Consider the following 72,089-nt stretch of genomic DNA (forward strand, 5'->3'; position numbering starts at 1 on the left):
CGTACAGGATAGAATATGCCACAGTTGACTGTCCCTTTAAACAGCTTGGAAAATTCCAGAAAATGATGTCATGGCTTTAGAAGCTTCTGATAGGCTAATTGACATATTTTGAGTCAATTGGAGGTGTACCTGTGGATGTATTTCAAGGCCTACCTTCAAACTCAGTGCCTCTTTGCTTGGCATAATGGGAAAATCAAAAGAAATCAGCCAAGACCTCAAAAAACAATTGTAGACCTCCACAAGTCTGGTTCATCCTTGGGAGCAATTTACAAATGCCTAAAGGTACCACATTCATCTGTACAAACAATAGTACGCAAGTATAAACACCATGGGACCACGCAGCCATCATACCACTCAGGAAGGAGACGCGTTCTGTCTCCTAGAGATGAATGTACTTTGGTGCGAAAAGTGCAAATCAATCCCAGAACAACAGCAAAGGACCTTGTGAAGATGCGGGTGGAAACGGGTACAAAAGTATCGATATCCACAGTAAAACGAGTCCTATACTGACATAACCCGAAAGGCCTCTCAGCAAGGAAGATGCCACTGCTCCATAAAAAAGCCAGACCACGGTTTGCAACTGCACATGGGGACAACAAGGACTGTACCTAGGACTGTACCTAATGATGACCTAATAACCATGTATTACATAGTAACACTGGATTAATACCTAGCATGACAAAAGCACAGTAAGAATAATGACAAGTACTGTATATTATACAAATAGTAGGCTATTGCACAGCAACACACAAGCGCAAGGACTGTTTAAATATATAGGAAGTAGTAAACAGTGAATAATCATTGCAGACAATATCAGTAGTAACATAATAACAGGAATGAGCAATGCATAGAATACTGCTACTATAGCTCATCCTACACTAGTAACAACAGGGACAACTTTGTAATCATGCACCGATGTCCCCCCAAGCTATGAGTGCATGGGGATAGTCTGATTGGCTGAAGCCACGAGCTGGAGGTGAACGATATCTCTCACGTGAGGGGGAGAACTGGACTGCGCAGCGCTAGACAAACATAAACAACTACACACACGCTGGAAATTAGTCCCACAGCATCCTCGCCAGGGAGATTCTGTAACAGTCACCTACATACGGTACATTGCCTTCAAAAAGTATTCAGATCCCTTGAGTTTTTCCAAATTTTGTTACTTTACAGCCTTGTTCTAAAATTGATTTATTTCTAAATCCTCCGCAATCTACACACAATACCCCATAATGACAAAGCGAAACCAGATGTTTTGACATTTTTGCAAATGTATTAAAAATAAAAACAGAAATACTTTATTTACATAAGTATTCAGACCCTTTGCTATGAGATTCGAAATTGAGCTCAGGTGCTTGCTGTTTCCATCGATCATCCCTGAGTTACTTCTAAAACTTCGTTGGAGTCCACCTGTGGTAAATTCAATTGATTGGACATGATTTGGAAAGGCACACACCTGTCTATATAAGGTCCCACAATTGACAGTGCATGTCAGAGCAAAAACCAAGCCATGAGGTCAAAGGAATTGTCTCTAGAGCTGTGAGACAGACAGGATTATGTCGAGGCACCGATCTGGGAAGGGTACCAAAACATTTATGCAGCATTCAAGGTCCCCAAGAACACAGTGTCCTCCATCATTCGTAAATGGAAGAAGTTTGTAACCACCAAGTCTCTTCTAGAGCTGTCAGCCCAGCCAAACTGAGCAATCGGGGGAGAAGGGCTTTGGTCAGGGAGGTGACCAAGACCCCGACAGAGCTCCAGAGTTCCTCTGTGGAGATGGGAGAAGCTTCCAGAAGGACAACCATCTCTGCAGCACTCCAACAATCAGGCCTTTCTGGTAGAGAGGCTAGACAGAAGCCACTCCTCAGTTAAAAGGCACATGACAGCATGCTTGGAGTTTGCCAAAAGGCATCTAAAAACTCTCAGACCATGAGAAACAAGATTCTCTGGTCTGATGAAACCAAGATTGAACTCTTGCTCCAGAGTGCTCAGGACCTCAGACTGAGGGCGTAGGTTCACCTTCCAACAGGACAATGACCATAAGCACACAGCCAAGACAACGCATGTGTGGCTTCGGGACAAGTCTCAATGTCCCTGAGTAGCCGAGCCAGAGCTCGGACTTGAGCCCGATCGAACATCTCTGGAGAGACTTGAAAATAGCTGTGCATCAACGCTCCCCATCCAACCTGACAGACCTTGAGAGGATCTGCAGAGAAGAATGAGAGAAACTCCCTAAATACAGGTGTGCCAAGGTTGTAGCACCATACCCAAGAAGACTCGAGGCTGTAATAACTGCTAAAGGTGCATCAACAAAGTACAGAGTAAAGGGTCTGAATACTTATGTAGATGTGATATTTTTCGTTTTTTTTTAATAACTTTGCAATAAAATCTAAAAGCCTGTTTTCGTTTTGTCATTATGGGGCATTGTGTGTAGATTAATGAGGGGGACGACGACGACGACTATTTAATCCATTTTAGAATAAGGCTGTAAGGTAACAAAATGTGGAAAAAGTCAAGGGGTTTAAATACTTTACGAATGCACTGTATAGGCTTGATGTGAGTTGTTACTATGTTACGTGAGTCTGGGTATTTAACCTACTTTATTACACATAAAAAACAGAGAAACTATCCGCCACAGTGGAGGAGGCGTCACTTAGACATCTTCACTTTGATGCATGCCATCGATGCACAGCATCTAATTTACTCTGCCCTTGGGGTTTTAACAACGTACAGGTAGGTAAGAGAACGCTTGTAGGCAAACTACATTTACAAGCGTTATTTTTTTATTTATTGGCGGTGGATGTCCGTGTCCAGGCAGTGTGCAGGGATTATTTCAACAGCCAAATCAGATTAAGAAATTACATCAAATATAGCCTATTGTTTTCACGACATGTTTTTGTATCTAGGCTACAGAAACTGCGGTCTGCTGGAAACACAGGGCGGAGCTTTAGCGCCTACTTTTTTTGTTTTGATGCATTTTTGTCTGGAAGCCTATTGCTTGTAGTCTGTCGAGTACTAAGCCGATTCTATTTCAAGGGTAGCGAGTCGAAACGGGACATCGAGACCATGATTAAACGACCCGCCGGAAACTTTGCACTCTGGGCACATTGAGAGCAGTAAGAAATCACGCCAGGAATTCATCGGGGAGCAAGCAGTAAACTATAAACATGTAATTGGAGGACTGTTCCCGATAAAATAATTTGACAACTTTCTACGGATGCATGCTACTGTCATCGTGGGTTTTTTATATTTACTGAAGTGGGTAGTTAGGCTACTGGAGGACACACCAAATTCGTTTAGGTCTTGAGGTAAGGTACTTTTAAAAAAACCTCTTTTCCTACTGTATAAATATACATCTGTATAAAATAAACGACAGTTCATATGCAAATGTTTTAATGATTGCTTTTCATGGGGCCACCAAAACGTTTGAGGAGGACAGTGCATTGTGGTGAAGAGGAGAGGGGATAAACAGTCCTTCAATGGTTAATTAATTCACAGTGCGAATGTAGCGTTCAACAGGCAGGTTAGAAGGCTCTATAATATCAAGATCTATAATGTCTATTCTAGGCTACACTTGACTAGATTAGAGACATAGAATTTCATTTTTTACTTGGCATCTCAAGATAACGAAAAACAGGCTCACTCTGCTGGCACACAATTGCTTTCCATTGGTTTCTTTCTGGAAACCAATTTTATCCTTTTCACACCTATCTTTCTTTTTCTCTCTTTCCATTCCTAAGGCAGACTATTGGTGCTGTCATTGTCAGTGCAAACTTGTGTTTGTGAGTGGCCCTAACAAAAGAGACAAGGCGTCTATTGTACAGGATCAGCAGCAGATTACTAGAATTCCTTTTCTCTCCACTCGCTCAATGGCCTCTTAGTCTACTCCATCTGGACTGCCTAAAAACCCACACTGGCAGTGGCAATAATATTTGTATGCCTTTGTCATTCTTCAGCCGTTGCTCCTGTTCAACCTTCTCACCACAGTATGTTGGAGACCTATAGAGAAGATATGGACAGTTAGGCAATAGACAGTTAGACCATCTCCATCCTGAGTTGTATTTCTGTATTGCAGATGTGTATCCACACAGCATGCTGTGGAACTGTAGGCCAGGGACACAAAAACCCTGCAATCAAATCTTAAGTCTTGCCAAATAAAAATGGTTTGGATGACTTGCCTCCTGGACAGGCCTAGATTTTGAAAGAAAGCATATCAGTGTAGGCCTGACGGAGTCGAAATCAAGCTTGGCAGAATTGGATCTGATGTTTAGAGGTCTGTAATCGTAATGATGTGTATATAGATGGAAAGATATCTGTAGATGAATCTGGATGGTTGAAAAGACAGACAGACAGACAATCTCCCAGCCATCAGACTTAAAATAGTCACCACAAGCCAGCCTGCCCTGAACTTAGTCACTGTTACTAGCTGGCTGCCACCCGGTACTCTACCATGCACCTTACATAGTCATTGAACACTGGTCACTTTAATAATGTTTACATACTGTTTTACCCACTTCTTATGTATATACTGTATTCTAGTCAAGGCTCATCCTTAATAACTACTGCTGTACACACCATTTCTATTAATATACTGTCCATAATGTCTATACACACCATCATATACATAAACTCAGCAAAAAAAGAAACGTCCTTTCACTGTCAACTGCGTTTATTTTTCGGAAAACTTAACGTGGAAATATTTTTGCAAACATAAGATTCAACAACTGAGACATAAACTGAACAAGTTCCACAGACATGTGGCTAACAGCAATGGAATAATGTGTCCCTGAACAAAGGGGGGGTCAAAATCAAAAGTAACAGTCAGTATCTGGTGTGGCCACCAGCTGCACCAGATTTGCCAGTTCTTGCCGTGAGATGTTACCCCACTCTTCCACCAAGGCACCTGCAAGTTCCCGGACATTTCTGAGAGGAATGGCCCTAGCCCTCACCCTCTGATCCAACAGGTCCCAGAAGTGCTCAATGGGATTGAGATCCGGGCTCTGCGCTGTTCATGGCAGAACACTGACATTCCTGTCTTGCAGGAAATCACGCACAGAACGAGCAGTATGGCTGGTAGCATTGGCATGCTGAAGGGTCATGTCAGTATGAGCCTGCAGGAAGGGTACCACATAGGGAGGAGGATGCCTTCCCTGTAACGCACAGCGTTAAGATTGCCTGCATTGACAACAAGCTAAGTCCGATGATGCTGTGACACAACGCCCCAGACCATGACGGACCCTCCACCTCCAAATTGATCCAGAGTACAGGCCTCGGTGTAATGCTCATTCCTTTGACGATAAACGTGAATCCGATCATCACCCCTGGTGAGACAAAACCGCGACTCGTCAGTGAAGAGCACTTTTTTCCAGTCCTGTCTGATCCAGCGACGGTTTGTGCCCACAGGCGAAGTTGTTTCCGGTGATGTCTGGTGAGGACCTGCCTTACAACAGGCCTACAAGCCCTCATTTCAGCCCCTCTCAGCCTATTGCGGACAGTCTGAGCACTGATGGTGGGATTGTGAGTTCCTGGTGTAACTCGGACAGTTGTTGTTGCCATCCTGTACCTGTCCCGCAGGTGTAATATTTGGATGTACCGATCCTGTGCAGGTGTTGTTACACATGGTCTGCCACTGCGAGGAAGATCAGCTGTCTGTCCTGTCTCACTGTAGCGCTGTCTCAGGCGTCTCACAGTACGCACATTGCAATTTATTGCCCTGGCCACATCTGCAGTCCTCATGCCTCCTTACAGGACGCCTAAGGCACATTCACGCAGATGAGCAAGGACCCTTCTTTTGGTGCTTTTCAGTGTCAGTAGAAAGGCCTCTTTAGTGTCCTACGTTTTCATAACTGTGACCATAATTGCCTGCCGTCTGTAAGCTGTTAGTGTCTTCAGGTGCATGACTGTTCCACAGGTGCATGTACATTAATTGTTCATGGTTCATTGAATAAGCATGGGAAACAGTGTTTAAACTCTTTACAATGAAGATCTGGGAAGTTATTTGGATTTTTACAAATTATCTTTGAAAGACAGGGTCCTAAAAAAGGGACATTTCTTTTTTTTGCTGAGGTGACATATTTATATTCTGGACTCTGACATTGCTCCTTATGATATTTCTTAATTACTTTCTCATTCTTTTTTGGATTTGTTTGTATTGTTAGGTATTTCGCTGCACCTGCGATAACATCTGCAAATATGTGTATGCGATCAATAACATTTTATTTGAATTGACAGACAAAAAGGATAGACAAATATTGTAGGTAGCCATGCTTTCAGATATATAGCTAGCGAGAGATATTCTACTACCACGGCTCCCTACACACACACACACACACACACACACACACACACACACACACACACACACACACACACACACACACACACACACACACACACACACACACACACACACACACACCATCCCCCGTGTGTGGCCAACATGTGGGGAGGTAATCTGCTGCTATTAGGGTAATCTTCTCAGCATGGCCATCAATGGGGAGTATGCTCAGCAACTATCCGGCAGGCAGAGTATCGTCATCCCTGACAAAATTAGGGCCAAGGAAAAATGATTTAATCATACAGATTAAGTGGGAGAGACATGGGGGGAGACATTGCGGACAGAGGTTGTTTGTTGAGATTTTTCAGTTATATGGTTTATCTTGAAAAAGTAGTTTTTTAATCATGTAGGGAGGTAGGCTCTTAAAATCATCTAGGAAAGTAGGATCTTGGAATCATGGGGAAAGGTAGGATCTTGAAATCATGTAGGAAGGTAGGATCTTGAAAATTAAATTCATGTGTTATTCCCATGGTAGGCTTATCAATATATGACAACCTGCTTGGTACAGGACAACCTGCCATGGCATTCATGTCCAGGTTATTCAGGACAACCTGATACAGGACAACCTGGTATGGTCAGGACAACCTGCCATGGTACAGGACAACCTGCCATGGTACAGGACAACCTGCCATGGTCCAGGACAACCTGCCATGGTACAGGACAACCTGCCATGGTACAGGACAACCTGCCATGGTCCAGGACAACCTGCCATGGTCCAGGACAACCTGCCATGGTACAGGACAACCTGCCATGGTCCAGGACAACATGGTACAGGACAACCTGCCATGGTCCAGGACAACCTGCTATGGTACAGGACAACCTGCTATGGTACAGGACAACCTGCTATGCTACAGGACAACCTGCCATGGTACAGGACAACCTGCTATGGTACAGGACAACCTGCTATGGTACAGGACAACCTGCTATGGTACAGGACAACCTGCTATGGTACAGGACAACCTGCTATGGTACAGGACAACCTGCTATGGTACAGGACAACCTGCTATGGTACAGGACAACCTGCTATGCTACAGGACAACCTGCCATGGTACAGGACAACCTGCTATGCTACAGGACAACTTGCTAAATACCTCATGTAATCTATAGCCTGATAGGAATGGTAAACCACCATCTAAGGCATTATTACTATGCTAAATAGAAGTAGAATCCAATCTACAGTATACATTTTTACTACGTTTTGAAAAAGATGTAGAAATGTACTGCACTTTACTGTAGGGACAGTTTTATTGAATGACATTCCTCACGTGTCAGGTGCAGGGTACTGTAGTGGCATCCTCAGTAGTATGCAAATACACTGTTTTCACAGCTGCTGTGCCACTGTGGAACACGAACTGAAAAACACTATTCATAGTCAAGAATGACAGTTGAGCATAATATTGTTGTAATGCTTCATACTCAATGTGAGTGTGCTTTTGCTTAAAGTTATTTGTGTGTAAAGGCTGTAGAGGAAATAAGAGTGGCTTTGGTGTGTGTGTGTGTGTGTGTGTGGAGAGAGTGCTCAATTGCGGTAGCTGTGTTTAGAACACACATGCTGGTGTCTGGTGAAGAGCTTGGCTCTGGTCAGTTGGCAATGCCACGGCTGAGAGCAATGTGGGCAGAGGACTCTGTTCTGGCATGGTGTGTGTATTTGTTTGTATCCGGTTAGTGTGTGTGTGCATGAGTGAGACATTTAGCTGAATATGCATCTTCTCTTTGGATGTTGGTACTAAACAGAGGATCTACTATCTAACCATCGAGGCTGTTCGTGTGACTGTCTTGCCAGCATACAGTATGCCTACTGTCCCTGTTTTTGGCTTTCTAATTTGGGGATAGTTTGAGCATACAATCTCCCGACATCAACCCAATTGAGATGGTTTGGGATGAGTTGGACCGTAGAGTGAAGGAAAAGCAACCAACAAGTGCTCAGCATATGAGGGAACTTCTTCAAGACTGTTGGAAAAGCATTCCAGGTGAAGCTGGTTGAGAGAATGCCAAGAGTGTGCAAAGCTGTCATCAAGGCAAAGGGTGGCTACTTTGAAAAATCTCATAAAATATATTTAGATTTTTTTCACACTTATTTTGGTTACTACATGATTCCATATGTGATATTTCATAGTTTTGATGTCTTCACCATTATTCTACAATGTGTGTCCAAACGTTTGACTGGTAATGTAGGTGCCAATGTGTTTTTCCATTTGTTTATTCCACAAATTAGGCCTATTAATTTAAGTAAACTACATTGGGAGACATTTTGGGACTATATGAAGAATTGACAAATTAAATAAATACCAAAAGTTTTGGGGTGGAGTTTTCCTTTAATTATTGATCTGCTGGGAAAACTCATACTCCCATGGTTCTTCACTCTCCTCTCACTCTTGCTGTAGTAGTGACCCCGTCACTCCTACGTGACGCAAGTACTTCAAATGTCCTGTCTTGTGGGACGTGGAACTCATTAGTGCTCGGAATTACCAGGGACCTTACGATACGATATTATCACAATACTCATGTGCCAATAAAATATGCGATGCTCGCGATTCTATATTAATTTGCGATTCGATACTGGGATTTTATTGCTATTCGATGTTCCAAACATCGAGAGAACGCCATGAGAAAATTAGTTTTGTTCAGTCATGGAAATAAAAGCACTGGACACAAATTGGCTCTCTATTTAAAGTGAAGATGGAGAACAAGCTATAATGGGGAAAATACTGGAGTCTTATTTCAGGCATTGGTATTGTCAAAACAATACAAGATGAAATATCGTCAAAAATGATATCCCGATATGTAACTGTATCGATTTCTCCACGATCACTCGAACTCATCCTAAAATCTTTGTATTCCAGAGCGTCCGCCATTCAAAAATGAAAACATAGTTACTAATTTGTGATATCATGTCACGTATACTCCCTCTCAGGCCTCTAGGTCATCAGGCTGCTGATTATCCCGCACACCTTTCACCATCGCCTTGCGCACCTGCACCTCATGACACTCACCTGGACTCCATCACCTCCTTGATTATCTTCCCATTAACTGTCACTCCCCTTGGTTCTTTCCTCAGGTGTTTTTAACTCTGTTTTCATGTCGGTGTGTTGTTTGTGTTTCGTGTTCATTGTTTCTTTTATTTATTAAAACACTCACTCCCTGAACTTGCTTCCCGACTCTTAGCGCACTCATTACAGAAAAACACCTCACCTAAAGGAAGCGTTTATTTTATATATTTTTTTGTGTCCGAGTAATGACGTCGGGTCCGAACTGCTACAGGCTCTCATACCTCAACCAGATCACAAGGCTTCCCTGCTACAGGCTCTCATACCTCAACCAGATCACCAGGCTTCCTTGCTACAGGCTCTCATACCTCAACCAGATCACCAGGCTTCCCTCCTTCAGGCTCTCATACCTCAACCAGATCACCAGGCTTCCCTGCTACAGGCTCTCATACCTCAACCAGATCACCAGGCTTCCCTGCTTCAGGCTCTCATACCTCAACCAGATCACCAGGCTTCCCTGCTACAGGCTCTCATACCTCAACCAGATCACCAGGCTTCCCTGCTACAGGCTCTCATACCTCAACCAGATCACCAGGCTTCCCTGCGTCAGGCTCTCATACCTCAGCCGGATCGACAAGGCTCCCCTGTCTCAGCCGGCACGTCGGGCTTTCATGCCTTAGCTGGATCGCCAGGCTCCCCTGCTTCCACCGGCTTGTCAGGTTCTCATACCTCAACCGGATCGCTAGACTCCCCTGCCTCAACTGATTTGTCAGGTTCCCGCTCCCCAGTTGACTCCACAAGTTCCCGTGCCTCAGCTGGCATGACAGGTTCTCGCACATCAGCAGGTGTGACCGGTCCACTCCTGGTCCCCAGGTTCATCCCCTTTGAAGGCATCTTGTGGCTGGAGCCGCGCATCCGGTGAGGGGGTACTGTCACGTATACTCCCTCTCTGCCCTCTAGGTCATCAGGCTGCTGATTATCAGACACACCTGTCACCATCGTCTTGCGCACCTGCGCCTCATGACACTCACCTGGACTGCATCACCTTCTTGATTATCTTCACTATATCTGTCACTCCCCTTGGTTCTTTCCTCAGGTGTTATTGACTCTGTTTTCATGTCGGTGCATTGTTTGTGTTTTGTGTTCATTGTTTCTTTTATTTAAAACACTCATTCCCTGAACTTGCTTCCTGACTCTCAGCGCACTCGTTACATATCACTGCGCTCTCGCATGACTCTCCATGAAATAGGCAGAATTACTAGCTAAATTATTACAAACTTTGTGACCGTGATTTAATAGTTTGCAAAACTTACTTAACCAGCTGCTTAGCTAACTATTGTAGCTAGCTTACTAACATAGCTGGCTAGCTAGCTAGCTCTGCATAAACATTTCTTAGCCTTTTTAAATTAACCTAACGTTGTAGACTTGCGGCCCGAAATTTAAGAGGAACTGTTATCAGAAATCAGTCTGTAGATCAGCATGTTTCCCCGTGATCGCTAACGTTGCTTTATATCGTTGGGTAGGCTGAGCACAACAGCTGACTCGGGAGGCTACTGCAATGAGTCGCTGCAGAATAGCTCATTCCTGAACACATAATAAAGAGTTAGCACTACTAAAGTATCGTGCCAACTAGCTTTTTTTGGAAGATTCAACAATGTGTGTTAAGCACTAAGTTAGTAGCGGGTTGGTCAGCAGCATCATTTCACTCACTGGCTCAGAGCTAATGTTGTAAAAATGTATGCTAGCTTTAGCACCCATAGTCAAATAATTGAAGCAAAATAATCCTTAGCTAGATGTAAAATGGTGTGACTTCCTCACAAAAAAAACCATCAACGTTATTTACATTTTTTAAAATCTTAGATTAATTCTGACGGTTTTGAGGGAGAAATCAAATTTTATTGGTCGCATATACATGGTTAGCAGATGTTATTGCAAGTGTTCGCTAAATGCTTATGCGTCTAGTTCTGACAGTACAGCAATATGTAACAAGTAATCTAACAATTTACACAACTACATAATACACGCACATCTAAATAAAGGGATGGAATAAGAATATGTACAAATAAATATATGAGTATATGAGTATATGAGAATATATGAGCAATGACCGAGTGGCATAGGCAAGATGCAATAGGTGGTATAACATACAGTATATACATATGGGATGAGAATTGCAAGATATGTTAACCTCATTATTAAAGTGCCATTTATAAAGTAACTAACTATTTGTTAGCTGCAACGCAGGACATTTTAAACTTATAGTGTATTTTAGATTTAAAAAGTCTTCTGAAGTTTGTAATTTCCACTTTGAAATTTCTAACTTCATTTACCCTTATGGAAAATGTATCAACCCCTACAAAAATGTCTATTAATTATAATCCACAAAAAATAATGACATTTTCCTGTTGCTGCAGGATTATTTTCATGCTATAGCAAACTGTATCAAATTAAGATCTCACATCTGTAGGGGAAACCTTGTTCATTTGTCCAGATGGGAGATGAGGAGGTAAGGCAGACCCAGATCCCTTCTGTTCAGCCCTCTGAGACGGGGAGAAGGAGACATGATTAGATGGGTCTCAGGGTGTCCGGTTACCTACAGCCTATACTGTAGTCTCCCAATGAGGCGGTGTTGAGATGCTGCACCACCTCAGGGAACCTGATCTTGATTCTGCCAGCTGTCATTAGTTGCACACAGGAAATGAGGACATATTGGATAGCACTTCATTAGAATGGTCCCACACAGATGATGTCTAGATGCTCAAACTGTCAACAAACAATGTATTTTTTTCTAAAGCAAGGGAGACCAAGGCATTCATATCATTCAAATGCCTTTATTTGTATGAAATGTTCAATGGAACAAAGATGAAAAACTCTGACTTGTTTCGGCAGCAAGGCCTTCGTCAGGGAGTACACAGATGTATGTTGTACTCCCTGACCAAAGAGCACCTTCTATTTACAAAAATACCTACCATTGTGTGCCCTAGTGCTTCCCTTCCTTAGTTTTCTACAAACTATCGGTTTAATTTAGTGATTGATAGACTGCAAATGATTTAATGATAGGCCTAATTACTTGTTAAAAAACAGTCTAACTACTGATTAAGTACTGTTTGTTGTGGAAGGTGGTGATAGACTGGGTGGTGATATAATTGTTTTTAAGGGGGAATTTGTCTGTAAAAGAAAATTCAGATATGGCCTTTTATCCTATTTGAAAGACTCCTGTCCTACATATCGACAATAGGATTTCATGGTTTGGTTTATTTCAAGTTGAATTCACATTTGTTGACAACTCAATCCAATGGCAACCAAAATTGGATGTTAATCTGTTGTCTATGTGGGTAGTTACTTTCTGGATAAAGTTACATAAGGGTGATAGCGTAGATGTAGCCTACACAGCCTTAGGCGATATGTTTTACCGGCTTTAGACTGCGTGCCTTTCATTTCAGAATTATATAAGCTTCCCTTACTCTACTCTTTCTATGACGGAGATGCATCCAGAAATATTGTGTTTATTGCCAGGCTATACGATACTAGGATTATCACCATGTTTTTAGCACCGTTTCAGCCTCAAGCTCCACCAATTTCACCTACAATTGTATCAATCAGCACATTGACACTTATTCTACTAAAAGTATACCATCAACAAATTGATACTTATTGTAATCTCTGTGTGATGACATTATCATTGTTTGAGCTACAAAACATTAGCCTGCCAGGCTACCACTAATTACATGTGAAAGATGCGCTGTCTGGGAAATTAGATGGACTTGGATCATATGCATTGGACATGTTGACTGTATTTCTTTAGATGCTTCTCACTTGGGTATTTAACCCTTGTGTCGTTCCAGATTATTTTACACACTGCGCTTGACAGAGAGACAGACAGAGGGTTGGATGGAGAGAGAGAGTCTGAGCTGACTTTACCGTGATAATCTAATCCCTGTCGAGAGTGCTTTTTTTAGAGAGCAAGTTAATGCTACCGGATTATACTCCTGTGTCCCCCACACCAACCAATCCAGGCTGCAGAGATAGAGAGAGAGGTCTGTGCTCCGCTGTCAGGCCCACCAGGAAAATAGAAGAAACGCCACCTCATATACACAACATCCTGGAATTGCTCAAAATCATGCCTTAAACTCATGTTAGCTATACAATGCGTTTGGAAAGTATTCAGACCCCTTTCGTTTTCCCACATTTTGTTATGTTACAGCATTGTTCTAAAATGGATTCAATCTAAGCACAGTATCCCATTAAAATGTATGTTGTTCTGTCCTTGAGCTGTTCTTGTCTATTGATGTTCTGTATTATGTCATTCTGTATGTTTCATGTTTCATGTGGACCCCAGGAATAGTAGCTGCTGCTTTTGCAACAGCTAATGCAGATCCTAGTAAAATAACAAAATACAACGTAGTGAAAACAGGTTTTTAGTAATATTTGCAAATGTATTAAAAATAAAAACAGAAATATTTGATTTACATACAGTGAGGGAAAAAAGTATTTGATCCCCTGCTGATTTTTTAAGTTTGCCCACGGACAAAGAAATGATCAGTCTATAATTTTAATGGTAGGTTTATTTGAACAGTGAGAGACAGAATAACAACAAAACAATCCATAGAAACGCATGTCAAAAATGTCATAAATTGATTTGCATTTTAATGAGGGAAATAAGTATTTGACCCCTCTCAATCAGAAAGATTTCTGGCTCCCAGGTGTCTTTTTTTATACAGGTAACGAGCTGAGATTAGGAGCAGACTCTTAAAGGGAGTGCTCCTAATCTCAGTTTGTTACCTGTATAAAAGATACCTGTTCACAGAAGCAATCAATCAATCAGATTCCAAACTCTCCATCATGGCCCAGACCAAAGAGCTCTCCAAGGATGTCAGGGACAAGATTGTAGAGCTACACAAGGCTGGAATTGGCTACAAGACCATCGCCAAGCAGCTTGGTGTGAAGGTGACAACAGTTGGTGCGATTATTTGAAAATGGAAGAAACACAAAAGAACTGTCAATCTCCCTCGGCCTGGGGCTCCATGCAAGATCTCTTCTCGTGGAGTTGCAATGATCATGAGAACGGTGAGGAATCAGCCCAGAGCTACACGGGAGGATCTTGTCAATGATCCCAAGGCAGCTGGGACCATAGTCACCAAGAAAACAATTGGTAACACACTACGCCGTGAAGGACTGAAATCCTGCAGCGCCCTCAAGGTCCCCCTGCTCAAGAAAGCACATATACATGCCCGTCTAAAGTTTGCCAATGAACATCTGAATGATTCAGAGGACAACTGGGTGAAGGTGTTGTGGTCAGATGAGACCAAAATGGAGCTCTTTGGCATCATCTCAACTCGCCGTGTTTGGAGGAATGCTGCCTATGACCCCAAGAACACCATCCCCACCGTCAAACATGGAGGTGGAAACATTATGCTTTGGGGGTGTTTTTCTGCTAAGGGGACAGGACAACTTCACCGCATCAAAGGGACGTCAAATCTTGGGTGAGAACCTCCTTTTAACATTTCTGACATGCGTTTTTTTGGATTTTTTTGTTGTTATTCTGTCTCTTACTGTTCAAATAAACCTACCATTAAAATTGTAGACTGATCCTTTCTTTGTCAGTGGGCAAACGTACAAAATCAGCAGGGGATCAAATACTTTTTTCCCTCACTGTAAGTATTCAGACTCTTTGCTATGAGACTTGAAATTGAGCTCAGGTGCATGATGTTTCCATTGCTATGGAATGTTGAGATGTTTCTACAATTTGAATGTAATCCACCTGTGGTAAATTCAATTGATTGGACATGATTTGCAAAGGCACACATCTGTCTATATAAGGTCCCACAGTTGACAGCACATGTCAAAGCAAAAACCAAGCCATGAGTTTGAAGGAATTGTCTGTAGAACTCTGAGACAGGATTGTGTCGAGGCACCGATCTGGGGAAGGGTACCAAAAAATGTCTGCAGCATTGAAGGTTCCCAAGAACACAGGGCCTCCATCATTCTTAAATGGAAGAAGTTTGTAACCACCAAGGCTCTTCCTAGAGCTGGCCGCCCGGCTAAACTGAGCAATCGAGAGAGAAGGGTCTTGGTCAGGGAGGTGACCAAGAAGCCGATGGACACTCTGACAGAGCTATAGAGTTCCTCTGTGGAGATGGGAGAACATTCCAGAAGGACAACCATCTCTGCAGCACTCCAACAATCAGGCCTTTATGGTAGAGTGGCCAGACGGAAGCCACTCCTCAGTAAAAGGCACGACTGGTTGATGCTTATTTATAAAACCCTCCTAGGCCTCACTCCCCCCTATCTGAGATACCTACTGCAGCCCTCATCCTCCACATACAGCACCCGTTCTGCCAGGCACATTCTGTTAAAGGTCCCCAAAGCACACACATTCCTGTGTCGCTCCTCTTTTCAGTTCGCTGCAGCTAGTGACAGGAACGAGCTGCAAAAAACACTCAAACTGGACGGTTTTATCTCCATTTCGTCATTCAAAGATTCAATGATGGACACTCTTACTGACACTCGTGGCTGCTTCGCGTGATGTGTTGTTGCCTCTATCTTTTTGCCTTTGTGCTGTTGCTTGCCAGCAGAATACCACCCTGCATTCCACTGCTGGCTTGCTTTTGAAGCTAAGCAGGTTTAGTCCTGGATGGGAGACCAGATGCTACTGGAAGTGGTGTTGGGGGGCCAGTAGGAGGCACCCTTTCCTCTGGTCTAAAAAATAAATATCCCAATACCCCAAGGTAGTAATTGGGGATACTTCCCTCTGTAGGGTGCTGTCATTTGGAAGGGAATTAAAACAGGTGTCCTGATTCTCTATGGACACGAAAGATCCCATGGCACTTATTGTAAGAGTAGGGGTGTTAACCCTGGTGTCCTGGCTAAATTCCCAATCTGTCCCTCATACTATCGCAGGCACCTAATCAGCCCCAGTTTACGGTTGTCTCATTCATCCCTCTGTAACTATTCCCCAGGTTGTTGCTGTAAATGAGAATGTGTTCTCAGTCAACTTACCGAGTACAATAAATAAAATGTTTGTGCCATGCTGTGTTGCTGCCATGCTATGTTGTTGTCTTAGGTCTCTCTTTCTGTAGTGTTGTGGTGTCTCTCTTGTCATGATGGGTGTTTTGTCCTACATTAAACGTTTAAATCCCAGCCCCCGTCTCCGCAGGAGACCTTTTGCCTTTCAGTAGGTTGTCCTTGTAAATAAGAATTTGTTCTTAACTGGCTTGCCTAGTTAAATTTAAAAAATGAAATGTGCGTTTTGCATGTGTTTTCTTCATTCCTTCAACTTCCGTGCTCAAGATACCTCCCTGGCTTACCTCCAGCACATTGCAGAGGTGTAGCAGGCCTGGAATGTTAAAAGGCAGCTCATTGAGCAGCTCATCACATGCTATCAGTCCCTGTGTATTTGTTGTGTAACAGGGAGGGAGAGTTGAACAAGGAGGGCGATGGGAGTGTGATGTGTGTTTGCTGTCTTTCCCTCCAAAAGGCACGCGCGCGCACACACACACACACCACACACACACACACACACACACCACACACCACACACACACACACACAGCGGCAGCAGCAGCATAACCACACCAGCTGCCGGAAGCCTTAAGGGCCAGACATGCTGTGTGTTTGCACGAGTGCACATTTGGCACCTCTTATACCATAACATAATGTTTAAACAAAGCATGAACAATGAGACTTCATCCTATGTCTTACTCTTATTTTAACAATCACCTTTTTGCTTTTTTTGTGGGATATATTACTAGATCTTCTTTTGTGGATTTGGGAGAGTGGTGTTATGGGAATGGTGACCAGACATCCTTCCTCATATGTCTGTTTTGCTGATTGACATCTATAAACAGTATTTCTAACACTCCCATTGTGTGGAACACACCCATACAAAGTGAATTTATGTAACACATCTATATACAGCGTTTCTTACCCGTATGTATACACGGTGTTTGAGACACATCTACAGTGTTTTCTGACACACCTGTATCCAATATTTCTTACGTACTGTATCTATCCATGACAGCGTTTATGCATGTCATTAAGCAGCATTTTAGACAATGTGTGTAACATGTCTACACACTGTTCTGACACATCTATAAACAGTGTTTCTTTCTTACCTAGACATACGGTGTTTCATACATGTGTTTCGTGTTTCACAGAGTCATACAGGGAGTCTGTGTTTCTTGCACGCCTACACACAGGGAGTCTGTGTTTCTTGCACGCCTACACACAGGGAGTCTGTGTTTCTTGCACGCCTACACACAGGGAGTCTGTGTTTCTTGCACGCCTACACACAGTGAGTCTGTGTTTCTTGCACGCCTACACACAGTGAGTCTGTGTTTCTTGCACGCCTACACACAGTGAGTCTGTGTTTCTTGCACGTCTACACACAGGGAGTCTGTGTTTCTTGCACGTCTACACACAGGGAGTCTGTGTTTCTTGCACGCCTACACACAGTGAGTCTGTGTTTCTTGCACGCCTACACACAGTGAGTCTGTGTTTCTTGCACGCCTACACACAGTGAGTCTGTGTTTCTTGCACGTCTACACACAGTGAGTCTGTGTTTTGTATACATCTATAACACAGTGTTTCTGACACGTCTTCACATAGTGGGCCTCCGGTATGTGGAGTAGTCAGTGTGGCGGATGCTCGAGCTGCAGTACGGCCTGGTAAACAAAGCCTCATTTAAACGGCCTCTACACTGTGACCTAACCGCAACAGACGGCTGTCACCCTCGTCGCTTCTATAGACAAAATAGGGACACTTTAGGACCGAAGAGGGTCCCTTTGTTATCAAAGTGGAGGCATCCCCCCAGCCTATCTCTGTTGCTTAATTTACTATCCCTCTCTCTTGTATTTTAAGTGGCATTGTCTCCTGTTTTGTCTGCTATTTTATACCTTCCACCTACAAAACAATCAGGGTGAAACCTTGGGCTCCCGAGGGGCGCAGCGGTCTAAGGCACTGCATCTTAGTGTGAGAGGCGTCACTGTAGTCCCAGGTTTGAAGCCAGGCTGCACATCCGGCCATGATTGGGAGTCCCACAGGGCGGCGCACAATTGGCCCGGCGTCGTCCAGGTTTGACCGGGGTAGACTTATCTCCCTCACTAACTTTAAGCATCAGCTGTCAGAGCAGCTGACCGATCGCTGCACCTATGCCCAGCCCATCTGTAAATAGCCCATCCGACTACCTACCTGTTTATATTTACTTTTTTTGTTGCTCTTCTCTACTTGCACGTCTTTATCTGCACGTCTATCACTCCAGTGTTAATTTGCTAAATTGTAAATACTTCGCTACTATTGGCCTATTTATTGCCTTTACCTCCTTACTCCATTTGCACACACTGTATATAGATTTTTCTGTTGTGTTATTGACTGTACATTTGTTTATCCGACGTGTAACTCTGTGTTGTTGTTTATTGTCGCACTGCTTTGCTTTATCTTGTCCAGGTCGCAGTTGTAAGTGAGAACTTGTTCTCAACTGGCTTACATGGTTAAATAAAAGGTCAAATAAAAAATAAGAATTTGTTCTTAACTGACTTGCCTAGTTAAATAAAGGTAAAATAAAACAATTATAACACTGGGATGCATTCACCCAATCCCAAATGGACCCCTACCCTCTATGAAATGAAACAATTAGATGTGTAAGCAATACCATAATAGCTGCCCTTTGATAAACTCACAGGAATGTTCACCTCATTGTGTACGTGTACATGGGTGTACTGGTGCGTGCACACAGCCACACACATACATGTATTCACTTACTGTCGCTCTCTTTCTCTCACTCACCACACACACACACACGTGTATACACACACACACACATATACATACACAGGCTCTTAGCTCAGCAGCAGAGCCCTGGCCTTGGGGAGTTTGTGCTGAGCTGGTTTGGACGTGAGTACAGCTGACTGGACATGGCTATTCATCTGTCAAAGAAAAGAGGGGGAGAAAAGGGAGAGGGAGAGAGGGTCTGTAAAGAACAAATTCAGCCCAGAGCAACATGTTTGGCATTCTGCGCCTGTGTGTGTATCCTCCATCGGTTTATCCTGTTTTTTTGTTCCTGTGTGTGTGTGTGTCTAAAGCATCACACTTCCAGTTTTTTTTATTGAATGTTATATCAGCTATGTTTTCATTGAATGTGTTATCTAGCTAAACTATAGCCTATATCAGGGTTCTCTGACTCTGTTCCTGGAGAACTACCTTGCTGATGGTTTTTGCTCCAACCCCAGTTGTAAATAACCTGATTCAGCTTTTCAACCAGCTAATTATTAGAATCCGGTGTGCTAGATTAGGGTTGGAGTGAAAACCTACAGGATGGCAGCTCTCCAGGGACAGTGTTGGAAACCCCCAGCCTATATTGCCTTCCTTCATGGAGACCAATCGAGGGAACACTGCCCCTCTCATCTTCAATAGAGCTTACCTCTTTGAATGGTTCAACACTGAGTTAATATATCTTTAGAGGCACACTTACAATTTGTTTTGAATTGTAAATACTGCAGATTGTACGTTTTTGCACTTAGTTTCTATTGGCATGCTGTCTATTGCACAAATCAATGATCATTCAAGATCACGGTCTTCTCTATTAGGCCCATTTCTGTTTAGTTTTGGCTTTCGAAGAACACAGAGATTCATACGAACAGTGACTAATAAAGAAACAGCCAGATGTCAGAGAGGTCGGAATACACAACACACTCTGTCAGAAGCCTTCTCGCTCCACTAAATGACACAGCATGTGTTTAAACCCCCTCAAAGAAAGCCTCTTTGTTTTGTGTGTGTGTGTTTGTTGGTGTTGGAGTGTGTGTGTGTGTGTGTGTGTGTGTGTTTGTGGGTGTTTGAGTGTGTGTGTGTGTGTGTGTTTGAGTGTGTGTGTGTGTTCTATTCAGGAAGGTTTGGTGGAGTTGTTTAGTTTCTAAGTATGTCTAGATGTCCTAACCCCTTACCCTAACCATAATTCTAACCGTAATAGTAAACCTAACCCTAAAATAGCATTTGTCCTCATGGGGACGAGGGAGAATTCTTCTTGTTTTACTATACTTGTGTGGACCTTTGGGGATTTTAGGTCCCCACAAGGGTAGAAGAACACACACACACACACACACACACACACACACACACACACACGACTGATGGCCTCCACTACCATCTGTTGCCTCCTTTCGCTCTGACATCATCCCACCATCCCCCTATTGTGTTAACCCCTCATCACCCGGCCTTAACCTCTTAATTACCACTAACCTCCCCTGTCCCCCCCACCCAGAGACACTGTGCCACTCGGTCCGTGTGCTAATCTGTCAGCGTCTGCCCTCAACACCTGCCACCACACTCGTCTAACTCAACTCCCATTCTGGAGCCCATGCCAGTTTCTTCTCTATTTCGCCCGGTAGAGCGCGCACAGCGAAAAGCCCAAAGTGGCGGGCACACACATACACATGAACGCATGCACGCACGCACACAGGCACACACACCCATACATGCGCACACACACACACGGCTGAGAATAGATAGGTCTCTTTTGTCATCGTCCCCCCCAACTCCACTGCCCTCCCACCCCCAGACATCTTTTGCAGGGCGCTGAAGTGTAGGGCGCTGGGCCCATTGTCCAACAATGGCCACCGTAGGACCCCAAGGACCCCCTGGTGATAGGTGGAGGGCGAGACGTGAGGAAATGTGACAGTTCTGGTGCAGCTGACACAATGGTGTTTCTTTCCCGCAGGCTGCCTGCCCTGCGTTGGCTTTAAGAGAGCCCGGGCACTTTTCTCCCTGTTGTAGTTTTCGAGAAGGAAACCAACATCTTCTGCTGTGGTCTGGAAATTACTGCCAATTACTTGGCTGTAATGGATGTGTGTGTATCATCCACAGAAAAAGCAACTTGGAACCGATGCCCCTTCGCAGAGATAAATGCTTATCTTAGACAAGAATAATGATGAAGATGTTTGATATAGGAACACATTTTTGTTTTATTTGACTTTAGGTGATCTAGTGTGCTGGAGGTTGATTACGAAAACAGATTTATCATATATTCTCGTGATTAAACTGACGCCACCTGCCCCTTTTCATAATTTCTTTGCCTCTGCTTTTCTCTCAGTGTGTCTTCTAGGTGTGAGGTTAACTACTGTTTGTTGAAGATGGCACATTTAGTCATTTCCCTTCATATTACTACCACTCTCAATGTGACCTTGGCATCCACTGACAGTATTGGGATTGTGTTAGTGCGTGTGTATGTGTGTGTGAGTTTCAGTCTGCATGTGTGAGTGTGTATGACTGTGTGTGTGTGTGTGTGTGTGTGTGTGTGTATGTGTGTATGAGATGGAGAGAAATAAATGTAGTTTGTTGATAATGGCGTATTGATGGGGTTTGGAATGGACTGGCCCTGAGGCCTCATCCTGACTGGTCAGGACTGAATGCACCTCTTCATGCTTCACTAAACACACTCAATTAAGGCATGGGGAACAGAGGACACGAGCGCACACACACACACTTTCAGTATAAGCTTCTTTAAGGACAACCGTCAATCATCCTGTTCGGGACAATAGCCATTCCAAAATCAGTGTCATGCAAATTCTCTCCCTCTCCTCTTTCTTACACACACTGTTACATTTATAAAACTGAAATATGCACAGACGTAACACCCTCTTACGTTGTGACAGTGAAACATACACAGTGAGAAATGGACTATGTAGAAAGTAGGATTTTTAGTAATAATGCTTATACTTAAACACGTTGCACTGGGGCCCAGTGGGAGACATTTTTTCAAATGATTGCAAACTGTTGTTAGGGTGTGGTAAAAATTATTTTATTAACTGAGCATACCAGGGAACGGGATGTGTAATTTTTATTTATTAGGAACCATCATTCTAAAGAGGCTAGTCCTTTAGTGTCACGCCCTGACCTTAGAGAGCCTTTTTATGTGTCTATTTGGTTTGGTCAGGGTGTGATTTGGGGTGGGCATTATATGTTCTGTGTTCTGTGTTTTTGTATTTCTATGTTTTGGCCGGGTATGGTTCTCAATCAGGGACAGCTGTCTATCGTCGTCTCTGATTGGGAATCATACCTAGGCAGCCTTTTCCCCTTTTGTCATTGTGGGAAGTTATCTTTGTTAGTGGCACTATAGCCCTGTAAGCTTCACGGTTGTTTTTCGTTTGTTGTTTTGTTGGTGACATTTACTAAAATAAAAGTAAAATGTACGCTCACCACGCTGCACTTTGGCCTACTTCTTTCGAGGGCCGTGACATTTAGACACAGTTGCTTTGTTGTTGATGACTTTGGCATGATAGCATTTCCTCTCTATTTGACCTCCTGGTGACTGTGCCAACTGCGTTCTTTCTGTCTCTGTCTGTCTCTGGGTTAAAAATATAGCCTACCAGATGTCAGTTACTGCATTGGTTGTGTGATTATCATATAACCTATTATTAGATTCTAAATGTTTGCTAATAGTTTTTTTCTTGTGTTTTCAGGTGTTTTTCAATGATCATCTCTCCAGCCTTAATGTCGGTTAAAGAAAATCCCTCCAACAACAGAAGTAAAGCAATATCTACAAACATGTCCCCCATCGCAATCACTATGAGAACCTTATGACTTTGGAACGCACGGGTTAGTTTTCTTCGTCAGGGATACTTGAGCTACCACAGCCCTGGGGCCGGAAATGGAGGTGGAGCCGAAGCAGGAGCGGGCGAACCAAAGCAAGGCCGACGCTGTTAAGAGTGACCAGGAGGAGTACGACGCGACGGTCTCTGGCCACACCTGTGGCCTCTGTGGACGGGGCTTCCCTCTCCTGAGCTCGCTGTCCCAGCACATGCGCAGGCACACTGGGGAGAAGCCCTACAAGTGTCCCTACTGTGAACACCGGGCTGCTCAGAAGGGCAGCCTGAAAGCCCACATCCGCAGCCACAAGCTGGGCCTGCTCAACCGGAGCCTGGGCAAGTTGGACTGTGAGGAGGGGGTTGGGGAGCAAGGACAAACACAGGGGGACCCTAAGAAACTGGATAGTCCCGCCGACAACCTCGCCAATGGCACCTCGGCCAAGAAGCACAAAGTCAATGGCAAGATGAAAAGCTCCAAGAAGAAAGGCGAAGAAGCAGTCATCCAGAATGACGGCAAGGAGGACGAGCCGCAAACCATGACTGAGGGCGACTCACTTCCGGGAGGGACCTTCTGGGTGGACAATGGGGACGGTGAGGGTTCCTTTCCCTGTGGCTCTTGCAGCCAGGTCTTCCCCCAGGCCCTGCTCCTCAAGGCCCACATGAAGAAGCATCGAGGCTCCCTGGACCACGGTTGCCGCATTTGTGGCCGGCGCTTCCGCCAGGCCTGGTTTCTCCAGAGCCACATGCGGATTCATCGGGCCAAGAGCCAGCTGCGGGGTGGGAGTGGCGACAGCAGTGAGTCCCAGACCACCCTCAACGGGGTCCCCCGGGAGCCGGCGTCCCTGGTGAACGAGGACTGTCTCTACGAGCTGTGTGCCGGCTGCGGCAACTTCTTCTACGACCGCAAGACCCTCCGGCTGCACGAGAGGGTCCACAAGCAGAGTCACACCCCCAGCAAGCCGCCGCAGCAAGACCCCGGCAACAGCTTGCCGTCACCCGCCGCCAAGAGGCGCTTCCTGGAATGCCTTAACCTCAGGGCAGCCGGGGCTGGAGAGGTAGCTATAGAGGGGAGTCTTGGAAGACGGATCCCCGAGCTGGACCCGGTATGCAGTTACCAGGCCTGGCAGTTGGTCACCAGAAGATGTGTGGTAGAGGTGACAGATAAAAGCCTAGGCTGGGAGGAGAGGCTGGTGGATGCCGAGGTGGCGTTTGCCCGGGAGAAGGGCGAGTATGTGCCTCTGAAACAGGAGAAGCGGAAGAGGCAGCTGGACTCCTCCCAAAGAAAGAAGAAGAAAGGGGCCCAGGATGTTGTCATTAATGGTGGCAGCGGTGGGATCTCCCACCAGCAGGGTGACAGTAGAAATAGCCGCACCTTATTGAATGGGCTCAGCCCAGAGACGTTTGGGATATTGCAGAAAAAGGTGAAATATGGCCATCAGTCCATCAAGCCAGCCACTAAATCAAACTCTGCCAGTCAGCCCAGCACACCAAGACTAGAAGATTCTCTATCTTCCTCTTCCATAAAGAGGAATAGTATCAAGGACCCAACCTATGAAGGTAAGACAAAAAAATGCCTAGATTAGCAGCAAAACTTTGATTTTATTTAAATGACATGACAAAGGGCATCTTGGTCGTATTCACACTTAAAATCCTGATTGAAAAGGGAACATTTTGTTTACTACTACAGCAATAACAATGACCCCCCAAATTTCAGACATTACCATACCAAATTCCATTCCCATACTATATTCTTTGATGTATATCACAGTTTTCAGTGTGATTCAGTCATGTTTGTTTTGGTTTCTATTGCTACTCAGTCCTGAGTTATGGTCAATCTATTTTCACGTGGTAAAAGGGAGACCTCACCTCATGTGTTGATTCATCAATTTACACATCTTAGCATAACTAAACGCCTCTGTGTATGTGGGCACATTTCTCTCCCGAGCTGCTGAGGTATGTAGCATACTTAGCATAGTAGACTGCAGACTGAGCAGTATGTCAAACAGGGACCTGTTCTTATGTTATGGTTTAATTGTCTGTATTCATGTACCGCAACTGATTATTGGAGACAAGACAGTCTGAAAAGTGATGCTGCTTTGACTGTTAAACTCTGACAGGATAATAAATGGTTCCCTTCAGAGTCCTCTTGATAACAGTATTAACCAAGAACCGGAAGTACATGGTAAATATGCCCATATCGAGCAACTCAGAAGTTTGTAATAGACTTTTAATGTTTGAAATTGCACTCATGACATTGATAAGCAAAAGTGATAGATATAATTATGAATTCTGTAGCACTTTCAGTTCAGTTTTCCAGTTAAAAACTGGCCTTCAGTTGCCATGGAGCAGTACTCATACAGGTAAAATGTGTGTTTAGCAGTTGCCTTTAGGTTGCCACTGCAAATTAATTGGTGTTATGGCACCATCGTGTGGCATAGATTGCTCATTACACCCTTCATCCTACATTAAGAAATATGAAAGGCCTTTACATCTGGTACTTTGCTGAATGGGGCATAACCCTTTCTGTACCATTCATATAGGTAAATGACCTATGGAGAGTAGCATGACAATGTACTCCTTCCTCATCCACGTGTTTGTTAAATCATGTTAGCACTTATTAAATCTTCATACTTTGCTGAAGCTCATTTTCTTAAAATGTCTGTTTTTCAATATGAGCTTAGTCTAACTGTACTCTGCAATCCACAGATACCAAGCCATACCTCTGCGAGCACTGTGACTTCCACACCAGTGACCCCTCTTCCTTCACATCCCACATGCACAAGCACCACAAGGACGTCAGGGATGCACATCATCACATACTGGGAGCTATTATGGAAGAACCAAGCCACGACGCTCCCAAGGCCTCAGGTTATGTGGAATATCTCCGGCTGAAGAGCACACTGCTCAGCCAGCCCTACACAAATCCCTACGTCTGTCCTCCTGGCCAGGAGAGGGCGGCATCAAGCTGCCAGTCAGAGAAGTCGAGGAGCCTAAAAGTCAAAGGGCAATCCTCTCAGGATGCCATCATCTACGCCAGTCTCCTCAACCTGTCTGCCCCGCCCGATGGCCAGGAGGAGGATGGTGGTGTGAATCCTGTGGCAGCAGCGTCTGAGGGTAAGCTGGTCAGACACCAGTGTCCGTTCTGCTCCCACACAACCCATTACGTGGAGGTGCTGTGGATCCACCAGCGTGTGGCCCACAGGGTGGATAGTGGCAGCTCCCTGGCCCCCAAGTGGGCCCCATGCGTCACCGGCTTCAAGGGCCCCAAGGCTGCTGGACGGCGCACAGGGCCCCCGCCCTTTCTGGAGGGCAAAGACTGCCCGGCACTCTCAGTCCCCCGGGCCCAGCGCACACAAGCCCCAGGTTCCACCGCCACACATCCTTCAGGAGGAGGCACCAAGAGGCCAAAGACCCACACAAGCAGTACAACTACTACTTCCCAGCCCAACACCAACCAGGCCATGGTGTCAGTGTCGCGTACCTCTACAAGGTTTCCCCCTGGTGGTGGGAAGTCACTCCTACCTCAAAAAAAGAAGTCGAGCCGCCCAACCCATATGGAGGAGGTGGCAAATAAGAGCGTCCGATCTAAAACGAAAGCCCACCCCAAAGCTCCTGCCGCCACCACCACCGCCTCAACCATCATTCAAGGCTTCTCCCAGCAGTCGTCAAGCAGCCCCAAAACCGGACATTATCGGGCGGCTGCCGAGGGAAGGCTGCTTCCACAAGAGGGCCTCGGCTTTATTCTCGCCAGGAACCATGGCTGGGCCGACCACGCGTCCCATCTTACCCCAGACAGAACTCACCTCCACCCCCAGCCCCACCCACACTCCCACAGACGTCCACGGGATCCACCTGCAGCCCTGAAAGGTCAAGACCTTTGGTCAGTCACAAACATGTTTGGGGCGGAGGGCAGCAGCGGGTACCTGGCACCCACCACCCTCCTCGGCCACGGGAAGAGGGAGTCGACTGCTGTGAACAGCAGAGACACCCCGATGGACATGGGCATCTTGGGTCTGTTGAAGAACTACAGCCCCCACGAGCTGGCAGCTCTCTACCAGCACTGGGGCTTTGTAGATCCCAGGTTTGACCCACAAGGTAAGGAGGGATTGAGTGTTGGGTAATGTAGTCCATTAATTGGCAGTGAAAATGGTTTTATAATGTTCACCACACCTACAGAATTCAGCATGTATACAGACACACTGAGAGGGAGAGAAAGATAGACAGACATTCATAAAACTGACCATGTCCTTTACACAGTACACTAAGGTCATTTTGAGAGTAGCAACTCTAACCTGCAGCTTGTCGTCATAGATATCATCATCATCCTCTTTAGCCCTTTGAGTCACATTTAATAACGTGACCTTTAAAAATATTTATATATATTTGTCCTCCACCTTCTCTTTTTCTGTGAGTGTTTTGGCATGAATGCTAATAGCTTTGGGAAACATGTTTACCAAGGCCGACAGAAGGACATGTTTCTGCCGGTGATAGTACCAGTCAAGGAATAGGTCTCTGTCTAGTGATGACCTGTGTGTAAGTCCTGGGGTGGTGTGTGTGTGTGTGCACGCATGTATATGTGTCAGTATGTGCATGCATGGATCACAGTGACACAGATGGGCAGTGTGTGTGTGTGTGTGTCTGAGAGAACGAGAATGATAGAGGTGGCAAGTCCACACACACACAGAGTAAATTCCATGGCCAGGACATCAGAGAGACCTGACACAATTGGAGTGACAGTGGGGGGAAAGCTCAGCAAGCAAGTACAGGGAAGGAGAGAGAGACAGAGGAAAGAGAGGGAGAAACAGGCAGTGAAAGAGTGACCCAGTGAGAGAGATATACAGACATAGAGAGAGAAAGAGCGAGAGGAGTACACCTGACATGTGACACGGGAGCGCTGGCCAAGGGCACATCAAAGAGGCCCGGCAATTTAATTTGCAGTAATTTATGCGCTACTTCCCAGGCAGCCAGGGGGTGGGTCAGGGCTGTCGGGAGGTACACCACCACGATTTGGTACGAAAGTTGCCATCCACTGCCCTGAAGGAAGCTCCACCCCCCCCAGATTAATGGCACATGATGTACTAATGAGCCCTGTACTTTGTGGTCTAGCGGTTGGCATCGCCGCTTCTAGCACACATGTATACCTGTGTCTGCGCGGATTCAAATCTGACCCACAGCCCCTTGACACTGACTCCTATTCTTTCCACGCTATCACGATATGACTTAATTCTGTTCAATTACATTCTGGAAGAAAAACACAAACTAACTAGCCAACTACTGTTTTTGCACAATACATCCCCGCTGTGTGAGATAATTGTCACTATTTTCATGAATGGAACAGGTTAGCTTCCTATCAAACACTGCAATTAGAGCTAGCTGGCTCGCTAACTGTGACTAACAGGTCAGCTGCAATGTAGGTCAGCTAGCTAGCTAGCTAGCATTTCCTTCATAAATGAAGCAAACTATCTAGCTAGCTATCAACCTAGAAAAATAGAGGCAAGAGAGTGGTGTTGAACTACCAGACAGCTTTGTTTATAAACATTCTGATTTGGTCTATAGTCATTCCAAATAATTGGATTTGTGTAAGCATAGGCTGAATGGACTGGTGCGAGTACAGATTTGCACACGCACACTAATGATGAAAAACCATCAAAAAAGTAATTTACATTTCTTTACGAAGTGTTTTTTTTTTGTGTGTGTTTGCATGCATGTCTGCCCTTGTATGTGATTTTTGTCCTTGGATGGCAGTCCTTCAACTTTGAACAAACACATTTGCTTGTGACACTGACCTGTGAAATGTTTTATACATTATTAATCAGATGTCAGTTATGGGGATGTAATTGGTGTGTGTGTGTGTGCATGCTAATAAGATGCCGGGCCACCAGCACAGTGACCATTGATCCTCTGTAGCTCAGTTGGTAGAGCATGGTGCTTGCAAAGCTAAGATAGTGGGTTTGATTCCCGGGACCACCCATACGTAAAATGTATGCACGCATCACTAAGTCGCTTTGGATAAAAGTGTCCGCTTAATGGCGTATATTATAATTTGAACACAATTTCAATGGGAGACTAAAAAATAGAACAAGCAGAAAAGCCATCACTTTTTCCCCTGCATGTCAATCCAAGGCAATATTAACCTGAAATCCAAACGGAATATTGCCCTAGAAATATAGAACCAGTACGTTAACTGACTGTTGCATTATTAAGTTCAGTTTTTTTGGTTGTGAAGGTGTTGGGATTCTAAAGTGTTGCTATGTCTCTTGTTTCTACAGGGACACTGCAGTACAATGGACATTTTGAAAACGAAGTCCATTCCTCCACAGAGGCCTCCAAACAAGTACGGTACTTTTTGTTTGGGTTTTGTTTTGCTGTGACCTTTCTCCCCTTTTTATGATTCCTCACCTGTGCCAGAGTCTGGTTGAGTGCTAATGTTCCCCTGGCCCAATTTATCTATCTGGATTTCAGCTATCGGATAGGATTCAATGCATAGAAATAGAATCTGTCTCCTTACTGTCTGTGCTTCTTTTATATGTGTTTTTCTCTCTTTGCATTCCCGCTATCCTGTCAATAACAAAAATACTAAAGGTATTTAGACCTTTAAAAAAAAAAAATCTCTCGCCACTCCTTTCTGCTCCCAGCTCCGAGAATCCAAAAGAGAAATCAGTGTTTGAAACACTAAAGGCGAGGCAGTGATACTTGGGCGTCTGTGTCAGACGGCTCTTTCTCGGGCTTGGTACGAGGAGCTGACAGGAAAACAAAAACATCTTGACGCCCCCCTCGGGGTAAACAGTCGTGTGTCTCCATATGGCATGTCAACATCCTGCCAATCATGACCACATGCAGGCCCTCCTGGACACTCTCTACCTGCCTGTCTGTTCTCTTTTACTTACTTCGTCTTCTTCTGTTGCCTTTGCAACGTGTGAGACGTGAGGACACATTGACACACACCGAAAGATGAACTCACGCACTCTCGCACAAACTGACATTTTTGCACATTCGGAAACACACAGTCGGAGTTATACTTGCACACACACAAATACACTTATAGAAAGACAACTGACACTCAGCAACACGCGCACACACACAAACGTGTCTTGGTGTGATCTGTGATCTGACTCCATTTTGCCCCTTGTCTCTGTCCTCTGCAGGTAATCGGCTGTTCCGCTACTTCAACAGCCTCTCTCAGGAAGGGGACATGAGAACTCCACATGCCACATGCCCTGAAAACTCCACTTCCCAAAATGCATTGTTGCAAAATGAAAGGCCTGCAGTCTCTCACAGGAACCAAGCCATGACTACAGGAGCTCTTCACTTTAGGGGCCCAATTGTCTCAAGGGACACTCTTTGTTTACAACTAACTAATCCACCCGGACAAAAGGAGTTACCATAACATGCGGACGTGACAGAGTGGAAATTCTTCCCCAACTGGAGTGTACACTCACAACCGTCTGCACTGTAACTCAACAAGCACCGTCAATGTGTCGGACCCAGAAAGGCTAAGGCATTTCTGCATCCAGAGCAACAGAACTTCTCAGGAAGGCAGTAGCGATGCACTGAACCATCTGCTACGTCACCCACTGGGCTTAGATCACAGGAGGTTGGTGGCACCTTAATTGGGACAGACTGGTTCATGGTAATGGCTGGAGCAGTATAAGTGAAATGGTATCAAATACATGATTTCCATGTGTTTGGTGCCATTCTGTTCGCTCCGTTCCAGTCATTATTATGAGCTGTCCTCCCCTCAGCAGCCTCCACTTAGATGTTTCTGTGGTGAAAGTATACTGATTTAGAGATGGTGCAGTTGGGTTAGATAACTGATCCTAAATCAGTTGTTAAATGGCAGGAAACCAGGATCCCCCAGGAAGTTTTATGTAACCTTTAAACCCTTTAAATCCATGTCAGAGAAAAAAAAAAGCAAAGACTGAAACTTTCATGTTATAGCCCTCCAGAGAATTGTTAGAAAAGGGTGAAGTAATCAGATTGGTATGTGTATTTGTTTTAGTCATCTGTTTATTTGAGCTTTTGGCACTTTTTTTCTGTGGTATTTGGAAACGGTTTGGATTGGTCAGGTCAGCCAGCTCACACCAGCAATGTTACTACCTACCTTTTAAAGCTGGAATCCTTAATGGTGAAACCACCACGTCCGTTTGTGATATTACCACGGCAAAGAAGTTTTCCCTCGGACATTGCGCGATGCTCCCCAGGCTCTGCTTCGTCCCAAAAAACGAAAACTATAACAAAGGCTGTGGGGCGGACAGTTTCCTCAACTTATTACTCCGTCTTTAAGCAACAATAATGAGGCAGCTGTTTGTGACTTACCAGCCATCTCCAGCCATGTTTACACGAACAGCAAGCATGCTAGACTCTGTTGACCTGGGATGTGGTGGAGGGTAAATGCACGTAAACGTCGGCAGGTAGCCTCGGCAGGTAGCCTCGAGGTTAGACTGTTGGGCCAGTAACAGGGGACGCAAGCAGAGAGAGGTTAGTGCAGTGTTTCCCAAACTTGGGGTCGGGGCCCTATGTGGGTTCCCCTGAGAAAATCTGTACTAATATTATTAAACAACTTTTAAAAACAAAAACATATTGTTCATTATTTCCCCATGTCCTACATTCCCTATAGGCCTACATTAAAATGCCATCAACATGCAAACAATACAGTTATGAAAATAGGTTATAGTTTGTATAGGTGGTTGTTTGTCTTATCTCGATCGCCCACTAGAGGTCATGGTTTAACCACCTTTTTTTTTACCTCTACATCACAGCTTCTGACTAGCACCTAGATGGAGTATGTGTGTTCTATTTTAGTTCTGTTGCGTTAAGTCTATGTCCACTCAAGTTGATATCCCAACGTTGAAAGACTGGATTCTCCGTGTTAAAATGAAATAGATTCCATCGCTAGGGAACACTGACGATGCGGAACATGTTTCTCAGACCTCAGAAAATGGTGTTCTGTTGAGAATTTTTTTTTTTTGTGTGTTCTGTTCTGATAATTCCACTTCCCAGGCCATCTGATCCAGTTGGAACTTAAAATGAATCCAGAATGAATGGAAAAGAAAAGCACTATGTAACTTACAGATTTGCAGCGCTTCATGAGTATAGTTGGATCGACACAACCAACGGTTGTGAACTTGAACAGAAGGCCACTTTTGAGGTTTGAGAACAGAAAATGTCTGAGAAGGTAGATGTGCAGTTTGACTCCATGAAAATCACGACTCTTCACTGAGGAGGATTGTGGGTTCGGTCTTGGACTGTCTGTGTTTAGTTCCTTTTTGCAGTGTTTTATTTTGGTGTTTTGCTGAATCACTGGGTATCTCTGTCTTAGAAATGGCTTCTGCAGTGTTTTCAAGTTATTTTAGCTGCCCACAAGGAAGGAAAGCCATACATGTTAAACAGTACCAATCTGATGTATTTACTTCGTTATTTATCAAATATTATATGATAGTTATCCACCTTGATCGATTGTCGTATGTAAAAAAAAATATATATAATTTATGATTTGAAGTCAATTATAAAATGGCCGACTTTTGTAATAAGAAAAGGTTGGTGCTTTAGAGGGACGTATTTCTCAGAATGCTTCATGAAGACTAGCTGTGTTTGTTAATGGTGCTCAGATATTCTTTTAGGACTTTAGATGGTGGGGTTGTATTTTCAAAGTATTTATATGGCACAATACCTGTTAGTACAAATAAAACTTGCTATATTTACATGGGCATGGTTTTGGTCATTTTGTTATCCTTGAGGCTCTTTCATCAGCCTTTGAGGTGATATGTTTATGACACACATGATTGTGATTATGTAACATGAAAATAGTTGTTTAACAGTGCTTAGTAAAGCACTCACAACATTTATTATTTCTAAATTAGCTGTTTTATTAGAAAGTAAAAAGTGTTACCAAGCACTCTGGAAGGAATTTGACATTCATTTTTTGAGAGGACAATCCAGGTGTACAAAACATTAGGAACACCTTCCTAAATTGAATCGCACCCCCCTTTGCCCTCAGAACAGCCTCAATTTGTCGGGGAATGGACTCTACAAGGTGTCGAACGTTCCACAGGGATGCTGGCCCATGTTGACTCCAATGCTCACAGTTGTCAAGTTGGCTGGATGTTCTTTGGGTGGTGACCATTCTTCATACACATGGGAGACTGTTGAGTGTGAAAAATTCAGCAGCGTTGCAGTTCTTGACACTAAAACCGGTGTGCTTGGCATATACTACCATGCCCCGTTCAAAGGCACTTAAATCTTTTGTTTTGCCCATTCACCCTCTGAATGGCACTCATATAATCCATGTCTCAAGGCTTAAAAATCCATCTTTAACTTGTCTAGTCCCCTTCATCTACACATTCAAGTGTATATAACAATTGACATCAATAAGGGATCATACCTTTCACCTGGTAAGTCTATGTAAATGATTTACGCATAATACTCTAATGTCAAAGTAAAAAATAAATAAAATAAAAAATAAAAATAAAATGTATATGTTTTGATTAGATACTGATATATTTTCATAAGTATTCAACCCCCCTGAGTCAATGCATGTTACAATCAACTTTGGCAATGATTGCTGCTGTGAGTCTTTCTGGGTAAGTCTCCCAAGTGCTTTGCAAACCTGGATTGTACAATATTACAATTACAATATACTTAAAAATTTCCTCAAGCTCTGTCAAGTTGGTTTTTGATCATTGCTAGACTGCCGTTTTCAAGTCTTGCCATAGACTTTCAAGACGATTTTAAGTCAAAACTGTATCTTGGCCACTCAGGAACATTCAATGTCATCTTGGTAAGTAACTCCAGTGTATATTTGGTCATAGATTTTAGGTTATTGTCCTGCTGAATGTGTCTGTTGGAAGCAGTCTGAACCAGGTTTTCCTCAAGGACTGCACTGCCTGTGCTTAGGTCTGTTCCTTTTCATTTCATCCTAAAAAAACTCCCTAGTCCTTGCCGATGACAAGCATACCCATAACATGGGCTCCCGACTGGAGAAGCAGTCTAAGGCACTTCATCTCAGGCTAGAGGCGTCACTACAGAACCTGGTTCGATCCCAGGCTGTATCACAACTGGCCATGATCGGGAGTCCCATAGGAAATGCACAATTGGCTCAGCGGTGTCTGGGTTAGGGGAAGGCATCATTGTAAATAATCATTTGTTTTTAACTGACTTGCCTAGTTAAATAAAGGTTAAATCAGATAAAATAACATGATGCAGCCGCCACCATGCTGGAAAATATTAAGAGTGGTATTCAGTGATGTGATTCGTTGGATTTCCCCCAAACACAAGGTTTTGTATTAAGACAAAAAATGTATTTCTTTGCCACATTTTTTGCAGTATTACTTTAGTGCCTTACTGCAAACACGATGCATGTTTTGGAATATTTTTAGTCTGTATAGGCTTCTTTTTTTCACTCTGTCATTTAGGTTAATACCGTAACTACAATGTTGTTTATCCATCCCTCTCTTGGCAGGTTTTTTGTTAGTCTTTCCATTTTTTAATAATGGATTTCATGGTGCTCCGTGGGTTATTCAAAGTTTCGCATGTTTTTTTATAAGCCAACCCTGATCTGTACTTCTCCATAACGTTGTCCCTGACCTGTTTGGAGCGCTCCTTGGTCTTCATGGTGCCGCTTGCTTCGTGGTGCCCATTGCTTAGTGGTGTTGCACACTCTGGGGCCTTTCAGAACAGGTGTATATAGACTGAGATCATGTGATAGATCATGTGACAATCAGATTGCACACAGGTGTACTTTATTTAACTAATTATGTGACTTCTGAAGGTAATTGGTTGCACCAGATCTTATTTAGGGGCTTCGTAGCAAAAGGGGTGAATACATATGCACGCACTACTTTTCCGTTTCTACATTATTATTTTTTTTTAAACAAGTTATTTATTTCACTACACCAATTTGGACTATTTTGTGTATGTCCATCACATGAAATCCAAATAAAAATCTATTTAAATTACAGGTTGTAATGCAACAAAAAAGGAAAAATGCCAACGGGGATGAATCATTTTGCACGGCACTGTACCTACTGTAAAATATGGTGGTGGATCTTTGATGTTATGGGGTTATTTTGCTTCCACTGGTCCTCGGGCCCCTTTTAAGATCAGCGGAACAATTCACTTTACCCAGGACTAGGACAGTTTATCCAAAAACCTTGTTTCCCATTCTAGGAGGCTGCAAGTGGATATTCCAGCAAGACAATAACCCAAAGCACTCATCAAAATCTACAAATAAGTCAGACCTTATCCAAGAGAGAGTAGTGTGTTAACCCATAAGAGTCTAAGCCCTGTCTAAGCTACTAAGCTATATGAAATTATTTTAATTTGTGTGCAGTTGATTCCTACCCTAACTTCATGTCTAGCTCCCAGTTCAACCCTAATCCTAGCCTCAACCCTAACCCCACCTTCCATGTGTACCTCCCAGTTCAACCCTAACCCTAGCCTCAACCCTAACCCCGCCTTCCATGTCCACCTCCCAGTTCAACCCTAAACTGCTAAACGCAGTCATAGTGTAAGTACAATTTCTATCAGGAGATGGCGCACAATACCAAGGTTAGGGTGGATCAGAGTTCAGCTGCAAAGGATGAAACACATCAAATAGTATTACACATGGCTCATTTATAGACAAAATGTTGATAACGTCACCACACCACATACATAATACAAGGAATATTGCCATAACAATGTTAATAAAAGTACAGATTGTGAAGTGTGGATTGTCAAAAGACATAAACAACAAACCTCTGGATAGACAGCCGTTGAAACAAAGGCAATAAATGGGGCAGCTAAGGACAGATCAGTTTTTCTCTTTCACCCAAAATGACTGAGATTGGGTTTAAGCTGAGGTAAACGGGCCCCACAGCCACACTCAGGTGTGAAAATTCTGGTAAAACCATTTTTGTTTACTGAGCACAAAACATCATAAAACTAAATCAACGGTTTCAGTCCATGCCTCGAATCTTTACATCCGTTCGGTTCCATTGCTTCCTCTTGGATCCACTCTATGAACGCATTCGTCCGATGCCCTTTGAACAGACACAAACACACACACACACACACACACACACACACACACACACACACACACACACACACACACACACACACACACACACACACACACACACACACACACACACACACACACACACACACACACACACACAGCCATAGTAAAGTGTAACTATCACATCCTGTTTGTCAATGGGACCGCATCATCTCTAGGCGTGGTGACAGTGTCAGTCATCTGCCTAAAATACACAGATCATGGCCAGAGCCATGAGCAGAGGACCAGTGAGAGTCATGTTGGCCATAGGGCCCGAGAGTAGATCATGTCACCAGTCTGGCTGGGAGAAGGAGATGGGTTGGCATATGTTCTTTGACAGGAAACTGCCTCGCTTTAGTTCACCCCTTTGCAGGCAAGAGGAGAGACTGACTGGTGGCTGATCGGAGTGACAGGCTTCTCCTGTTCTGTTGGTCCATGTGAGGTGGATCTCTCTCTGTGTGTGTGTGTGTGTGTGTGCGTGCGTGTTTGTTGGGGTCATATGCACACTGCTCGATTTCTGCAGAGATAAACCGTCTACTGTGGGAGGTAATATCACACACACACACGCACATTTTAAATAATTTATTTGAATACACCAATCAAATTGACAAAAAAGGAACCAAACATTTCAAAGGTCCCTGTATGCATGGCACTCAAGGGTACAAAAGCACCTCCTACAAAGAGCTAGGCTGTCCACGACAGCTGAAACAAAGCAGTACCTAGCCAATTGCTTTGCCCTAGTTTTTGTCAGGCCTGCAATCTGGAGGCCACACACACACACACACACACACACACACACACACACACACACACACACACACACACACACACACACACACACACACACACACACACACACACACACACACACCATTAAGGTAGTCCATTGTATCCAATGATGAATTCCACTACTGCTTGTGGGTTCGCTGATGACTGTATAATCCGATGCAGAATGCACATTCTCTGCCACAGACAGGGCACACAAAGGCCTGTCTTGTTGAGGCTGGTGAAGGCATGGTCATATTTCTTCTCTGTCGCTTCACCAGGTGACATTCAGTGCTCTTTTCCTCGGTCAACTGCACTCCTTGAAGGCAGAGGCCACGCAGGTAGAGCGGTCCTCAGCAACAGTCTGGAGGGAGGCGCGTTTATCCCCAACTTCTTCAGTGATGTCTTCAGTTGGTCCTTTAGCCACGTTTTCTGCCCACCTGCATAGTGACGGCCCAGTTATAGCGGTCCGTATAGCATCTTTCGCGTCAGGCCAAGCCGTCTAAGCGGGTGGTGTGTGATGGATGCATCAATGCTCATGCAGTTGGTTCTCTTTAGGATCTCTGAGTGCGGAACACGGCCCTGTCCGATCAATTTCAAAATGTTTTGGAGGCATTTTATGTGAAAGGACTGTGTCAGCTGTAGACCGTCCATGTTCAAATTGTATTGGTCACGTACACATATTTTGCAGATGTTATCGCAAGTGCAGTGAAATGCTTAGTTGTGACTATTTAACAGTCTGATGGCCTGTAGACAGAAGCTGTTTTTCCGTCTCCCGGTCCCAGCTTTAATGCACCTTTACGGTCTCTGTTTCACATCCATAAAATGAGTGTAGAGACACAACCAAACTTCTGCACCTGACTCCATCCTGGACCAAGCACACACCCTTGCCTCACACCCTTGCCTCACACCAGTGCCAACTCCAAAGAGTTCAGATTCCTGACCAACAATTGTTACTCTGGCACCATCCCCTCATGAAACTGAGGCAGGATGTTCACAAATTTCCCTGGGCAGCCCTACTGCAGGATAACCTTGCACAATGTCGGTGCACAATGTTGATGGCTTTGGAGAGGTCCACAAAGGCCATGAACAGGTGTTGTTTCTGTTCACAGCATTTTTTTCTGCATTTGGCGTGCACTGAAGATCATGTCCACCGTGCCTCTGTGCTTTCTTAAGCCGCACTAGGACTCCGGTATCAGGTCTTCAGTGATGGTGACGACGAGTCTGCAGACGTTGCCAGCAACTGCAAGGAGGGGTATGCCCCTGGTGTTGCCGCAGATGGATTTGTCTCCCTTGTTGTTGAATGTGGTGACAATGATTGCATCCCTCCATTGATGGGGGATGCTCTCTAGACCACATATCTAAGATGATGAACAGAAAAACACCTTTGAACTCAGCAGGGATGGAGTCAGGTCCAGGAGTTTGGTTGTTCTTCAGTGACCTGATGGCAGCGCAGACCTGGGTGGCCGATTAAGGTTCTGGATGGTGGGCAGGGTTGTGAGCTCCTCCAGCACTGAGTAGTCACCTGGGTCGGCTGGTTTAAGAGGGCTTCAAAGTGTTTTCCACCTCTGTAATATCTTAGTTTGAGAGTGGACCAATCTGTACTTCTGAAGAGAGAGAGAGAGAGAGAGAGAGAGAGAGAGAGAGAGAGAGAGCAACTCCTTGGGCCATGCATGGGTAATCTTCAGTGCATCATAACAGTTGTGCATGTCATACAGTGCCTTGCGAAAGTGTTTGCCCCCCTTGAACTTTGCGACCTTTTGCCACATTTCAGGCTTCAAACATAAAGATATAAAACTGTATTTTTTTGTGAAGAATCAACAACAAGTGGGACACAATCATGAAGTGGAATGACATTTATTGGATATTTCAAACTTTTTTAACAAATCAAAAACTGAAAAATTGGGCGTGCAAAATTATTCAGCCCCCTTAAGTTAATACTTTGTAGCGCCACCTTTTGCTGCGATTACAGCTGTAAGTCGCTTGGGGTATGTCTCTATCAGTTTTGCACATCGAGAGACTGAAATTTTTTCCCATTCCTCCTTGCAAAACAGCTCGAGCTCAGTGAGGTTGGATGGAGAGCATTTGTGAACAGCAGTTTTCAGTTCTTTCCACAGATTCTCGATTGGATTCAGGTCTGGACTTTGACTTGGCCATTCTAACACCTGGATATGTTTATTTTTGAACTATTCCATTGTAGATTTTGCTTTATGGTTTGGATCATTGTCTTGTTGGAAGACAAATCTCCGTCCCAGTCTCAGGTCTTTTGCAGACTCCATCAGGTTTTCTTCCAGAATGGTCCTGTATTTGGCTCCATCCATCTTCCCATCAATTTTAACCATCTTCCCTGTCCCTGCTGAAGAAAAGCAGGCCCAAACCATGATGCTGCCACCACCATGTTTGACAGTGGGGATGGTGTGTTCAGGGTGATGAGCTGTGTTGCTTTTACGCCAAACATAACGTTTTGCATTGTTGCCAAAAAGTTCAATTTTGGTTTCATCTGACCAGAGCACCTTCTTCCACATGTTTGGTGTGTCTCCCAGGTGGCTTGTGGCAAACTTTAAACGACACTTTTTATGGATATCTTTAAGAAATGGCTTTCTTCTTGCGACTCTTCCATAAAGGCCAGATTTGTGCAATATACGACTGATTGTTGTCCTATGGACAGAGTCTCCCACCTCAGCTGTAGATCTCTGCAGTTCATCCAGAGTGATCATGGGCCTCTTGGCTGCATCTCTGATCAGTCTTCTCCTTGTATGAGCTGAAAGTTTAGAGGGACGGCCAGGTCTTGGTAGATTTGCAGTGGTCTGATACTCCTTCCATTTCAATATTATCGCTTGCACAGTGCTCCTTGGGATGTTTAAAGCTTGGGAAATCTTTTTGTATCCAAATCCGGCTTTAAACTTCTTCACAACAGTATCTCGGACCTGCCTGGTGTGTTCCTTGTTCTTCATGATTCTCTCTGCGCTTTTAACGGACCTCTGAGACTATCACAGTGCAGGTGCATTTATACGGAGACTTGATTACACACAGGTGGATTGTATTTATCATCATTAGTCATTTAGGTCAACATTGGATCATTCAGAGATCCTCACTGAACTTCTGGAGAGAGTTTGCTGCACTGAAAGTAAAGGGGCTGAATAATTTTGCACGCCCAATTTTTCAGTTTTTGATTTGTTAAAAAAGTTTGAAATATCCAATAAATGTCGTTCCACTTCATGATTGTGTCCCACTTGTTGTTGATTCTTCACAAAAAAAGACAGTTTTATATCTTTATGTTTGAAGCCTGAAATGTGGCAAAAGGTCGCAAAGTTCAAGGGGGCCGAATACTTTCGCAAGGCACTGTATCTGTCTGAAAAAGAATGGATTTCTTATGCTTTGGAGATCCACCACTCATTTTGTAGATATCGTAGAGCACTTCTGTGCCCCCTTCCGCTACACTTGTCATTGCTTTTTGAGGGCCTCAGAAGTAGGCTTGTTGAGTTTTCATTGAACCAGTCCTGGTGTTTCTTTCTGTTGTAGCCAATGGAGTGGGCTGCTGACTCATAGAAGGATGTTAGGAATGACAATTTGTCATCAGTCGCACAAGTCTGCATTCAGGAGAGTCTCAATGTTTTCTAGTTTTTCTTATAGAGAGCGACGTAGGTTGTTACCTGCCTCTGTTTCCTGAAGTCGAGCAGAGTGCTGGCTTTTTTTTTGTGGACTTCTTGAGGTGGATGGCTGGGCGAACCTTCATTCTGAGCTTGGTGAACATAATCCGATGATCTGTCCAGCACTCCGCTCTTCACGTGGCTAGCGTAATGATCGTGGGTGCATCCAGGAGGTTTTGTATTGGCATGACCAACGCCGTGCTGTCCTATCACTCCACTCCATCTCACAATCTCTCCCCACTCTTGCGTTGAGTACATATTTGGGTACTCTGTGGAGGGCCTCGTCCAGAATCCTGTAAAGGTGTAGCCCTCGCTAATTGCCGGTCTTTTGCATCATCTTCTGATGGTCGAGTTGGTGCATAAGCACTGAGGAGAGTGGCATGCTGCTTTTCAACGAGGGGAATGCGGAGTGACATTAGCCTTTCGCTAATGCCAGTTGGTGTTTCTGTGAGATTTGACAGGAGGCAGTTCTTCATGGCAATGCCCATATCCTGCAGACGTTGTCCTTCTGGGTGGTATCCCTTCCAAAAGAAGGTGTAGCCCCTCCTTCCTCCCTGAGCGACCCAGCAGCCTGGTCTCACTGAGAACAGAGATGTCAATGTTATATCGCTTCACCTGCTGCATTGAGTGCAGTACTTCGTTTGGGCCTGTCGGCACCCTGGCTCGAGTCCTTATGTTCCATTTTGCAAGTCATAAGGGGACATATTTCATCTTGTTTAGGTTTTGACCGCTGAAATGGAATGTTGTGATAGTGGCCTATCCAGGAGAGTTAGAGTGGGCAATGTTTAGGTCACATTTTCTAGACCTTTCTCCAGTCGGCGTGAGCAGTGTGTCTCCAAAATACAGCTGCTCACATTCCAGCTGATGACGACCAACAGCCTTGTGAATCTACCGTGCAGGGTCTTTTTACATTTTTGCTATTAACGTGCCATTTTATTTTCAACCAGAGCCTTTGAATTGTTTAATTGTGTAGCAGGCTCAAGGGTGTGGGGTTTCCACATCACCAAAACTTGCACCAGTAGCACAAATAGAATGCAAATGGGAAGTCTATGGTTTTTTTTGGTACACTGGGGAAGAAGAGGGAATTCACCAATCACCTCACTGTCCACAAGCCATTCTCTTTGTCCATTCTGTTTTCCAGGGATAATCCTCACACTCGGGTCCTCAGCCAATCCGGTCCGGTACACAATTCAGGTAGACCGACAGTCCAGGTCACAATGGGTAATCATACAGATAGTATTCTCTCTTCTCCCACTCTTCATAATGCTATTGGTCCTCTCCTACTCTGCCCCTTTGTGCAGGCTGCTTCCTCCTTTATCCCCAAACACTCCCTGGCTTAACAAACCACAGCCTTGCCTTATTGGGGCAGGAAGTCCATATAAGGCCCGGGGGGTGGAGCCAATGGACTGCCAGATATATCCCCTCAATAAACACTCCCTTCTACTCCTCTGCTGTCTGGCCCCCCCAGCTCCCTAGAGCATACTTCCTGGAGAGGGCATTGGCATTTCTATGGGCTGCACCTGATATTCTGACAACAGAGAAAGCAAAGGGCTGTAAGGATAGGAACCAGTGGGTGACCCGGGCGTGACTGTCCTTATTCCATGACATCCAAACCAAATCAAATCAAATCAAATCAAATTTATTTATATAGCCCTTCGTACATCAGCTGATATCTCAAAGTGCTGTACAGAAACCCAGCCTAAAACCCCAAACAGCAAGCAATGCAGGTGTAGAAGCACGGTGGCTAGGAAAAACTCCCTAGAAAGGCCAAAACCTAGGAAGAAACCTAGAGAGGAACCAGGCTATGTGGGGTGGCCAGTCCTCTTCTGGCTGTGCCGGGTGGAGATTATAACAGAACATGGCCAAGATGTTCAAATGTTCATAAATGACCAGCATGGTCGAATAATAATAAGGCAGAACAGTTGAAACTGGAGCAGCAGCACAGTCAGGTGGAAGTTGAAACTGGAGCAGCAGCATGGCCAGGTGGACTGGGGACAGCAAGGAGTCATCATGTCAGGTAGTCCTGGGGCATGGTCCTAGGGCTCAGGTCAGTTGAAACTGGAACAGCAGCATGGCCAGGTGGACTGGGGACAGCAAGGAGTCATCATGTCAGGTAGTCCTGGAGCTCAGGTCCTAGGGCTCAGGTCCTCCGAGAGAGAGAAAGAAAGAGAGAAGGAGAGAATTAGAGAACGCACACTTAGATTCACACAGGACACCGAATAGGACAGGAGAAGTACTCCAGATATAACAGACCGTCGTGAGACAGGTTAGTTTTACCCTACTGATGATGTGTTGTTGCAATAGTAAAACCAATGGTTCATGGCCTGTTACGAGGGTGACTTGCAGTCCCAATAAGTAATACTTCAGCGTTTCTAGAGCCCACTTGATCGCTAGGCATTCTTTCTCCACCGTGGAATATATTTGTTCCTGCGGCAACAGCTTCCGGCTAATGTACATGACTGGGTGTTCCTCACCTTCTTGGAGCTGTGATAGAACGGCACCCACCCCTGTTTTGGACGCATTGGTCTGAACCACCAGTGGTTTGGAGAAGTCTGGTGTCACCAGCATGGGTACAGAACACGGTGCTCACTTTAGGTCCTGGAAGGCTTTCTCTGACTCCTCGGTCCACTTCACCTGCTTCTTGGTGAGGGGACAGGGCCAGTCACGAATCGCTTCCACTGACTCTTTTTCCCGTTAGGCCTCCTGCAGTGCCTTCTTCTGAAGGGAGATCTCCTGCTCCCTCTTAGCTAGCTGCTCCTGTAAGGCGGATGGTTGCCTTCTCTGTCAGAATCCTGAGCTGCAGGTCGTCTGCTGCTTGGAGGGCCTCCATCTTCAGTGTGGCCTCATCTCTGCTCCTCTCTCTCCTGCTCCCTCAGTTCCCTCAGAGCAGCCTCCAGGCTCTGCTGTAGCTCTGCAGCTCTCTGCTGATTGAGGATCACCTCCCCTCTCAGAGCGTCTACCGCCTCCTCCTGGAGGGCTACAGCCTGGGCCTCCTGCAAGACCTTCTGTAGCTAGCTGTCCTTCTGCTGCTGGACAAGCTGGTCCTTCAGCTCTCTAAGGGTCTCCTGCTTTTCCTCCTTCTGCCTGGCAAGATCCTCCCTCATAGCAACATTCTGCTCTTCCAGGCTATGCTGGAGCTCTGCAGATCTCTGCTGATTGAGGGACACCTACCCTCTCAGTGCATCCTTGGCCTCCCTCTCCTGGAAGACTGTGGCCTGCACCTCCTGCAGCAGTCCCTCCTGTAGGTAGTTGTCCTCCTGCTGCTTGACCAGCCGGCGCAGGATTTCCTTTTTCAAAACCTTGTACTGCATCGCCTGGTCAACCGTCAGGTCCTGATAGGTCTAGCCGCCGTCCTTTCGAAGGCTTGTAGGTAAGCCTCGATGTCGTCAGACTCTGCCAGCTTCAGTAGAAACCTACTGGGTTTAGGACGAGAGACTGCTGCGCCTGCCGCTATGCCGGCCTGCGCGGCTGTCAGCTGGCTGAGTTCAGCTCGCGGGAGAGCGGTCTGCTGATGCTGTTAATCCAGCAGCTCCCGATGCATAGCCTGCTGTGCTATGTTAGCCTCCACCAGCTGTCTTTCCACTGCTTCCATTGTGCTCTGTGTCTGTTTAGTTATCGAGCTTGGTTTGGGTTGCCCGCATTCTACACCATATGTAGCAGGCTCAAGGGTGTGGGGTTTCCACATCACCAAGTTCAATAACAAATCTTGCACTAGTAGCACAAATAGAATGCAAATGGGAAGTTTATTAGGGGTTTTGGTACACTGGGAAGGAAGGGGGAATTCACCAATCACCTCACAGTCCACAAGCCGTTCTCTTTGTCCGTTCCAATTTCCAGGGGTAATCCTCACACTTGGGTCCTCAGCCAATCCGGTCCAGTACACAAGGCGGGTTGTCCGACAGTCCAGGTCACGATGGGTAATCTCACAGATAGTATTCTCTCTTCTCCCACTCTTCATAATGCTATTGGTTCTCTCTTACTCTGCCCTTTGTGCAGGCTGCTTCCTCCTTTATCCCCAAGCACTCCCTGGCTTAACGAACCACAGCCTTGCCTCGTTGGGGCAGGAACTCCATACAAATCCCGGGGATGGATCCAACAGGCTGTCAGATATTTCCCCTCAATAACCACTCCCATAAACTCCCCCTGCCATCTGCCACAATTGGTAAGGGCGTTTCCAATGTGAATCCACATTTGAGTGGGAAAAACGACCTGTAGTACATCATGTTTTGTGACGAGAAAAAGGATAGCGTAGTTTAGTCGCTGAACACAGTTTCCAAATTAGGACAGACTCCGAGAACGTGGCAGGCTGCCTCACAGTCTGAGGCTGGCCTAATATGGACATACCTGGCGCTCATACCGTCATTGCCACCTAATCATCCCCAGCTTCCAATTGGCTCATTCATCTCCCCTCCTCTCAAATCAAATCAAATGAAATGTTATTTGTCACATGCGCCGAATACAACAGTATTCAATGCCCTGCACGGTAGACCTTACAGTGAAATGCATATTTACAAGCCCTTAACCAACAATGCTTAAGAAGTTAAGATTTTTTAAAAAATAAGTGTTGAGTAAAAAATTGATAAGTGGAAAATAGAAAATAATAGTAACAAATAATTAAACAGCTGCAGTAATATTACAAGCGAGGCTATATACAAGGGGTACCGTGCCAGAGTCAATGTGTGGTGGCACCGGTTAATTGAGGTAAATGAGGTAATATGTACAGGTAGGTAGAGTTAAAGTACTATGCATAGATTATAAACAGAGAGTAGCAGCAGCGTAAAAGAGGGGTCTGGGTAGCCCTTTGATTAGCTGTTCAGCATGGCTTGGGGGTAGAAGCTGTTAAGAAGCCTTTTGCTGCTTGCCATGCAGTAGCAGAGAGAACAGTCTATGACTAGGATGGCTGGAGTCTTTTTTTCTAATTTTTAGGGCCTTCCTCTGACACTGCCTGTTATGGAGGTCCTGGATGGCAGGAAGCATGGCCCCAGTGATGTACTGGGCCGTACCCACTACCCTCTGTAGTGCCTTGCGATCGTAGTCCGAGCAGTTGCCATACCAAGCAGTGATGCAACCAGTCAGGATGCTCTCGATGGTGCAGCTGTAGAACCTTTTGAGGATCTGAGGACCCATGACAAATATTTTTAGTCTCCTGAGGGGGAATAGGCTTTGTCGTGCACTCTTCACAACTGTCGTAGTGTGTTTGGACCATGATAGTTTGTTGGTGATGTGGACACCAAGGAACTTGAAGCTCTCAACCTGTTCCACTACAACCCAGTCGATGAGAATGTGGGTGTGCTCGGTCCTCCTTTTCCTGTAGTCCACAATCATCTCCCTTTAAGAGTGTGCTCCTAATCTCAGCTCGTTACCTGAATAAAAGATAGCTGGCAGCCAGAAATCTTTCTGATTGAAAGGGGGTCAAATACTTATTTCCCTCATTAAAATGCAAATCAATTTCTAACATTTTTGACATGCGTTTTTCTGGATTATTTTGTTGTTATTCTGTTTCTCACTGTTCAAATAAACCTACCATTAAAATTATAGACTGATCATTTCTTTGTCAGTGGGCAAACATACAAAATCAGCAGGGGATCAAATACTTTTCCCCCTCACTGTAGGCTGTCTCATCATTGTCGGTGATCAGGCCTACCACTGTTGTGTCATCGGCAAACTTGATGATGGTGTTGGAGTCGTGCCTGGCCATGCATTCATGACTGAACAGGGAGTACTGGAGAGGACTGAGCATGCACTCCTGAGGGGCCCCTGTGTTGAGGATCAGCGTGGCGGATGTTCCCTACCCTTACCACCTGGGGGGTCCGCCAGGAAGCCCAGGATCCAGTTGCAGAGGGAGGTGTTTAGTCCCAGGGTCCTGAGCTTAGTGATGAGCTTTGTGGGCACTATGTTGTTGAACGCTGAGCTGTAGTCAACGAATAGCATTCTCACATAGGTGTTCCTTTTGTCTAGGTGGGAAAGGGCAATGTGGATTGCAATAGAGATTGCATCATCTATGGATCTGTCGTGGTGGTATGCAAATTGGAGTGAGTCTAGGTTTGATCGTTGCTATAAATGAGAATGCGTTCTCAGTCAATTTACCTGGTAAAATAAAAATAAAAACATAGAAGCTATATAGCTTCACTGTACATTATGTCTGTTTATGCTCTGGCATGTGTAAACTGTCCTGTCTCTCATCTCAGGAGAGCAACGGAGACAGGTGGCCATCTTGACAATAACAGATGCTGAACCAACAACACGTTGATGAGAATATATGGGAAGTAAGACAACAAGGGGTGTGAAAATCAAGTCAGCAGACTTTTTTCAGGGGGGGGGGGTGTGTGTGTTGCTTCTACTCAAGGCAGGGTCCCCCATGTTATCAAGCGTGTAAGCAGTTTGTTCCCCCGTGGCCAAGAACCAAACCGCAGCAGCAATACAAGACTATTCTATAATAGTGTGGCGAAAGTTGACACTTGAAGGATTTATGCGCGATGAAAGTGATATGCAGTTGTTTCACCATCAGCATTTTGTAAGTCACCCTGCATAGAAATCAAATTGAAAACGAATTCAGTGAATTCCGTTTCGTGTTATGTATCGGTTGCCTTTTGAAATAGAAACAGGTGGCATTGAGTTGCAAATGGAAGCTAACGTCAACAGATCATTGATGTGTCTTCTTTGTGTGAACAGAACTGCGTACGTATTGTTCAACAAACAACTGTGGAAGACGAGAAACGATATGTGGAGAACAATGGAACAAAGTGGGCCTTTGTTTGTTGCTGCTGATGGGTGGAATTGTGTTCTGGCTTTATGGCTGTGTACAGTTAGTATAGCATCCAATTTCAGGGCGTAAAAGTCTCCTCTTATTTTCCTGGAAAGCTCAGCTTCGTTGTGTGTGTGTGTGTGTGTGTGTGTGTGTGTGTTTGGCTTACTAATTTTAGAGACGGAGAATTCACAACACATTTCACACTATTTCACACACAATGTGCAGACACACTACTAGAAACACCAGTTACCTCAACAAGGATGTAACATACAGTACCTCTATTCCACAACCAGTCAGTTCATGCATGCTTTAGAGAGCATTAGATACACCCTGATCTTGAGGCAAGGCAGAGATCAGTTCCACCTCAACTCAAGATGTTTCAGAGTGAAACTAAAATGGACCCAAACCCTGATTGTGGCCTCACCTTCCAGCATTTTTTTGCTGTTGATTTGTTTGTTTAATTTTCTGTTGAACATGTTATAATACGTTTTTCTATGTTGTGCCATACTGAACGTGACCCAGGTCTTGGTGCTGCATGCCTGTGGGTTCGAGTCTGGTTTGATTCCATTCGGTTGTTTCTTTATATCTTTTTTTTGTTCTCTCCAAGGGTCCCATCATTATGCTGTGTAGTTGTTTGTAGAAACATAGTAATTCAATGGAGATATTACATATGCATCATGAATGTCAAATATATTTTGCAATGTAACCACTGCAATTTAGTTAGATGGACAGTAAAAAGGAAAATAATTGTGGGTACTTTGTATCTTGGCTTGTTTTACATTCATGGAGAAGACCGGTCATGAATGATTCATGTCACAGTTGTGAAGGCTTTATGACTTACCATTTAAGTGAAGTGTTGCCACTGATGTCTTTGCCCGCCCTGGGTGTAATGTCTCATTTGAAACCCCTTTCAGAAAATGTATCACATTTGTTTTCCCTGTAATGTCCAGTGTGCCACAAGCTGTTTGTGGCCATTCTTGGACCATTTCAGTCCCTAGACACTCTATCCCTCCCTCTCTCTCTCTCTCTCTCACGCACGCACACACACACACACACACACACACACACACACACACACACACACACACACACACACACACACACACACACACACACACACACACACACACACACACACACACACACACACACACACACACACACGTACCTCCCCCTCAGGAGTGCAGAGAAGTGATGGATGGACATGTGTCTGCATCACAAAAGCACCTATCCACGCTCCGGTGTCAGCTCGCCTTTATCAAACGGCGGTCTGGGTATATTCTGCTGTGCTGCCTCATTACCCAGTGCCACCGGGGCGCCGTGCCTGAAATTCTTGAGCTGCTCCCGTCGCTTCTTTAACACCTTCACTCCTCCTCCCTCCCTCATCCGCCCTCCCTCATCCGCCCTCTATCATCGCCCCTCCTTCTTTTCCTCTCATTATCTCCTGTTCTCCACCCCACTGTTCTTTTCTTCTTCTGTGCATAGTATTTTCTTGCACCCCAGACCTCACCCTTCCCTCGATTCTCTTCCTTCCTCCCTTTCTTCCTCTCTTTCCATCCCTTCTACTGACTGCATTGCCCTGTTCTCTGTTCTCTGTCAGGGGATCTTGTCACACCTGGGTGACAATCGGAGTGGCAGCCATTACGGGGCACAACGGCGGCAGTTGCAGCGCTACCTCTGGGCCCGAAGTGATGGATCTCACTGCGACGCCGTCTCTCCGGCTCAAGCACTCGGTGATCGCACTGCTAACGAGTGAGCCATTACTATTGCCCAGCTGGGGTGAAGGATGGCCATCGGCGGCGATTGGTATTGGCAACCGATTGACGGGGACAGGGTGATTAGAGGACCCCTGAAAGCCCTCTTACCCTCCTGACCCCTCGTTAGAGCACTCCTCCTCCCCCTCCCTCACTGTCGCTGACCGCTGTTTGACATCCTACGATAGGAAACTGAAGTGGGTTCGTGGGACGCGACTGACATCAAGGTAGACTCACATGCGCACCTGGGTCGCGTTCATTGGTGCATGCAATGGAAAACGTTTGACAGAATAGTGATCTAACGTTATAAGACATTTCAGCTCCTACGACCTTTGTGATGTCGAACCATCAATCCCGTCAAAATAGTTGGCACTTCTGAAAAAAATATCTACTGGGCTGTGTTCATTAGGCTCAAAACGGGAGACAAAAAACAGAAACACTGTCAAACGTTAAAACATAATTGTGTGCCTGACCATTTTCTATGCTGTGATGCGTTACGCCAGAGCAGTGGCATCAATTTTGACCCCCTTGTCATCGGTCAGCTTCTCCAACTTTTCCAGGAGAAAGAAATAGAGGGAAGAAGAGAGGAGGGAAAGAAAAAGCAAAGACTCACCTTGTTAGAGGAAAACAAACAGCCTGAGGTCTCCTGGTTAGCAGTGCTGCACTATTACTCTCCTGATAAAGAGCCCAGTGTCGGCCGACACCACACCGTGTGAGGAGAACACTTTTCAGGCTGTCTCCTCCTTAGTGGTGTCTGCTTACTGTAGCTCTTAGTCTACTCAGATCATATACTATGACACAAAGAAGGGTTAGCTGACAACATCATAAAACCAATACGTGTGCTTTAAAGGGAGGGGGGGGGGCTGTGTGTTGTCATCGTTTCTTGATAGCCAGACAGTAATGACAAGAACCTGCCATGTGGTGAATCGTAAGTGGCTCGTTCTGCATTGGATCTTGTTCTTGGCACCACGTATGGTTTTGAGGTGTTTTGACAGATGTCACGTCTATGCTAATATGGCTAAAAGTTGCTAACTAGCTAGCTAACCAACAACTGTAACGATGTATTTGAGAGACAACAAGTGCTCATTGTGCAGCTTTATTTATATTTTCAATAAACATTGGCGAATAAATAAAGTTTAAATCAACAATCTAAGCCAACCCTGTCTGTTTTGCCTCATTGTTGTGCACGTGTCGGTTTTGTTGCTAAAGTACCAACTCACCTATACACCACTCTTAAACATATTACCGAAGCCATACTCATATCAGCATATCAGAACCATTTATGTTTGCATCTACAACATAATTGTGATTAAATGACAGGTGGCATGTTGTTAGCTGGTTTTACCACATGGCTATAGTTGTCCAAGTGAGGGGAGCCATATACAAAGACTACAGCATATTAAATGTTAGTATTTCATCTCACCAGACTCCTATTAAATTATATCAAATATAGCCACTGACTTCAATCCAAACTCCTCTCTCTCAACATTTAAGTGCCTATAGTTGACCTCTGGGACATGTTCATTAGGACCCAAACAGAAGGAAACAGGCTCAAACAGAAAGGGACTACTTATACTTATTCAATAAGAAATGTGTACCATTGCAAAAAAAATCTTTGTGTGCCCTAATGAACACAACCCAGATACATGCAATGGCTTGGGACTTTCATGATACGTGCGCTAAACTAAATCATGCAGATACAAAGCAGGTAAAAATAATGGATCTGGGATTTGGGACAGTTGTACTGCTGAACTGCTGAATTTGAGATTATAAATCAAATCAAATTTATTTATATAGCCCTTCGTACATCAGCTGATATCTCAAAGTGCTGTACAGAAACACAGCCTAAAATCCCAAACAGCAAGCAATGCAGGTGTTGAAGCACGTTGGCTAGGAAAAACTCCCTAGAAAGGCCAAAATCTAGGAAGAAACCTAGAGAGGAGCCAGGCTATGAGGGGTGGTCAGTCCTCTTCTGGCTGTGCCGGGTGGAGATTATAACAGAACATGGCCAAGATGTTCAAATGTTCAAAAATGACCAGCATGGTCAAATAATAGGTCCAGGACAGGTAGCACGTCTGATGAACAGGTCAGGATTCCATAGCCGCAGGCAGAACAGTTGAAACTGGAGCAGCAGTACGGCCAGGTGGACTGGGGACAGCAAGGAGTCATCATGCCAGGTAGTCCTGAGGTATGGTCCTATGGCTCAGGTGCTCCGAGAGAGAGAAAGAAAGAGAGAAAGAGAGAATTAGAGAGAGCATACTTAAATTCACACAGGACACCGGATAAGACAGGAGAAGTACTCCAGCTATAACAAACTGACCCTAGCCCCCAGACACATAAACAACTGTACGGTAGGGCACTGTGAAAATCATATCCATTATTGCCATGGTTATGATATACTCTTGATAATAGTAATTGAGCAAAACACTTGGTACGAGTAACCAACTGTGCTGAATTTGTTGTAGGAGGTATCAGAGTACCAGTATTGTTGTTTGTTTCTGTTTGTGTGTGTGTGTGTGTGTGTGTGTGCACATGTGTGTTTGGACGTGTGTGTGTGTGTATGAAAGAGAGAAAGACTAAGGGCTGAGTTAGGTAATGGACAGCCATAAATACTGCACAAATGCAATTTGTACTGATCCATTGTTATGAAACGGTGTTCCCGAGACTAAGAGAGATGGAGAGAGAGACAGAGCGAGCCAGCTAAGAGACACAGAAGAGAAATAAGATGTATCAATCAAATTAACACATGGGTGACTTGATTGTTATCTCCCCCCAACTCTATTGTAGCCAGCTGCGGTCACGGCCGAGCCCCCGGCCAGGGTGATTTATCAATGCAAAGCTAATAGCATCAATATGAATCTAACTAAAAATCTATATTTCATTACCAAATTGTTAGCGGGAATGAAGAGGGATGAGCGTTAGCTGACTCTATTCTCTCGGGTGGGAGCATCTGGAGTTCATGAACACAGCGTGAGTAATGGGCGACTTCAGGGGCGTGGGGAAGGACATGGTGAGGAGTTGAGGCTTGAGGCTTGGCCTGCAATGGCCTGAACCGGAACACTCCCTTTCTGGTACAACTAAATGCAACACGCAGACCATTTTCGTCTGATGTAGGCTGCCTTGCAGTTTTTCTCGGATGTCTGATCTAGCTTGTACTGTATGTCCTAACATAGCTCTGTGGTGATTGAACCTATAACAGCACACAGACAGGTCCTGAAGTATGGTACATTGAATATTCCCCAATCCTCTCTGTTTCAGTTGAACTGTAAGGTACAGGCTGAGTAGCTGCACAGGCAGGCATTCACTCTTTCGCCTTGAATTAGACAGAGCACACATTCTGCATGGTCTTTCATCCTCATTTTCATAATACATTATGCATTTCTTTCCATTGCTCCGTCTTCTCTTTACTTCCATATCACCCCATTTCATTTCTCACACCTCCCCCTTTTATCTTAGACTACCTCCAGTTCCGAATATCTCACACTCCTCCCCCTTTTGTCTTAGATTACCTCCAGTTCTGAATATCACACAGTCCTCCCCTTTTGTCTTAAGACTGCCTCCAGTTCTGAATATCACATACTCCTCCCCTTTTGTCTTAGACTACCTCCAGTTCTGAATATCTCACACTCCTCCCCCTTTTGTCTTAGACTACCTCCAGTTCCGAATATCTCACACTCCTCCCCCTTTTGTCTTAGACTACCTCCAGTTCCGAATATCTCACACTCCTCCCCCTTTTGTCTTAGACTACCTCCAGTTCCGAATATCTCACACTCCTCCCCTTTTGTCTTAGACTACCTCCAGTTCCGAATATCTCACACTCCTCCCCCTTTTGTCTTAGACTACCTCCAGTTCCGAATATCTCACACCCCTCCCCCTTTTGTCTTAGACTACCTCCAGTTCCGAATATCTCACACTCCTTCCACCTATTTTGGGGCTCCTCTCTCCTCGCCCTCTCATCCTACTCTTCCCAGGCTTCTGTCTTTCACTCCCCGTGTCGATTGTGTGTGCAATTTAAACAAACAGCCACTTCTGAATCTGCACATCAGCAACAGCAACACATTTGGATTGCTCACCGTTTAAATGGTGTTTTATCTTTGTTCCCTGTAAGTGAGCTTTTTATGAGCACAGATCGACATCCCCCTTATGTTTATAAAGCCCCGGGCAAAAGCTCTGGAGTTACAGTAAAACGAACAGACTTTTCTGTGGAAGTCAGAAAACATAATTTGATTTAAGAAGAAGCAGCTCCAGCGGTAATGATGATATGATTGCGCTAACTGACTTCAGGAAGAAAGCTATAGATGATGAGTCCCTACGGTGGTCTCTGGGAGTGACTTGCCTGTGTGCATCCTTCAGAGTCGGAGAGAATTTCTTCCTTTGGTGGGACGGTAATTGGGTGCACATATGGCCGTCAAGATGTCTTACGTAAAACATTGCATGACACACATATGTTCACTACGGCTTCCACAGGAAAATGGATACACTTTAACTTTCGTGTCAACATACTTTTAGGTTTATGTTCCCGAAAATAAGTCATTTTAAGGTTTGTTTTAAAAAGCGAGAAACGGAAATGCGCTTTGCTAAATGTCTGAAGAAATTCTCGTTAAGAGTTCACTGTCTTTGCGGATATTTTCATCGCAACAATCTTCCTTTGCATTTTCTTAGGTCTAAAGCTAGTTATGATACACAGTACAGTACCACAGCATCTATGTTAAGTGTCATAGTCAACAAGATGGCTGATTCTGGAGTTGAATCTGGACCCAAGACCATCTGCAGACCTTTTTTCTCAAGCTGTTTTTCCTCAATTCTTCAGGTCCCCTCTCCTTACCTTTTTGTCAAACTGCTTGGAGGAGAACATCCGAGATCCGTCCCCTTGGACCTTCTCCTCCAAGGCGTTTGACGGAGGTGAGGAGAGAGGATGAAACATGATTTGGGAAAAGAGCCCTACTCTGCTACTGTAGCTCAGGGACTGTGTTTATTCCGAAAGGTATTGAGTCAAACTTGTACTACCCAGAGACGACCAAACCCCCCCCCATGCTGGTGAGTATAATTAGTAGATGCGAACCAACTCAGCTTGAACACTATTAGAGCGGATTAAGAAGTGCTCCATTTGTAATTATCAAAGGAGAGGAGAAGCAGGTGTTTAAGCTCTCGGAGACTGAAGAACAGTGGATTTGTGGGAAACGGCTCTGTGAACAAAGCCAAGAGGGAGAATCAAGAGAGAACAGCGATGTCCCAATGGTTTTCATCAATTGTGGATGGTTCCTGGTTAACTTTCATTAGTGACCAATGACATAAAAAATGAATTAGGTAATGCTATAGTTCCTCCATTTTGTTTTCACCTGCGTGTAGTCCCTTAAAATCACTGGGCATAACAACTAGAAGATTAGTAAAAGGAATGTAAATAGTATTAGGCTATAACCCATTTAGCAGTAAGATAAAATTGAGATTTTGAGGCACACATGGAAAACAAAGATAATTTTAACAATGCCGTGTTTAAGAAAACTACATTGACGCAATTTCGATCCAATTTGCAGCTTTTTTTTCTTCCAACGTCCCTTGACTGTCACGCTTGCTGTGCATGTGATTATAGTGGTACGGGCATGGTGAGGATCTGTTAAGAAGGAACAGTGTGGAGGGAGGTCCCTTGAGTATCCTGGCAGATGTTTGCATGCAGGAGGACGGCATGTGAGGCTTGGGCATTTTACCCCCTGGAGGAAAAGCCTGTTCTGACTACTCGGGTGTTGGAATAGCTAAAACTGAGGCTGTTTTAGTATAATACAATACACGTTTGTTACTAGGCCCCGTAGAGTGTAAAATAAGTCACTATGGGAGACAGAGCAGATTGATGGGTGAAAGTCTTTTACTTGAAACACATTTGGTGTCTCCAAAAAGTTGGCCGGACTAAATTGACATGTTGTTGCCAAGAAAACTAAAGATTGGGTTTGTTCCACAAAAATGCTTGTTTGGCTTGCTATGCCTACTCAGTTCCTTCTATGATAATGACTTTTCATACTAAAGTGTCTGTTCTTGTTGCTGATACCCAGGTAACATCCATGTTGTTTCAGATTAGAAAAGAATCCATCTTCATTGTCCATCCAGGATGGACATGTTTCTTTGGCATCACCTTCATTAAAAAGGATCACATACACAAACATTCTCACATCAGACACATTTCAACCAGTCAGTCCATCATGTTGCAAACACTAACAACATAGAGGACATGAATACATTCACTCGCAACTGTCCCAACTGCACTAGACAGATAAGTACATATACCGATACAATTTACGTTGTATTTAGTAGTCCAACGGCACAAGGAACGAATGAATGTTTGAACACGTTCTTCTTGGCCATGGGCATTCTGAAGCACCGGCCAGTGGGCAGCACCACCTCTCCGATGTTGCTGTGCCTGATGTTTTTACTGAAGCAGGATCGCTCAAAATCAGGGCAACTACAGTATACTGTGTGAATTATAGTGTATTGAAAAGTGTGATTTATTTATTTGGAGCTTGAGTAGAGTCTTTGAGTGACCGTGTGTCCACCACCCCTGCTGTTATTTACCCTTCCCGGGCAACCCAAGAGAACACATTCTCCCCCTACAGTGAAGAACTCCCATGTTACAATCACTTGGTCAAGGAGGCTGCCCTCTGAGGGCATAATGGGGCACACTGCTGTGCCCACATTCACCATCTCTATCCTTGGCCCACCTGCTTGTCGTGTCACTGCTGTCAAGAGGGGCTGTGAGCCTGGCCTGATGGGGGTGGGGCCTTGACCAAAGGGTGAACGTTCCCATGGTGATACACACGCCATCCCCACAAAGTTTCCCCTTCATCCCTATAGCGGAAGGATATGCCCTCTCTCACCTCACCGCCTATGTTTTTTCATTTTGGTTTTTGACGTGTGTAGAGGTCAGAGGTTATGAGCAAATGAACAGTAGGGCAAACGCACTGGCTGGCCAGGGCACATGGCACATCAACAACCCAACACACTCATACACTCTGAGAAAGGATTTGTTTTGATGCCTGTGTCCCCTTGCGAAACTCACTTTGAAAGGGTGGACATTTGTTATTCTATTTCAGCATTGTTTTAACGGTTCAGAGTCTGCTCTACATTCAGTATATGGGTCTACCGTACATGTGCACATGTACTCCCACTTCAATTATAATTTGGTTCCATTAATTAATACACTCTTAGAAAAAAGAGTTATTTGAAGACGGGTAGGGTTTGGGGTTGGGTTCTACGTAGAACCTTTCTCCCTTTTCTCCCTGAAGAAAGGTTTCTTTGAGCGTTCTTTGTTGGAACCAAAAAGGGTTCTCCTACAGGGACAAGCCTAAGAACCCTTTCAGGTTATAGCACCGAGTGCAGGAAGTCACCACATACACGGTACACAATAACCTTCAACAAAATAACTCATCAGAAAAGTGTACAAGTAAAAGGACATAATGAGTGTTTTTCACCTCCGCTGCCAACTCTCACATCACTCCTCTCACGAGGGTGGAGGGAGGGATGGCACGTCCTCCACTCTTCTGTGGTGGTGAGAGAAGAGGAGAGGAGCCGAGAGCCACATATTGGATCAGCGGTTTTCCAACACAATCCATCTTTGTTTGAACAAATGTTTAGCAGACGGCTCTGTGAGTTCCTTGACAAGTGCCCATCCCACATCTGATTGACTCTTTGTCATATCTTTACAATGGATTGTTATGAGTAGAGATCTGTTGAGAGAAGCAAACGCGGTGTACGGTTCAAAACGAATGGTTATTGTGTTACAGGCATCGGTATTGACAACTGTCAGTTACAGAAATACAACGACTTTCATGTAAAAACAGTATAAGCATCTATGACTAAAATTGGCACACTGTCTATGACCAAGGTATAAAGCTTATGAGCCACAATCCGTTTATTCATTCACATAGAATTTAGGATCAATTTGCGGTGGGAGGAGAGATAGAAGATGACAATCTCTATCACTTCTCTCCATCAGTTATTAACTGTCCTCAGCTGGATATCCTCCAAACTGCTTTGCCACTCAGTTATATGTGGCTCTGAAATCTCCTTATCACCAATGTCCACCTGTCTGGCTCAGCAGTCTGTCTTTGGCCCGCTGTCCAACCATTACTGGCACAGTAGGGTCTGTTAAGCAGGTATGAGTGACATCCGCCTCTACTTCTCTAGCAAAACTTTGAAAAAGACAACAGTGGCAACTATCGCACACTGTAGCTGCCATTTTGGTTCAAACAGCTAAAATCACAGTACAGATAGAGCTGAGGCAAATAACACATTGATATAATGGAGGAATGTCTACCCTCTTTTGGTCTGACTTTGATGATATTCAGTGCCATCTCAGACATGAATACCCGAAAAAGACATTTACAACATCACCCTACCTAGGTACTTTTCCCTTTAAGGAAATATAGTATAACACTGATTTAGTGGTATCTGATTTAACAGAACAATGTAAGCAAATATCACCCAAAACGTGATTACTTAATGCCCCACATTCTATTTTGAGGCCAGTATTTCCTTGCCCTCTCTGTAAGTGTAACAGCTACTGTCCCCCCCTCAGGACAATGCTGGCATGCAAGTGGCAAACGCTGCCACCATGTCGCCACCCGTTAAGGCAGCTTCTCACACATCTTCTCGGATTGACTCTGCGAATTAGACTTGTTTACCCGGATTTCTCCTCTCCTCCCTCCGACGTATCCCTCCAAACAGAATGAGGTCAGACGTGCATTAGGAGACATACAGGGAGAGATCAGCAAGATTAGATTAGTTGAAGCGCTTCGCAGGGCCACCGTTTTGACAACTCATATCCCCGAGCCACCCGGTGATGGCTACTCGGTTAGCTGCTCTTGACGTGGCCAAAACAATGTGTTGATTTGAATTTCCTGTTGCTGGACGCTCTATGTCCATACAGTTTATGGAAACAGTTAAGTTGGTTAAGTTCATTCCAGCCCCCACTATTTTAGATTAAGTCAAAAAGAGGGAAAGGGAAAAACATGGAGATGACCTCTGAGCTTATGCCTCTGTGGTTAAAGTCACTAATGCGTGTCACTAATGTGAATGTGGCGGTGTTAATTCTATTGTCTGTTTCATTCTGTAACGTTCTGGTTTCGCAAAAAGGAACAACATTACAGTTTGACCTTGGACGTGTCTAAAAAAAGAAATGTTCTCTCATGTCACCATGAAACATAGCCAAAAGGAATGAACTGTATTACACTTTATCACTGTGCTTGTGTCACCTTTGAACCCTTTCAAATGTGTGATTATAGCAAAGCGATGTGGGGTGTGGGTGGGTGTAGCTATGGGAATGCACAACCAGACCATTTTCTCCTTTGCATTTTGCACAACAAACTTGGCTTTCCTACCGAGGAAAAACTTGCTTTGCCCCCCCCCCCGTTTATTTATTTTTCCTCCTTTGCGTTCGTTCTTCCCTTCTTCTTTTGTCGTCTTCCTCTAAAGAGAGATTTATTGTTTTCCTCACCCATCTCTTTTGTTCTCTACCCACTTTTGATTCCTCTGAATTGAGGAGGGGAAACCATGATTGTATGGCCTCAGGTAAAGATTTTTTTAGTTTTACATATCAAAGCTACTTATTTTTTTTATTTTGCTCTCCCTCTCTTTCAGTTTCACAGAGGATGTTTGCCTTACCACATGAGAAGAGCCAATCCGCCGAAACAAAAGGGATTATCCACTCTCTGACGCCGTTGTCTTATTTATCTGTTTTAACTCCTTGCCAGAGTTACATGTCAGTGTCGTGACAACGCAACACGAAAGCGTACAAGGTAAACACCATGAACAAAACAGGGTATTTGTAAATGGCAACGCACGTAAGTGCTCTCTCCACTGCTTGTCTTGTGGGTTCCGTTTGGAGTTCTCTCGCTTTCCCAATATTTCTAATGTGTTGAATAAGAAGTTTGCCTTCAATAAAGCAAAACGGTCGTGCACTGTGAGTGTGGGCCGAATTCTAACTTGAGATTCTCACACGTACCTCACAGAAATAATGATTGGATTTGAAATGTTTTCCATTGCTTGCCCTAATAAACATGACCCGGGAGGTTGGATTTGCTCTGTTAGGAGAGGGGGGATAAAGACAGAGACAATGCTACTGATGTGCTCGCGGATGGCACTGACGGCGACCATGTTGCAATCTGGGGCAACGACTTGAGCCTGTGTGAGCCCCGTCAATGCGGGGACTGAATGGATATGACAGTGTTTTGAGTACGGTCATCATGCGCTTCTACCCTGATGCTCTGTAATGCACAGTATCTTTCAGCAGTGTTGCCATAACCCGGGGAGAGAAGGAGAAGAAAGATATAGAAGAGGGGAAGAGAAAAGGAGAAGCCTGACTACAATAATTGGGGAAGGAGATAGAGGGAAAGCAAAATAGCATTCTGGGGACAAAGAGGAAAGGACGATAATGTTCGATCAGAATTCTATATCTATTGACCAATGTCTTCAAAATACTATACTGTTATAAATATACATACTGAGTATATGTACAGTATATACATGCATTTATGTATACAATATATACATCAAATAGTGTATATTAAAAAGCATGAAACGAAGGTCCTCACCCTTGTGCTACCTTCTTGATCATCAATCACAGACTTATATACAGTGCCGTGTACTCATGGATGCCAAGGGAAGCCAGGCTTCCCCCAAATCATGACCAAGACAAAAAGAGAAAACACATTCATCACTCTGTGTTTCATAATTCTTCCTTAAATTTGCAAGAGGCTGAATGTATCTCACCGGAGAAAGCATCCGAGCGAGCGAAACAGCACTCCGCTGTCTCTGTATGTGTAGCACTATACAGTGGGGCAAAAAAAGTATTTAGTCAGCCACCAATTGTGCAAGTTCTCCCACTTAAAAAGATGAGAGAGGCCTGTAATTTTCATCATAGGTACACTTCAACTATGACAGACAAAATGAGATAAAAAATCCAGAAAATCACATTGTAGGATTTTTTATGAATTTATTTGCAAATTATGGTGGAAAATAAGTATTTGGTCACCTACAAACAAGCAAGATTTCTGGCTCTCACAGACCTTTAACTTCTTCTTTAAGAGGCTCCTCTGTCCTCCACTCGTTACCTGTATTAATGGCACACATTTGAACTTGTTATCAGTATAAAGGACACCTGTCCACAACCTCAAACAGTCACACTCCAAACTCCACTATGGCCAAGACCAAAGAGCTGTCAAAGGACACCAGAAACAAAATTGTAGACCTGCACCAGGCTGGGAAGACTGAATCTGCAATAGCTAAGCAGCTTGGTTTGAAGAAATCAACTATGGGAGCAATTATTAGGAAATGGAAGACATACAAGACCACTGATAATCTCCCTCGATCTGGGGCTCCACGCAAGATCTCACCCCGTGGGGTCAAAATGATCACAAGAACGGTGAGCAAAAATCCCAGAACCACATGGGGGGACCTAGTGAATGACCTGCAGAGAGCTGGGACCAAAGTCATAAAGCCTACCATCGGTAACACACTACGCCACCAGGGACTCAAATCCTGCAGTGCCAGACGTGTCCCCCTGCTTAAGCCAGTACATGTCCAGGCCCGTCTGAAGTTTTCTAGAGAGCATTTGGATGATCCAGAAGAAGATTAGGAGAATGTCATATGGTCAGATGAAACCAAAATATAACTTTTTGGGAAAAACTCAACTCGTTGTGTTTGGAGGACAAAGAATGCTGAGTTGCATCCAAAGAACACCATACCTACTGTGAAGCATGGGGGTGGAAACATCATGCTTTGGGGCTGTTTTTCTGCAAAGGGACCAGGACGACTGATCTGTGTAAAGGAAAGAATGAATGGGGCCATGTATCGTGAGATTTTGAGTGAAAACCTCCTTCCATCAGCAAGGGCATTGAAGATGAAACGTGGCTGGGTCTTTCAGCATTTCAATGATCCCAAACACACCACCCGGGCAACGAAGGAGTGGCTTCGTAAGAAGCATTTCAAGGTCCTGGAGTGGCCTAGCCAGTCTCCAGATCTCAACCCCATAGAACATCTTTGGAGGGAGTTGAAAGTCCGTGTTGCCCAGCAACAGCCCCAAAACATCACTGCTCTAGAGGAGATCTGCATGGAGGAATGGGCCAAAATACCAGCAACAGTGTGTGAAAAACTTGTGAAGACTTACAGAAAACATTTGACCTGTGTCATTGCCAACAAAGGGTATATAACAAAGTATTGAGATAAACTTTTGTTATTGACCAAATACTTATTTTCCACCATAATTTGCAAATAAATTCATTAAAAATCCTACAATGTGATTTTCTGGATTTTTTCCTCTCATTTTGTCTGTCATAGTTGAAGTGTACCTATGATGAAAATGACAGGCCTCTCTCATCCTTTTAAGTGGGAGAACTTGCACAATTGGTGGCTGACTAAATACTTTTTTGCCCCACTGTATATCTGATGCTGTCTAGTCAAAAATGGTATGACATTGTTGTCACCTATAGCATTGAATGCAAGGGAAGCCAATGAGCATTTAGCCTCCCTTGATAAAAAAAGTATAAAATAATAGCTAATCATTGTTGAACTAAACTGAATGAGCTCAACTGTGAATTGTCTTCGCGCACCAAAAAAAGTGTCAAGGGAAGCCAGTTTGGATTTGGCTTCACACCAATCATATCACATCAAAAGCCAAACATCATTAACAAAAAAAAATAGAAATGTTGCCTTTTGTTGTGTTGTCCTCTGGTGGCTAGCTAAAATTGGCCTTTTCCTAAATTAGATATGGATGGAGATGGGGATTTAGACTTGTGGTTTTTCTTAATTCTCCGTACTGGCCAATACATTGTGCCTCTGGCCTGAGAGGATGGAAGTTCAATATGTACCTAGATGTAGTAGGATAATCTTAACTAACTGGCTACTCATTGCCAATGAAAGGAAGTTAGGCTAGCGAGCAAGCATTTTTGGCAAGCAGCCTAGGACAACACAAACTAAAAGTGTGTACTGTATGACTGTCATAGACCATTTTGGCAACATGAAAGAAAAGAGGATGGTATTAGTTGTCACTGTATTAGAAAAAAACATAGATGATTTGATGATGTTAAAATGTTGAAGTTGAAATGGTGCTGGAATAGTGGGGGCAGCTCCTGTTTTCGTTGATACTTGCATTAAGGTGATCTAAATCAATAGTTGTTTAGTACTCCAAAAATGTTGGAATTTAGGTCATGTAACTATTTGGTATATGCAATATGCACTGTGGACTCCACCGGACAGATTGCTGTCCAGTTTTGAGATGAAACAAAGGTGTGGTTGAATTTACTCTGCCACCGTGTCTTCTTATTGTCTTGGCCTTAGGCCTGTATATCACAGTGTCAATGCATATGAACTAACAGGTTATAGAGCAAACAAAGCAATTATCACAACACATTGTAATATGGCTTTTCCCCTGGCTTGGCTTCCACAGTGATTTTTACCCTCGCACCACTACTGTTCCTATAAGGACTTGTCCCTGAAATGATCCTCATCAGTAGTTGAAACCTACTGTACATTCAGTATCCCATGGTACCTCTTGCTCTCGTTCCATCAAAACACAGCAGCCAGTCGCTCTGCGGTCCACTGTAGCTCAGTTGGTATAGCATGGCTCTTGCAATACCAGCATAGTGGGTTTGATTTCCTGGGCCAGCTGCACAAATGTATGCATGCATGACTGTAGGTTTCTTCAGATAAAAGCGTCTGCTAAATGACATACAGTAGTATTCAAAGGTTTCGAAACACCTACTCATTCCAAGGATTTATTGAAGACATCAAAACTATGAAATAACACATATCATCATTTCGGAACCAAAAAAGTGTTAAACAAATCAAAATATATTTTATATTTGAGATTCTTCAAAGTAGCCACCCTTTCCTTCGATGACAGCTTTGCACAGTAAAAATTAAGAAAACCCTGGAATGAGTAGGTGTGTCCAATCGTTTGACTTGTACTGTATATTGTCCATTTTGTAATGAGAGGAATAAAGAAAGTATGGGTGGATGGATGATTAAGAAGAAAGACAGATGGGCCATGTCTGGCTGCTGTGTGTGTGAAGACTCGACTGGTGTGCAGTGCAAACCCTTCCCTTGGGACCCCTGGAGCAGAGCATGAAGTCGCTAATTGGCTCTTTTAGGGTCAGCAATTAGCAGCTAGCGCTAGTGACTAGCCACTAGCCTGTTACAGTACTGCCTTTTCATAGCTGTTGACACTCTCCCTAAAGTTGACACAGTGCGAAAGGGCATTAGGAGTGGGGAGGAACGAGGAGCCTCCACCATAACCAAACCCACTATAAGGACGTGGATGGTGTAACAAATTTCCAGAAGACTTTCCAAAATGTTACAGGTTTTCAGGAGGGAATAAGCAGCTAGGGAATCCTCCAACCGGGATAACTGGAAAACATGTGAATTTTAGGAACATTTCAGGAATATTGCCACCTTACTACCTGGCTTGCCAAGCCTTCACCTTGTCTTCTTCACGACCACTGATCAGAAAAAACTTGAAAGGTGTTTCTGCCCTAAATGTGCCATTGTAGAAATTTACATCAAATTGAATAACATGCTTTTTACAAACAAGAACATGTTTTTTTATAGACTTGGACAAAAGGTCAAATCCTTGTCAGTAATTGCAATTCCAGCTTTTGAAATGTAATTTCATCTTGTGTCTGTATTAACATGTGCATTGACTTCAGATATTGCAGACAGATTCTGGCTTCCATCACTGTAATTGTCTGCATTATTTCCCCTGTTGAGTTACAACATATTGTCTTTCATTCATCTTCCGTCTAAGCCAGGTATGGTCAAGTGGAGTACGTCCGCGGATCAATTTCCAAAGACAAAGATAAATAAATCATAATATTTTTTTGGGGGGTGTTCAGTCAGGGTCTCAACTTCCTGTTGAGAGTTAGAATAGTAGAATACACAAGGTGCAATGTCAATATTTTGTTGTGCATTAGCATTAGCAGTTTTCTCTTATGTCAGTCAATGACAGTCACTCAATTAACCATGTCAGCTAATATTTGTTAGATTGGTAAGTTAGTCTTGCGGCCAGCTATCTAAACTTGTAGTAATACTGGTTTATTGCCGACCGGGGAGCCCCCATTGAGTCACTCTCGCTCAGATATCATATAAAAAAACTGCAAACATTTCTCTCCACCCTATGGCAAAATGTGTTATAATTGCAGGAAATTAGCTGTAAAACTGAACATTTCTCTCTCTGCCTCAAGGAAAAATGTTAAGAACAGCATGAAATTAGCTATAAAATGGCAAAATCTTCTCACCTCCCCATGGAAAAATGTGTTGAATGGCAGGATTTCTTTTCTCTCTGCTGTCAAGAGCAAGGTGGGGTAAACAAAATGTTGCTTTGGGCCACCGAAAGGCTCGGGCTGGCTCTGACTACATGTGTGGGTATGGATGTGGGTATGCAGACCCGCGAGCCACAGTGGCCAGCCATGATGAGTTCTGATTTTTTGTGGCTCCCACCCCATCAAAATTGCCCATCCCTGCTCTAAGCAGTGTTTTTGTTATTATGTTTGTGTGTGTGTGTGTGTGTGTGTGTGTGTGTGTGTTTGCTTTATCTGGCCCAAGCCATCAAATGGCAGTTGGGGGCAGCATGCTTAGAAGGTAGGCTGGTTACCACGACAACCAACCAGGTGACGTCGTTGATGCTCCTATTATCATAGCCTGCGGGTCATTAGGAAATGGGTCTTCATATTCCCAATAACCAAATTAGCCTCATGTTATTTTTGTTTGGAGGACATGACTGGTGCAGGGTTTTCTTAATGATGTAAGGCCAGCAGGGATCCACTATAGCACTAGAAAATGACGTTGTTCCTGATGAGACACCATTTGGATATAATCCAACGAGGCTACATTGCGCTGACATTTTGTTGTGTGGAAAATATATTGTGAGAATATGTTGCATGTAGAAGGAAAAATAGAGATGGAGAAAAAGAAGAGATAACAGGAGAGGGTGATGAGGGAAGATAGTGACAGGGAACGAAGAAATACATAATTGGATGTAAAGCTAAGATGAGAGAGATAGAACATAAAAGTAAGACATGAAAAGTTATGAAAGAGAGAAAAGTGGTGAGGTTTTCCGTGTCCGTTTGCAAAACAAAAGTGACTCTTCAAAATAGTGGAATTCTATTTTGTGTTTCATTGTACTAGAAAACACATTGAATTTGCTGAAACTGGACTCTTTTTCCCCTTCAAAACCCAAGAGACAGAATCAAGAGCTTGGCAATCAGTTTAGTATTACCATGGCAACAAAGGCTTTTTTTATCCCTCCAAATTTCTGTCATGTTTTTTAAAATTGCCGTTGTCAATGAAACTGAATCCTGGTAGAGTGTTAGAGCCGAGACAGATGGAATTTGGGGACAGGTTTGACAGATTAGCACATGGGGGGCCAGATATTAGAACTACATTTAGAACTCTGTTTCCCTGGGAGTTTAGAGTCTGTGTCTGTTGGGAATTCTGATTGGATGAAGCGTTGATTGGATGCTAGCGTAACGAACACGGTATAGCTCATTATTTTGGATTGAATGAAACACAAATTTAAATGTTAAGTCTCGACAATAAAAGATCATCTGGAGTTGGGATACTATCTGCTCCATGGACATGGGTGGTGTTGGGGAAGCTACTCTGAAAATAGGTAGTTTACCAAGCTACCAATTACTTCACACTGGAAGACGTTAAGCTACACTAAAGCTGCCCTTGTGAAAAAGTTACTTTGAAAAAGTATATCACTACATCCAAACTACTTAATGAAAAATTTGCATAATCTAAATCTGAAATGCCATAGAATACAAATCGATGTTAACAGAATGTGTAGTTTATCTTATTAAACAAAATCAATGTTTCAAGTGAGAATTAAACATGTCTGATGCCAAAAAATACAATTATTGCCTACTTATAAAAAATAGTGTGGAGTTCCAGTAGTTAGCGACACTGCTACGTGACACAAAAAAGACAGAAAACAACAGAAAACAATAACAAGATTTGAATTTAGTTCAATTACCACCAAGCTACCCCAAAATATAGTTTAATTGAACTACATGTAGTTCACTACTTCCCAACACTGGACATTGGCATGTGCATATCTCATTAAATGAAGTGGTTTGCTCTTCGTAGAGTGCATCAGTTTGGGTCATCGAGAGAAATAAAGGACCACGATAGCTACGAACCTAAACCAAGTCTGTTCTATCAATCAGACCATATCAAATGTATGTTTATTTATAAAGCCCTTCTTACATCAGCTGATGTCACAAAGTGCTATACAGAAACCCAGCCTAAAACCCCAAACAGCAAGTAATGCAGGTGTAGAAGCACAGTAGCTAGGAAAAACTCCCTAGAAAGGCCAGAACCTAGGAAGAAACCTATAGTGGAACCAGGCTATCAGGGGTGGCCAGTCCTCTTCTGGCTGTGCCGGGTTGAGATTATAACAGAACATGGCCAAGATGTTCAAATTTTCATAGATGACCAGCAGGGTCAAATAATAATAATCACAGTGGTTGTCGAGGGTGCAACAGGTCAGCACCTCAGGAGTAAATGTCAGTTGGCTTTTCATAGCCGATCATTCAGAGCATCTCTACCGCGCCTGCCACCTCTAGAGAGTTGAAAACAGACGGTCTGGGACAAGGTAGCACGTCCGGTGAACAGGTCAGGGTTTCATAGCCACAGGCAGAACAGTTGAAACTGGAGCAGCAGCACGACCAGGTGGACTGCGGACAGTAAGGAGTCATCAGGCCAGGTAGTCCTGAGAAATGGTCCTAGGCATGGTCCTAGCTCAGGTCCTCCTAGAGAAAGAGAGAGAGAAAGAGAGAGATAGAATTAGAGAGAGCATACTTAAATTCACACAGGACACCAGATAAGACAGGAGAAAAATACTCCAGATATAACAGACTGACCCTAGCCCCCGACACATAAACTATTGCAACATGAATACTGGAGGCTGAGACAGGAGGGGTCGGGAGACACTGTGGCCCCATCCAACGATACCCCCGGACATACACGACTGACTGACATCCTGACCTGTCATAATGTGACAGGCTATGAAAAGCACACCGTACTGTGAACAGTAGGAGAAGGGTTAGAGGCCTGATGAGTTTCTATAAGAAGGCTTGGAGAGATAAGGGGAAAGGAAAGAGAGAGAGAGATAGAGAGAGTGAACGGATTCTGATAAGCCATTTGAGTGCATTGGTGCGAGAGTGATCAGGAAGAGAGGAAGTGAATTTTCAGAAAGAGGACACAAAAAAATGGTATGTGGCTTTTGGAAGTGAACACTTCATGTGGTGACATATCATTACTGTAGATTTTTGATATTATTGCTGTGTGTTGATTAATTGGGGCGGCAGGTAGTCTAGTTGTTAGACCATTGGGCCAGTAACCAAAGCTTGCTAGATCGAGATGCCAAGGAAAAAATCTGTCGTTCTGCCTCTGAACAAGGCGGGGGGAAGGAGGACTCGCTAGCCAGCTTTGAAACTGTGCTGGATAGGATACCAACCAATGTGCTGCCTGACGTCAAGTAGATGCAGTTATTTAATGTCAAATGCAGACTGTCAACTTTTGTTTAGAAATCTCAAATGAACACTTTCCCTGGGTCATTCCATTGATTCAAAACAAAGGTACAAGAACACCCCCTCACTCCCAGCAGAGAGAAACAAAGCAAGCAAGAGCAATAGTCTTGTTTCCTTGAGTTGCTCTTCTCATTTACAAAACCCAAGCCCCAAATAAGATGTGGCAGCAGGGGAAGAGGGTCCCAGAGGGCAATACTGCATAACACGCACACGCACACACGCGCACACACACACACACACACACACACACACACACACACACACACACACACACACACACACACACACACACACACACACACACACACACACACACACACACACACACACACACACACACACACACACACACACAGAAACCTCAATAGCCTCATCAATGTGTGTATAACTACTCCTCTTCATTTGGATTTTGGTGCGCATCTCTGTTTGCCTTGTGAAGTCATCAGTGTGCTAGCCTGAGGGGGAACCCCCCGGCAAACCCAGAGTGGTGCCATCCGGCTTCCTTCACCGTTCCATTAGGAAGGTAAGGCCTGTCAATCAACACACACACACGTGAGGCCTTATGGGATAGCAGCGGGAGGGCGTGCGCCTCTCTGAAAGGCTCTGACACAATCTTCTCACAAATACATTTCTCACACACACTTCTCTGTCTATTAGATGCACCAGAAGGGAAGGGCAGCTGGAACTGAAATGTTTGTGATGGTGAAGAGACGATTCTTTTTTTTGTCCGGATGTGTTCAATGTTTTGAGTGTTGTTTGTTTCTTCCTTTTGTTCAGTACATTTTCTGCCTCAGCTTACAGTTAGGTATCAGCCTCAATTTATAGTTAGGTACAAATGCAGGACATAAATGGTGCCACAGATTAAAATCTTGATAGCAAAGCTTTGCAAAGAAATTGACTTGTTGTTCATCTCGTTCTATGTAAGACATCTTTAAAGACATTTAGCAATGAATGAATGTGTAAACAAAAGAAAACATGTCAAATCATCACAAAAAGTCAGCTGACACAGACATCCCAAAATGAAGTTTAAAAAAATGTGTGGCTCGAACCCAAAAGAAATGGCCCTTTTTATATTCATGTTTACAGGCCTTCACTCTCTCCACCGCCACCGCAGCTAAAGGGGGGCTCAATTTAATTGCGTCGGAGCAGAGTACATTATAACATCACAACGGCCAGGCTTTGGGAGTGAGGCCAGATCTCAGCCTGGGGACAATCAGGCACTAACTACACATCACCGTGACGGAGATGCACCTCCTCTCTACCTCTCCGTATTGATTTTCTTTCCTGTTGTTAATGGTCACGTTAAACACCGTCGTCTGGCACTTTACCGTGCCCGGGCCCACTTAGCAATAAAACTCCCCTCCAGTCCTGTTTTAAACGCCAAAGAGGGGATGAAGGGAAAGAAGGAGGGGGTGAGATAATTCACCTGCCGGCTGGACAACAAGGTCAGACGACATGTTTTGGGAAATGTCTGCAGTGTCTTGCTTGGCGCTGTCTTGGGTCTTTGGCAGAGAGAGATGCAGCCTGATTGCTAAGGAAGTCAAGTCTTGTGTTTTTGTGAATGTATTTTGCAGACTGTATCTTAACCAGTGGAGGCTCCTCAGAGGAGGAAGCCTACCTCAAATGTTGAAACATATTTATTTTTAAATGTCCCGAAAAATTCAAGCAAATCCAATATAAGGTGGTAATGTATTGGGCCTATTACAAAGATATTCTATGTGGTAGATCTCGGCTTGCACTTTGACTCAAAGTGATCATGACTCAGAAAAGGTTGGTGACCACTGTTCTAGAGTTTTCCCTGTTAACACTATCAACGTTTCGCAACCTACCAAAAGAAAACAAACTATGCAACAGATTTTGTTGTAGGCAGAAGGCATCGGAGTAGGATTGTATTGCATTGACATGCACTACTCAGCCAATGCTCTACACAGACTTGTGCGGCATAAGCAATCAGAGCTGCAGTAGGCCTATACTGTATGCAAATAGACCATTGCCGTATATGGATCTGTGCCATTTACCTTTAACTGGACTGTGTTTACAGCATTAGCGGTTGTGAGTAGATGTGCTTGTTTTGAGATCAAAGCAAGACCTGCATGTAGCATGTAGTGACCGACCGCCTTGATTCGGTCTTATGTAGCAACATTTGAAATTGTGTTTTTTACATGGGATAAAAGCAGAGACAAAGAGCTACAAAATGGTATATCATACACTGTATTTGAGGAACAATGGGAAAACATATAACCTGACTTCTGAGAAGTCTTTTTGCTACCTACTGGAGAGCTCTTCTTTGTCTACACCCATTCAGCATCGTTCACACCCTCTTAAGCTTAAGCCCCACCCATCTCTTTAAGGATTGATCCGAGCATTCTGTCCTAACAACAACAGTCAAGCAACGGAGCTAACTGGCTAACCTTGGCTAGCATGCTAGCTACTTCCAGACACAAATGAGAGAACAGCTAACTGATTTTACTCGCCCTATCAGAGCTGGTTAGGCTGTTTTTAAGTTATCCAGAGCGTTGGTGACTGCAAAGAGTGCTGCTGGCAACAATTTACATTTTTTTTTACCGTTTACTGACACTGGCCATATTCAGCAGTTGTTGAGCGTTCATAAATTTGTCAGTTATTCTGCGCTCTGGCACACTCAGACGATAGTGCTCTGAATTTGGAATAGATAGCCAGAGCGAATTTACCAGTTACCTCTATCAACAGTTGTTGCCTGACATTCTATTGAAATGGTTACTTGCATAGTGGACTCTGCATAGTGGACTATTTTGTTAAGATGTAGGTAGCTAGCTAGATAAACAATTAACCATAATCCCAACTCACGACATTACTACCCTGTATGAATCTGCAGATAGCTAACCAACCAGGTTCAATATTAGCTACCTAACATTAGGCTAAAACTAGCAAAGCAAATGGCTCTGAGATACAAATAATAAGATCATACATGTAACGTTAGCTTGCGTGCCAGACGTTAACATTACCTAGCTGGCTAACAGTACACTTTAACTTGAAATTAAAATGACTTTCTGACAAAATTAGAAATGTGTAATATTTTAAAATGTAGCTAGCTAAACTATCTTACCCATATACATGGATGGACGCTTCTGGCTAGCTAACATTAGGCTATAACTAGCAAAGCAAATGGCTCGAAGATATGAATAATAATATCATACACATAATCGTAAGTAGCGAGCCAGCCAGCTAACATTAGCTAGTTAGCTAACAGTACACTTTAACTTGAAATGAAAATTACTTTCTGACAAAATTAGAAATGTGTAATATCTGAAAATGTAGCTAATTAGACTATCTTACCCGTGTTCTGAAATTGGGGTAGATAGCCAGAGTGAATTTACCAGCTATGTCTATCAACAGTTGTTGCAGTGACATTCTATTGAAATGGTTACATGCATAGTGGAGTCATTTGTTAAGACATGTAGCTAGCTAGCCAGGTAAATAATGAACCATAATCCCAACTCATTACTTCTGACAAAATTAGAAACGTGTAATATTAGAAAATGTAGCTAGCTAGATTATCTTACCCATATTAATAGATGGATGCTTCTCCCTCTCTCACGGATGCCATGGTTGCCCTTAGTTTGAAGATGTAATCCGGAGACAGGTGTTTTCTCCTTAGTTATCTCCTTAGCTATCATACTCTGATTCCACTGATTTCAAAACTCGGTCCTCCAGAAAGTGGAGAGCAACACTGATGCAGTTCTGACAATTTTATTTGTATTTACAGATGGCAAACAAGTTTGTTATTAAGGCCCATGAAAGTTCACATGTTCCAGAAGGCATTACTGCCAAAAAACACATTTTGCTTTCAAGTTTACATTCAATTGGCTCTCCTGTGAAGTAGTGACCCACGACATACGCCTAGTTTCCTGATACTAGTCACATTTTATTCATATACATTTCTAAACATCTTTGAAAAGTGAGTCAGATTTTTTTTGTCTTAAAGGGGCAGTGTTGCTTTTTGAGACAGGCTTGAATAAGCTAAGTAGCCAATAGGCAGAGGGTAACATCATTTGTCTGATTCTCTGTAATAATGGTATGTGAATAATAAATAATTGTATTTTGTAAAGTAGTTTCTTGCATCAAATAACACAATAACATGTTCAGTCACCTCCTTGTCTGAAGGACAAATGGATAAACAGGTCAAGCCCCGCATGTATTTTTCAAAAGGTTCATGGAATGTAGGCCTAGACTGAACACCACACATTGGATGCTACTGTAGGCTGAATGATATAACAGCTATTTTGATGTTAAAATGTTATGGGATGCTTTTTATCCATTGTTTTTGATGGTAGGCCCCTCTGGTAGGCCTACATTAAGATCAAATAGCCACAGTAGTCTACTTGGCAACTGTTAAAACTGTAACTTAAAGTGGGAACAGCCTAAGTGTTCACAGTAAACGCACACTGGAAAATGCACAGAATTTTCCCCATTTTCAAGTTTAAACTCAGCAGACCTGAAATTTGCTCAGTGCAGAATTTTTTTTGAGGGAACATTGGTTCTCCCCCCCTTCAATAGACTTACACAGTTATTATGACAACTTCAAATCAGAGCTCTCGCAGCATGAACTGACATGTTGTCCACCCAATCAAATGATCAGAGAATAAATCTAGTACTGAAAGCATAATATTTTTTTTCACTT

The 72,089-nt window shown here is 44.0% G+C and overlaps 1 protein-coding gene across 2 annotated transcripts; it reads left to right on the top strand.

The window, feature by feature from the left end:
• The first annotated feature begins 2,859 nt into the window (after positions 1-2,859).
• On the top strand, positions 2,860-49,906 carry LOC112229718 (zinc finger protein 516-like). 2 transcript variants are annotated; one of them, XM_042310270.1, is made up of 5 exons: positions 2,860-3,308; positions 22,776-24,458; positions 25,608-26,996; positions 29,171-29,235; positions 30,047-32,602. In XM_042310270.1, exons 2-5 carry the CDS (start codon positions 22,964-22,966, stop codon positions 30,095-30,097), a joined length of 3,000 nt encoding a protein of 999 aa, XP_042166204.1. In that variant the 5' UTR covers positions 2,860-3,308; positions 22,776-22,963; the 3' UTR covers positions 30,098-32,602. The 2 variants fall into 2 exon arrangements, with proteins under 2 accessions (XP_042166204.1, XP_024251473.1); XM_024395705.2 differs by lacking the exon at positions 30,047-32,602 and adding an exon at positions 48,704-49,906 and having other exon boundaries at positions 2,861-3,308.
• The last annotated feature ends 22,183 nt before the right edge of the window (positions 49,907-72,089 follow it).

The sequence above is a fragment of the Oncorhynchus tshawytscha genome, linkage group LG31 (assembly GCF_018296145.1).
Source record: "Oncorhynchus tshawytscha isolate Ot180627B linkage group LG31, Otsh_v2.0, whole genome shotgun sequence".
Taxonomy (NCBI): domain Eukaryota; kingdom Metazoa; phylum Chordata; class Actinopteri; order Salmoniformes; family Salmonidae; genus Oncorhynchus; species Oncorhynchus tshawytscha.

What these genes read in the sequence shown, in the direction of transcription:
- LOC112229718 (XM_024395705.2), top strand. Translation starts at nt 22,964, where the DNA reads ATGGAGGTGGAGCCGAAGCAGGAGCGGGCGAACCAAAGCAAGGCCGAC. An exon ending in TCCCAGGTTTGACCCACAAG is followed by an intron (nt 26,997 to 29,170) that starts GTAAGGAGGGAT and finishes TTGTTTCTACAG; the next exon opens with GGACACTGCAGTACAATGGA. An exon ending in CCACAGAGGCCTCCAAACAA is followed by an intron (nt 29,236 to 48,703) that starts GTACGGTACTTT and finishes GTTCTCTGTCAG; the next exon opens with GGGATCTTGTCACACCTGGG.